This window comes from Danio rerio, chromosome 7 (genome assembly GCF_049306965.1).
Source record: "Danio rerio strain Tuebingen ecotype United States chromosome 7, GRCz12tu, whole genome shotgun sequence".
NCBI classification, from domain to species: domain Eukaryota; kingdom Metazoa; phylum Chordata; class Actinopteri; order Cypriniformes; family Danionidae; genus Danio; species Danio rerio.
Window position 1 is genome coordinate 75368643 of NC_133182.1, and position 72089 is coordinate 75440731.

The 72089-nt window shown below is 37.2% G+C and overlaps 3 protein-coding genes across 11 annotated transcripts in view; 1 reads left to right on the forward strand and 2 right to left on the reverse strand.

The window, feature by feature from the left end:
- The window catches only part of myoz2a (myozenin 2a), a 16212-nt gene extending 4073 nt beyond the window's left edge, over window positions 1-12139 (reverse strand). The window contains 4 exon segments of one of the 6 annotated variants that reach the window (NM_200899.1): window positions 1992-2106; window positions 2634-2800; window positions 7768-7854; window positions 12075-12093. In NM_200899.1, coding sequence (NP_957193.1) covers window positions 1992-2106; window positions 2634-2800; window positions 7768-7849 — 364 coding nt within the window. In that variant the 5' untranslated portion in view covers window positions 7850-7854; window positions 12075-12093. 6 annotated transcript variants of the gene reach the window in all.
- Window positions 12140-29377: 17238 nt separating this feature from the next.
- Window positions 29378-57180, reverse strand: synpo2a (synaptopodin 2a). The gene is made up of 4 exons (XM_009303630.4): window positions 57013-57180; window positions 41431-41582; window positions 37840-38516; window positions 29378-36340 (listed from the first exon to the last, which is right to left on the reverse strand). Exons 1-4 carry the CDS (start codon window positions 57121-57123, stop codon window positions 32634-32636), a joined length of 4647 nt encoding a protein of 1548 aa, XP_009301905.3. The 5' UTR covers window positions 57124-57180; the 3' UTR covers window positions 29378-32633.
- A 4826-nt stretch (window positions 57181-62006) lies between these two features.
- sec24d (SEC24 homolog D, COPII coat complex component) overlaps window positions 62007-72089 on the forward strand; it is a 47512-nt gene continuing 37429 nt past the window's right edge. For 3 of the 4 annotated variants that reach the window (XR_012382428.1, XR_012382429.1, XR_012382430.1), the window contains exons 1-5: window positions 62012-62075; window positions 67214-67412; window positions 69332-69434; window positions 69520-69662; window positions 71138-71380. Coding sequence is in view for 1 of the 4 variants with exons in the window: in NM_001177932.2 (NP_001171403.2) it covers window positions 67262-67412; window positions 69332-69434; window positions 69520-69662; window positions 71138-71380 (640 nt within the window). In the remaining 3 variants the exon portion in view is untranslated. Of the gene's footprint in view, window positions 62076-67213; window positions 67413-69331; window positions 69435-69519; window positions 69663-71137; window positions 71381-72089 lie in introns of all 4 variants that reach the window. The other variant, NM_001177932.2, reaches the window with a different exon arrangement.

Genomic DNA, 72089 nt, shown 5'->3' on the forward strand with positions numbered 1-72089 from the left:
CTCCTCTGGTTTTCATATCATCTCCTCCCTCTCTAAAGGAAGCCTCAAAGTCACTAAAATAGCAGCGTGTACAGTAAATCTGTGTTCATCTTTCAGTGTAGGAATGCTGAATCAGCCCATGGGAGTTACAAGGATAGGATCTGTTTAAGATGTAATTGTGGACACTAAAAGGACACAGGAAACAATTAACTAACTTCCTGTTGGGACTCGATGGTCACCGTTCACACAGATATTACACATGAGCAGATGCAGGAGAAGAAGTAAACAAAATTTGACTCAAACAACAGGCTAAAATGCCACACAATATACAGTTGAAGTTGCAGTGATTCGCTCTCCTGTGCGGTTTTTTTTTTTCAAATATTTCCCAAATGATGTTTAACAGAGCAAGGAAATTTTCACAGTATGTCTGATAATATTTTTTTCTTCTGGAGAAAGTCTTATTTGTTTTATTTTGGCTAGAATAAAAGCAGTTATTAATTTTTAAAAAGCCTAGTTACCCTAACCTGCCTAGTTAACCTAATTAACCTAGTTAAGCCTTTAAATGTCACTTTAAGCTGTATAGAAGTGTCTTGAAAAATATCTAGTCAAATATTATATACTATCATTATGGCAAAGATAAAATAAATCAGTTATTAGAGATGAGTTATTAAAACCATTATGTTTAGAAATATGTTGGAAATATTTTGTTTCCATTAAACAGAAATTATACAGGTGGTAATAATTCAGCAGGGCTAATAATTCTGATTTCAACTGTATGTCTTTATATAAAAATTTTGCAAATGAAAGAAGAAATAAAGATGGCTCTTTAATTCATTCAATTATTTTCTTTTCGGCTTAGTCCCTTTATTAATCTGGGGTCTCCACAGTGGAATGGACTGCCAACTTGTCCAGCATATGTTTTATGCAGCAGATGACCTTCCAGCTGCAACCCATCTCTGGGACAACCATACACACTCATTCACTTACACTACGGACAATTTAGCCTAATTCACCTGTACCGCATGTTTTTAAAATGTGGGGGAAACCGGAGCACCCAGAGGAAACCCACACGAACGCAGGGAGAACATGCAAACTCCACACAGAAACGCCAACTGATCCAGCTGAGGCTCGAACCAGTGACCTTGCTGTGAGGGGACAGCACTACCCACTGCGCCACTGCATCGCCAATATAAGTAATAATAAAAATAAAAAAATGCATAATGATAATAAAATAAAAAAAATAAAATAATGATAATAATAATAAATCATATTAATTCAATAATAATAATAATGATAATAATAATAAAATAATAATAATATTAATAAGCAATAATAATAATAATAATAATAATAATAATAATAATATAATACTATAATAATAATAAATAATAGTAAAATAATAATTATAATAAAATAATAATAATAAATAATAATAAATAATAGTAAAATAATAATACAAATAAAATAATAATAAATAAAATAATAATAATAAAATAATAATAATAATAGAAATATTAATAATTATTATAATTATTATGAAATAATAATACCAATATTAAACAATAGCAAAATAATAATAATACTACAATAATAATAATAATAATAATAATAATAATAATAATAATAATAATAATAATAATAATAATAATAATAATTATTATTATTATTATTATTATTATTATTATTATTATTATTATTGCGTTATTATCAAAACTTCTTCCAAAAAATTTTTGAAAACCATAGGTACGAGGAAAGAGAGGATTTATGAAATGTTTATTTGTAGCACCACTTATTATTATATGCATAATAAATTGTGTTAAGCTTGAACATTGCATTGAGCAAATAGAGGTCAAATTGCGCCATGCCACACCACTGGATTAGTATAAATCTGCATCAGAATTGTAAAGGAGAGTTTGAAATCATCCTACATTTCTGCAGTTAATAAACAAATTCCCATCAATGCAATATAATTACAGTATCGCATGCTCTTTAAGAGATGGCTGTGGACTAACCTGGAGCGATGTTGTCAGGATTAAGTGGATTTGGTGCCTGATCAACTCCAAGACAGTTTTCATCACTTAAAATGTTTGTCATCTCAGCACATGGACCAGGAAAAACAGCATCAGTCTGAGAAAAAAAAAAATGGCATGGTCACAGCATTGGGCTTACTTGAATATTAATGTATATAACCATATGCATATTTGGCCACACCTTCTATATTCTACATCTATATTAGCTTAGTGAAAAGTTGTGAACAAAGGTTGGGGTGGCACAGTGGCTTAGTGGCTGGCACTATCACCTCACAGCAAAAAGGTCGCTGATTCGAGTCCCAGCTGGGCCAGTTAGCATTTCAGTATGGAGTTTGCATGTTCTCTTCACAATAAACACAATTGGCCGTAGTGCAAGAGTGTGTATGGGTGTTTCCAAGTACTGGGTTGCGGTTGTAAGGGCAGAGTTGCCGGTTCATTACGCTGTGGTGACCCCTGTCAAATAAGGGACTTTGCCAAAGGAAAATGAATAAATGAATGAACGTCCCCTTAAGAGATATTATTAACACCTACATATCTTGGCTCCACTGGAAGACTGCTGAAGCCCTCTATGTGGGTCCCGGACCCCATGTTGAGAATTAATGCAATGTGGCAAATGACACTTACACTGTGCTGTACGTTGACTTCATTCTGAATACTCTCAAATGTGTATTTCTCTGAGCGCTTCTGACGCATCTTGAAGAGACGTGAGCCCCTGTTTGAGGCCAGGGAAAGCTCCTCCAACATGATCTCCTTTGGTGCGCTGACTTTCTTACCCAGATCCATCTCTGCTTGGGATGAAAATGGAAAATTAAAAGCTGAAAGACAAAACAATACAGCTACACCATACTCAACCCTCTAAGTACACCTTGGCAGCTGAGTTGCCATTAGATCATTCTCAAAAATAATTTGTTCATGCATTTTCCTTTGGCTTAGTCCCTTTAATAATCAGGGGTTACCACAGCTGAATGAACCGCTAACTTATCCTTAACCCAATACTAGGAAACACCCATACACACTCATTCACACACATACACTACGGCCAATACAGTTTATTCAATTCACCTATAACACTTGTCTTTGGACTGTGGGGGAAACCGGAGCACCCAGAGGAAACCCAAGCGAATGTGGGGAGAACATGCAAACTCCACACAGAAACGCTAACTGGCCCAGCTGGGACTCGTACCAGTGACCTTTTTGCGGTGAGGCCACAGTGCTAACCACCAGTGCTGGGTTAAAGCTGGAAGGCCATCCGCTGCATAAAACATATGCTGGAATAATTGGCGGTTCATTCCACTGTGGCGACCTCTGATAAATCAGAGACTAAGCCAAAAGAAAATAAATGAACTATCCCTTTAAGATTACCAAGCATAATTAACAACAAACAGTGATTTTCAAAAAGAACCCATATGTATTTTACAAATGGATGTCTCACATTTTGAGTTTATAGTGAGCTAGTTTGACTTTTAGCTAGTTTTGTTGCAAATATCTGGCAACCCTGAACATAACTGGATATGCGGGTGGTCATAAAACAAGCGGTCGCCTTTGAATTGCTGCTCCTGCCAAAAACTGAAGGAACCGACACCAGCAAACAATATGATTCACGTGTAAATCAATAATTTAATCACTTCCGTGTAAAATTTGATCGAACTAGGCTAGTTTACGTATGATTTACTCACATTCTAGTTTTAATGATCATCGCAAGAACAGTTTAGGCTGTACTCACACTATGCTGCGTTCACACCAGACGCGGCACGCGCGCGAGTGATTTACATGTTAAGTCAATGCAAACACGCGAATAGACACCCTGCGGCGCGATACGCGCAAATGGCGCGGCGCGAATGATGCAAATTGTGCGAATGGCGCGGGGCGAATTGAGCGTTTTGCACGTTTGACGCGCTTAACGAGCGTTTCACACGAATCTCTCGAATTCGAAAATATAAGCTTCAGCGTACATTCGCGCCACGTTAAACAATCAGAAGCTTGCTCTTGTGGGGGCGTGATTGTGACGTAGAACCTGTTGTCGGTGTTCCGAGGGAAATCCTCCAGCCTCACCGACAACAGTTCATCAATCTCGGCTTGGCTCAGTCAGAAGCACCGCTGAAAGCCTCCGTCATCCAGGCTCAGTTTCTGGAGGAGTTTATGAGCTCACAGAGCTGGATGCACCTCTGAAAGGATGTAGTGGACTCAGACACGACCCTAAACGTATCGACGCTGTTTTTCAGTCTTCATAAAGCACATAAACACTGTTATTTTCTTCATAAAATCCATGTTAGCCATTTAGCTATGAAGCTAGAGTCTTCGGGCAGACAGAAGCCCTGCCTGTTACGTGAATCTGCGTCTGTTCTGAAGTGAATTTGACACGCGAATGAAGCGGGGTTTGACGCGCGAATGAAGCGGGTAAACTCAAATGTTCACGCGGCTATTTACGAGCGAATAGCGCGATTTATCCGCGCGTTCCGCGTCTGGTGTGAACACAGTTGCCTTGAACTGCTCCAAAGCACGCTTGTCCCCCCTCCCGCCTCCCCCGACGGCCCGCATGTATTCACATTACATTCGGGCTTGGGCACGCTTACTTCATCAATGCCGCGCTGTCCAGTAAGCGCTCTCACTCAGCACAGTGGAGATTTCTCTAGTTATATCGCTTTAGTCGTTAGGGATGCGGTGACACGCAGTCAAATATTTCGCCGAACAAATCAGCCACTTTTGGCGCTCATAAACAACCATAAAGTCCTCGTGATACAGGAATTAGGAGGTTTGCTGAAGGTGCAGCTGTCATGCAGTGAGGGGTTTGCGTTTTCAATAAACTACGTCAGTTTGCGTTCATTGAACAGTAATGATTAATAAATCCATATGAAAAAGTCACGTCTCGCTTTCAGTTTCGGGCTTTGGCGCGTTTTGCACTCACACAAAGCCCAAGTGAACCGGGCTCAGGCGCACCTCTTCCAACCGGGCCAGGGCCGGCTAAGTGAACCGTGCCTGAGTGTGATTCAGCGCACTCACACTTCTCAAACGATCCAGGAAACGGGCCTGGGCACGGTACAGATAGCATAGTGTGAGTACTCCCTTAGTGTAGTTTTCCCGCTGATATCAGATTGAGTTATTACTGAGGGTCACTCGGGGCTCTTCAGGAACATCAAAGGATGAAAATGAATCCGGCAGGAATGTTCTTACAGCTGTCCAGCATCGTCTTGCAGTCCACTCCCGAAATACACTTCAAAACAAACTTTCTCTCTCTCTACGGAGAGAAGACTTCTTCAACACATTTCTGCACATAATAGTTTTAATAACTCTGATTTATTTGGTCTTAGCCATGATGACAGTAAATAATATTTGACTAGATATTTTTCAAGACATTTAAAGATTTACTAGGTTAATTAGGTTAACTAGGCAGGTTAGGGTAATTAGGTAAGTTATTGTATAACGATGGTGTCAGTGGTGGAAAGAGAAAAATCATACTCAAGTAAAAGTACCATTACTTGACTAAAAATGTGATAAAAGTAGAGTAAAAGTATCTGTTGTAAATTTTACTCAAAGTATGAGTAAAAAGTACAGCTTTCAAAAGTACTCAAGAGTAGTGAGTAGTGGGTATGTAAAAAGTTGATGCATTTACATGTAATTTGTGCATGTGTGTGTAAACGTAACATTCTGTAGTGCATCTAGTTATTGCCCAGCGGACACACAACGTCATAAGACATTAACATCAGGTTAGATTTAGATAGCGATGTCAGGTGACCACAATTCAATATCTAGCCAGCGTCTAAAGACAACGTTAGTTTAACGTCCAATAACAACATCAAACGACAAATATTTGGTTGACTGGAATATTAGGTTGTGTTAGACAGTGACCAAAATCCAACATGGAGCCAACATCTTAAACCAACGTCATATTGACATCAAATACTGACATTTATTTGTCAGGTATGGCAACCAAAATCCAACGTCTCATAGATGTCATACTGGTAACGTCCCCACAACATCAAGCTGTAACATCAATAGACGGTGATATTTGGTTGGTTTTAGGTTGGACGTTGTCCTGACTTTGAGTTCTGACGTCAATATGATTTTCATTTCCAAATAAAATGAAAGTGGAGTACATTGGGGTACAACGTCATTCTAACGTCATGTTCACATCTTGTGCCTGCTGGGTGTTTAAGGCCATTTCGGTCATCATACTGTGCACATCCATCATCTTCTCATCAGTGACCTGCATCTAAACAGGCACTGGGTCAATGTGTGTAAAAATGTTGGACATCTTCTTGGACACTTTTAATGCTTCCAAACAGTTTGCTGCAATTATAAATCGCCCATGTCTTGAGGTAGTTCGTTATGAGGCGATTTACCTTCTATGTGTGATTTGATTGTACAGGAATCACAGGACTGATTTTTCTTATCCCCATAAACAGGAAAAGATAAAGTAGTGACCGCAGGTTTAAGGAAGGTAGTGGAGTAAAAGTACTGATACTGCACTGAAAATGTACTCAAGGAAGAGCAAAAGTACATATTTATAAAACTACTTAGTAAATTACAATTCCTGAGAAAAACTACTCGATTACAGTCATTTGAGTATTACTTTACACCACGGTTTTTTCTGTAGACTATTGAAAACAATAGCTTAAAGGGGCTAATAATTTTGTCCTTAAAATGGCTTTAAAAAAAATACAAACTGACATACAAAGACATTCTCCAGAAGAAAAAATATTATCAGATATACTGTGAAAATTTCCATTAGGAATCATTTAGGAAATATAAAAAAAAAGAAAAAACTTCAAAGGGGGCTAATAATTCTGACTTTAACTGTGTATAAATAAGGGTGGCACGGTGGCTCAGTGGTTAGCACAGCACAAAGGTCGCTGGTACAAGTCCCGGCTGGGTCAGTTGGCATGTGTGGAGTTTGCATGTTCTCCTCGTGTTGGCATGGGTTTTCTCTGGGTAATCCAGTCTCCCCCCACAGTCTAAACACATGCACTATGGGTGAATTGGGTAAACAAAATTGGCCGTAGTGTGGGAATGTGAGAGTGTATGGGTGTTTCCCAGTACTGGGTTGCAGCCGGAAGGGCATCCGCTGCGTAAAACATATGCTGGATAAGTAGATTTTTTTAAGTCCGTCTATTTATTTTATTTATTTATTCAGGTTTTATTTTTATTTCAGTAATATTCTTGAATAATATTCAAATGTTTACATGATTTATGGGTCACACTTTACAATAGGGTTAATTAGTTAATGTTAATTAATGCATTTACCAATATGAACAAACAATGAACAATAAATTTACTACTGTATTTGTTCTTGTTAGTTAATGAAAATACAGTTGTTCATTGTTAGTTCATGTTAACTCATGGTGCATTAACTAATGTTAACAAGCACGGACTTGGATGTAAATAATGCATTAGTAAATGTTCAATTATGATTAATAAATGCTGTACATGTGTTGTTCATGATTAGTTCATGTTAGTTAATGCATTAACTAATGAACCTTATTGTAAAGTGTTACCGATTTATGTACAATACAGCGAGTCAGACTTTGTCTTTTAATAGATATATTATATGAGAGACTGACTTCTAATTGAATTTGCATTGTAAATCTTAAATAAATGTTACAAAGTTATTATTTTTAATTTCATGTGTTAAGACTCTCCAAATCATCTGCATAAATCTGCTGATTTTGTACACAATTCTGCGCAAAAAAAAAAAAAAAATTCAGATTCTGATTCAGATTCTGCCTAGCCCAACTCAATGGTAATAAATCAGTGTTTGTACCTTCGTTGGCGTGGATCTCTCTACAAATAGCCGCTGCCTGCATTTTCCTCTCCTGTGTTGACATCAGACTATGCTGAGACATGCTGTCTGTGGATAAAACAAACAAAAAACACACAGTTTGGGAATGCGAATCTCCAATTTGCCCCTCGCAATCTCACACTTACTTCAACACAACACAGCAAACACACACTCATGATCACACTGACAGTGGAGTGGTGACATTTATTACAGTACAGCTGCTGGAAGGCTGACACAAGCAGATCCCTTTAAATAACCAGCAGCATTTAAACATGACGTAAGAGCAAAGAGGCGCTTCTGTGTGCTTCAGCAGAGACGGAGAATCCATACGTCTCATTCAGACTATTCAGGACAAAAACAGAGCGGCCCAGGATGTGACGTCACACCAAACCAGTCCAGCTGGCATACACTACTGACCAGACCCTAAAAAAAGTCATTTTGCTCCTTGTTTAAACTATGATTTTAAAATGAGCTGAATCAACACAATTCTTTATTTTTTGGGGGACAACTTAATAGTTTTATGTTTACTCCAATTAAATTTGTTAAGGGAGAACATGAATGAATTGTTTGGTATTACCCTGCATTTTTACAGGGTATTTTACAGGGCTAGTTTCTGTTATATAAAAATATTAGATTATACATTTTAGATAATGTAATTATTAACATTTAAATGTATATTAATTCCAATTCAATTCAGCTTTATTTGTATAGCGCTTATACAATGTAGATTGTGTCAAAGCAGCTTCACATAAATGGTCGTAGTAACTGGAACAGTGTAGTTCAGTTTTTAGTGTTTAAGTTCAGTTCAGTTCAGTTTAGCTCAGTTCAGTGAGGTTTAAAGTCATTACTGAGAGTTCAAACACTGAAGAGCAAATTCATAGATGCGTAGCTCTACAAATCCTGAACCATGCGAGCCAGTGGCGACAGCGGCGAGGGAAAAAAACTTCACCTGATAGGAGTGAAAAAAAAAAAACCTTGAGAGAAGCAGACTCAGTCGGGCACGACCATTTTAATTTCTCCGCTGGCCAAAAGATTATAAATTTTGCTTTGGCACCTAAATGATTCATCATTAAAAATATAAAAAAAACTAATTAAAAACATGAAAACAGTGTTTCAGTGGGGCCTAAAAAGTCTTAAAATATCTTAAATTTCAAAATCTAAATTTTAGGCCTTAAAAAAGTATTTAAAAAGTATTTAAATTTACTGAAATATTGTGTTGTAGGTCTTAATTTTTTTTTTAAACGTGTCTTAATTTTCCTTTGTTCATGTATTGCTACACAATCTGGCCAACACCCAGCAGTGTTGATGTTCTAATGCACTAAAACTATTCAAAACTAAACTAGTTTCCGTAACTTATGAATATTAGATTTTTATCATACACATTTTAAAGAAATCATCTCAATAAAACTTTATTTTAAAAAAGGTAGTTTTTAACTCTATTTACCAAAATGGTTTAATTAGTTTCCTTACAATAACATTTGTTTAAAAGTGGTCCGTGTATTTACTGCTGAGGGCACCAGCCTGAACAGATTGTTGTGGATAGATTTAGTTTATTAAATTTATTAAAACGTTTAAAACATTTGATCATTTTTTTTATTTTAAAAATGATGTTGGAAAAAAAAGTGTATGCCCTGCAGGCACAGCACATCAACATAATGTCATATTGACGTTTAACCCGAACACACCCCAACGTCATGGGAACATTGCACTTTGTTTGGAAATGAAAATTGGGTTGACGTCAGAACCCAACATCAGGCCAACGTCAATGTCCAACGTCCAACCTAAGATCAACCAAATATCAATGTCTAATCACCTTGACGTTGTGTGGACGTTACCACTATGACGTCTTTCAGATGTTGGATTTTGGTCACTTTTCAACACAACCTAAAATCAACCAAATATCAATGTCATGTTACACATTGACAATGTGTGGACGTTACCACTATGACATCTATCAGATGTTGGATTTTGGTCACTTTTCAACACAACCTAAAATCAACCGAATATCAACGTAAGTTGACGTTGTTATTGGACGTCAAAATAACGTTATCCTTAGATGCTGGCTAGACATTGAATTTTGGACGCCATGACCTAAATCGAACCTAATATTAACGTCTTATGAAGTTGTGTGCTTGCTAGGTGGATACAAGTGGAGCTTGCTTGTATTTATACAATATTTAAAATATTTTGCTTAGAAATATCTAAAAAATATATATATTTTTGTTATTAATATATAATTGTATTATAAGATGTATTCAATTATAATACAATTTATTTGAAAAGGCAAATAAAACTTTTCCATCTGGGCCATTTGAAAAATGCATTAATGTTCAGCCCTTTATGAGTCTTAAAAAGTCTTAAATTTAACTTGGTGAAACCTGCAGAAACCCTGGAAAAGCTGGTTCGACTGGACCGAACACCCACCAGTGTTAATGTTCTAATGCACTAAAACTATTCAAAAATAAACTAGTTACAGTAATATATGAATATTAGATTTTAATCATACACATTTAAAAGAAAATCACCTTTAAAATTGCTCAAATTAAGTTCTTAGCAGTGCATATTACTTATCAAACCATACGCTTTGATATAATTGTTGTGAAATATTTACAAAATGTATGTAATTTTCTTTTAATTATGGCATTTACATTTACATTTAGTCATTTAGCAGACGCTTTTATCCAAAGCGACTTACAAATGAGGACAAGGAAACAATTTACACAACTAAGAGCAACAATGAATAAGTGCTATAGGCAAGTTTCAGTTCTGTAAAGTCTAAGAAGGGAAGTATTAGTAGTATTAGTTTTTTTTTTTTATTTATTTATTTTTTTGGGGTACAGTTAGTGTGATATTCAGAGAGGCAATTGCAGATTAAGAAGTGTAGTGGAGACTAAATAGTTGAGTTTTTAGTCGTTTCTTGAAAGTAGCGAGTGACTCTGCTGTTCTGATGCAGTTAGGGAGTTCATTCCACCAACTGGGCAGATTGAGCGTGAGCGTTCGTGAAAGTGATTTCTTCCCTCTTTGGGATGGCACAAAATAAATACTTTATTGGATCTCATACAATGTGCTTTTGGCTATTCCTACAAATATAAATGCGCTCTAAAAATGCTGGGTTGTTTTAAGCCAACATTGGGTCAAATATTGACAACTTTAAAGTTTTAAAATTGTTACGTAAATCTTTCAACTGAATTTAAATAACACTTTTAAACCCAATAGTTGGTGGTTTCCATAGTTGACCCAACACTGGGTTAAAGTAACCCAGCATTTTTAGAGTGTGTCCAACTCAAGACTTTACTTAAGTTTTGTGCTCCAAGGTCACATTTCAGTTTAGTTGTTTTTTTGTTATGCTAGTTTCAACTTAGAGTCTTAGCCTGTGTGTGCTGTTAGGCATGTGGGTGATTTTGACTCTTAATCTGGCATGACGTCCTCTGTTTCAGCAAATGGAATGACTTTTGGTAACAAATCTCTTTTTGGCACATATTTTGGGAAAATGCTTTTGGCATTTTTAAAAAACTCAACAATGCACTCTGGGCAAATTTACTACCCTTTTGTTATGTTCTGGGCTGTTTTTGCCCCCATTGACTTCCTTTATAATCACGTTTTTTGATTGCAAAGCCATGACACCTCTTGCATTCATGATTGTTGCTGGTTTTTCCTGTTAGGAAGAGATCAAACTTGTCATTTTCATTGTTTATCATCAGTTGCAGTGCAAAAAAAAAGCTTAGTTTCTAGCTTTTATATGTAGTACAGTGTGTGTGCTTGTGTATGTCTGAGAGAGAGAAAGAGAGAGAAAGACCTTTGCACATATACCTTGATATGCTTTATAAAATCAAAATAAACCTCTCAGCTCTCTAAACATAGTAAGTAGTAAGTGTATTTATGCACACAGACACTATAATCTGCTGTTTTATACCATGAAATTCCATATACTGTAAATGCCAGAAACTGTTTTGCACAGGCTATCACTGTCAACTGATTATCAACAATAAAAATGACAAATCTGACCTCTTCCCAGCAGAGAAAACCACCAACAATCAAGAATACAAGGTTGTATGCTGTCATGTCTTTGCAATCATAAAAATGTGGTTACAATGGAAGTCAATGGGGCAAAAACAGCCCCGAACATAACCAAAGGGTAGTCAATTTTGACAGTGCACAAGTACTGTTAGTAAGTGGAACTGACTAGATTCAACTTAAATATTGAAGCCAGCAACTTATTTTACAGTGCACACACAACCCACAAATTCATGCAATGCGATAATCACGTGCATCAGACTGGTTTACTATACCTGTGCTGGGTCAGTTGTGTCTGGATGAGGGCTGAATGTGCTTGTTCCCTGTGTGGGACGGGACTGAGACCCTCTGGACCGCAGGGGTGAAGGGTGTCAGAGGGAGGACCGGCTGCTCGTCTGTCCGCTTTCAATAGCACACGGTTATAAATAGCACTGATCACACACACTGACAGACGCACGTTAACCGTTTGGAGTGTAACGGAGACAGCAGGTGTCTGCTCAGGTTATGACTTCACTGTGTTTGCACAGTTCACTCATTACGGGTCGTTCTGGGGTTCGGGATTGGTCAAACAAAGTTGTGGTCAACATGGACGACACTGTAAAAAAATATCCGCAGTTTTTTGTATTTTGCGATTCATGTTTTTTATTTTAGCTCTGTTTATTTATGCATATGCATTATGGGATCTTGATCTTTCTTCCAGCAACTTTGAACCTAGAAAAGGTTAAAAACGAACCTTTATTAACATTTTTAATAGTTTAAAAGTGATATATTGTCTGAATGGTGTTGTATATGATGCTACAAAAACCTTGCCACTATACATATTCTGTTATTTTACAGACTTACGCTCACCGGCCACTTTATTAGGTACACCTGTCCAACTGCTTGTTAACGCAAATGTCTGATCAGCCATCAAATAATGTTAGTTCATGCTAACTCACAGTGCGTTAACTAATGTTAGCAAGCACAACTTGACACATGCTCTTTGAATGCATCCTTTGGAGGATGCAGACCCTGAAATGAGACGCAGCTACTGTGAGATGTAGGATCAGAACCAGGAGATGTAAAGCAAGAATTGAGATGCGAAAATCTGGAATTTTCTTCAACAATGAGCATTTTTGTCAGCCTCTTATGATTATGTTCAATTATTTCATATTAAAATCGATAAAAAAAAAACTATTCTTTGCCATAAAATTACAGAATTAAGAAAAGAGCCTGAAAAAAATGCTCATATTAGACGAACATTTCAGATGGCTCTTAGAGGTTTTCGCATCTGAACTCTTCAATTGTCAAAATTAGCTGGATGTAAAAGTAGATTACAAAAAGTCAGAACTACAAGATGTCAATTTTCAAGTGCAAGAAATAATGATCAGAATTTAGAGACACACAATCATAATTGTGAGATGTAAACTTTTTTTATTTGTAAAATGTAGGAATAGTTCTAGTTTTACGTCCTGCAAATTGAAATTTACATAATTATTTATGCCTCACAACTCTAAGTTGCGTCTTAGCCTTATAAGCATCCGTTTCATTAAAGTGTTAGGGAATATTTTTTGCATCCTATCTAGTATGGCCCCTGAAAAAAGTGTTGCATGCAGAACTCATTCATTCATTCATTTTCTTGTCGGCTTAGTCCCTTTATTAATCCGGGGTCACCACAGCGGAATGAACCGCCAACTTATTAAGCAAGTTTTTACGCAGCGGATGCCCTTCCAGCTGCAATCCGTCTGTGGGAAGCATCCACACACCAATCACACACACACTCATACACTATGGACAATTTAGCCTACCCAATTCACCTGTACCGCATGTCTTTGGAATGTGGGGGAAACCGGAGCACCCGGAGGAAACCCACGCGAAGGCAGGGAGAACATGCAAACTCCACACAGAAACACTAACTGAGTCGAGGTTCGAATCAGCGACCCAGCGACTTTCTTGCTGTGAGGCTACTGCACCACTGCCTCGCCCTGCATGCAGAACTGTTGCAAACAATTTATTTGTGTTGAATTTAAACAAACAAATTAAGTTTAATAATGTTCAACCTAATTTGTTTGTTTAAATTCAACACAAATAAATTGTTTACAACCACTTAACATAAAAAGTTGAGTAAATCCAATAAATCATCTCTGAATATTTTTTTTCAGCACTCCAACGTACGTTTTCCTTCGGCGTATATTATTTATCACAAGTAGCAGATTAATAGCAGAAGCCATATTTAAAACAGGGTTCAGTCTTCAGTGTCAGCTGCCGCATAGTTTGACGAGCACAAGTTCAGGCGTCCAGCCAGACCATCCCAAACGTTATATAACAAGACAGCGGTTTGTTACAGACTGAGTGCTGAAAGCAACTCTCCCCCAGGCCTGATTTCTAGACTGCTTGACGTCTGCACACACATTTCTCCTCTAAAAATCAAACTAAATCCATGTAGAGATTTCTGAACATGTTACTTTAATAGAGGTGCAGAGCAGGGTTTTGTTTCAGTCACTTTCAGAATGTGGAGCTGCAGACTGTAAATCAAACAAGCATTAATGTCCTAGCGGGATAGTTCATCCAAAAATGACTCTCTCTTGAGTGGTTTTAAGAGTTTCTTAATTCTGTTGAACACAAAACATTCATTCTGAAACACGTGTAGTAGGAAGGAAAAATAAAATAGTCTATAGTTGTTTTTCCTCTCAACATTCTTCAGCATATCTTCCTTCCTGCGTTCATTTATTCATTCATTTTCTTGTCAACTAAGTCCCTTTATTAATCCGGGGTCGCCACAGCGGAATGAACTGCCAACTTATCGGGCAAGTTTTTACACAGCGGATGCCCTTCCAGCCGCAACCCATCTCTGGAAAACACACACACACACACACACACACACACACACACACACACACACACACACACACACACACACACACACACACACACACACACACACACACACACACACACACACACACACACACACACACACACACACACACACACACACACACACACACACACACACACACACACACACACACACACACACACACACACACACACACACACACACACACAGGACAATTTAGCCTACTCAATTCACCTGTACCGCATGTCTTTGGACTGTGGGGGAAACCGGAGCACCCGGAGGAAACCCACACGAAGGCAGGGAGAACATGCAAACTCTACACAGAAACACCAACTGAGCCGAGGTTCGAACCAGCGACCTTCTTGCTGTAAGGCGACAGCACTACCTACTGCGCCACTGCCTTGCCTTTTCATTTATTCATTCATTCATAAATTTTCCTTTGGCTTAGTCCCTTATTTTTCAGGGATCGCCACAGCGGAATGAACCGCCAACTTATCCAGCATATGTCTTACACAGCGATACCCTTTCAGCTGCAACCCAGAACTGGGGAATACGTATACACTCTCATACACTACAACCCATTATAGTTTCTTCAACTCATCTATAGCGCATGTGTTTGGACTGTGAAGGAAACTGGAGCAAACCCACGGCAATATGGGGAGAGCATACAAACTCCACACAGAAATGCCAACTGACCCAGCCGGGACTTAAACTAGTGACCTTCTTGCTGTGAGGCGACAGTGCTAACCACTGTTGCTTCTTTTGTGTTCAACATAATTAAAATAAACTTGAAGTATTTTTTATTACCCGACCGACCCGCGGATTATCCGCAGCATCCGCAGATATAACCGCCATCCACGCATTACTAATGTACACTGTGTGAAGTTTATTCATAAACTAATTTCGAGAGGATCAGGTGCTTATGATTTATCACGGCGGGTCTCGCATTTGCTAATTATTATCTTCCAATCACACGAGCCCTAAGCTACTGTAAATAACCACAGTTTTCAGCTCATTTTATCTCCGTTTGGAAGAAACCCCCCTTCCTCCCCTATTCTCCTCCTTTACCTCTGATTGGGCGGCACGGCGGCCCAGTGGTTAGCACTGTGAGCCCCACAGCAAGAACACTGCCGGCCCTGGTCCCACATGACCGGTGGGTGTTTCTGTGAGGAGTTTGTATGTTCTCCCCGTGTCTGCGTGGGTTTTCCCCGGGTTCTCCGGTTTCCTCCCACCATCCAAAGACATTCAACATACATAACAATCAAGCTTTGTCTAACCCCTTGTGTTCCCTTAGCTACCGCAGCCGGGGAGTTCTGAGATCCACCGAGCTCAGGCTCCCCTCTTGCTCTGCCAACGGGAGGAAGCCCCGGGCTCGAGGAGCCCTTGAGCTCGGGGCTCTCTCCCGGGACAGCATGCCAAACAAGCTTTTATAAATCATCAGCTAAGTGTGAACTCTTGAAAACATGTAAAACTGAATCATGCAAGGAACATTCAAAAAGCAACTCATGTAAACACCTTAATCATATTATCGTCTTAATTAGATTAAGGCAAATCATTCTATTACTGATGTCCACATAGTCAATTGTGTGCTAGCAAAATAAACATTGTAGATTTTCATTTCACACAGACTTTAAAATAAAAACCCTAGAACTAACGTTCCTGTACTATTTGCAAAATAAAAAACAAATTCTTAATGACTTAAAATAATTACATTTTCTTAATGCTTTCGCTAATATTTGCATAAAGACTAAAATAACACACAAAAAAGTGACACTTTGAATGTTCAGTGAACATGTTTTCTTGACTTAAAGGGAGTTCTGGGTCTGGGCAAACAGGGCATGTGCTAAAGGGTCTCACCAGGTCACTAAAGAATGATTTAATCTTTTAAAGTGAGGCTTATGTAACGAGTATGGCTGTCACTGATTCAACAGATTCTGCTTAATAGCTTTGTAGCACACAGACAAAATTAGTTTTTTCTCTTTCCAATTTTATAAACAGGGTGGCACGGTGGCTCAGTGGTACGTACTGTCGCCTTATAGCAAGAAAGATGCTGGTTCGAGTCCCCGCTGGGCCAGTTGGCATTTCTGCGTGGAGTTTGCATGTTTTTTCCATGTTGGTGTGGATTTCCTCCGGGTGCTCCGGTTTCCATCACAAGTCCAAAGACATATGCTATAGGTGAATTGAATAAGCTAAATTAGCCGTAGTGTATGTGTGTGAATGCAAGAGTGTGTGGGTGTTTCCCAGTGTTGGGTTGCGGATGGAAGGGCATTTGCTGCATAAAACATTCATTCATTCATTCATTTTCTTGTCGGCTTAGTCCCTTTATTAATCCGGGGTCACCACAGCGGAATGAACCGCCAACTTATCCAGCAAGTTTTTACGCAGCGGATGCCCTTCCAGCTGAACATATGCAGGAATAATTGGTGGTTTATTCAGCTGTGGCGACCCCTGATAAATGAGAGACTAAGTCGAAGAAAAATGAATGAATGAATCAACACAATTCTTGAGGTTTTTATGGACAACTTAATTGTTTTAAGTTCAATCCACTTACATTTGTGAAAATGATTAAGTTAACTTAATGGATTTGTGTGGAACCCTGCATTTTTTACAGTGAATTTTACGAGCAAACAGACTGTAGCAGGCCCGGATTGGCTAATAGGGAGGACCAGGAGAATTCCCGGTGGGCCGGTCTGTTTTTTGGCCACGAGGGCCGGTTTCCCTAGCTCCAAAATCTGTTGCTCTCAGCAGTTACATTTTAAAAATTTATTTATTTATTTACTTGACCACAGCCTTTTTATTCATTATTATACCGCAGCTCTACTCAGGTTGATGCAGCCTGCAGGTTAATAAGCCAGATGAGCCGTCCTTCTATATATAGATTGTGGTCCAGTGGTTAGCACGTTAGGTTACGACGTCTCTTACCCATGTTCGGTCCTCATCAAAGTAATTTATTTTTTTCATATTTATTGTTAAGACATATAATACTGTTAGGGTTGTTGAACATTTGACGTTCTAAAGCAGCTGTTTTCTCAAAAAAGACGTGATAGTGTCATTAGAAACTGAATTGGAAATGACTTTATTTTAATATAGTCAGTTGTGAACTGAGGTGGGCCGGTCTGAGGCTTTGAAACTCCAGGGCTGAAAAGGAGTCCCACTCCGGCCCTGGACTGTAGTTGTCATCGCCACATCTGAAACCTTCTCATTATTGAATTATTTGATTGAAACTTTAATTTTTTGCAGTGATATATTGTTTGCAGCTAATGGATCATTGACATGCTGTAGCAGAAATGTCTCACAATATGAAGATCTCTCATTTTTAGTATGTATCATGCACAATCACTTTAGTGCAACACAATAAAACTGAATGTGAGGCCCTTGTGAAAAAGAAGCATACTTCATATTTTAAAAAATGTAATGCTATAGTCAGATGCTATAATATTAGTGAAATAAAAGTGTACTGAAAAGGTCAAATCGGTGCTAAAAACACTCTAAAGCGTTTTTTATACACACAAAAAAAAGTCATTTTGCTGCTTGTTCAAAATAATTGTTTTAAGAGTTCACACAAGTTTGGCAGCAAGTTTGGCTTGCTGTCCCGGGAGAGAGCCCTGAGCCCAAAAGGTCCTTGAGCCCGGGGCTCCCTAATATGTTTTACGCAGCGGATGCCCTTCCAGCTGCAACCCAGCACTGGGAAACATCCACACACACTCATTCACACACATACACTATGGACAATTTAGCTTACCTAATTTACCTATAGCGCATGTCTTTGGACTTGTGGGGGAAATCAGAGCACCCGGAGGAAACCACGCCAACACAGGGAGTACATGCAAACTCCACACAGAAACGCCAACTGACTCAGCCGAGGCTCGAACCAGCGACCTTCCCCACCGTGTAGCCTACATTTTTTTTAATAGTCATATTATTTCTGAAAGCAAATATTATTTACTTGTCTACGAAATGTTTAAGAATGTTTAGATATTTGGACTATAAATAAGACAAAAAAAAATCTAAGAAAATAATTTCCTTTCAACTGAAGCAGGAAAGACATGAAAATAACATCGGCGTCAATAAATTAATGGGAAAATTCAATTCTGGAGTGAAGTAATCCTTCAGGTTGACTTCTTTTTCACAAGGGGATGCGTGTTCAACCGTCAAAACTGGTGATTGTTGTAAGTTTCATTAAACCCAGGTGTAAAACACTCAAATGTATCTGTGAAAACAATCTTCGTAAGACTTCTAGTATCGCCTTCTGACCTGCTTGGACCCTCAACTTTTGTATTCAGTCTGTGAAAAAATATCTGTAAATTAGCAGTTTTTTGTGATTCATGTTTTCATTCATTCATTTATTTATGAAATTTTGAATTTTTGAAACTATGAATTATTTTTTAATTGCATTATAAGACTTTGATCCTTTGATCCCAACAACGTTTAACCTTGAAAAGAAAAAGTGACTTTTATGAACATTATTAAAAGTTTAAAGTGTTATACAGTGTCTGGTTTGGTGTTGAATATTACAGTGCAAACCCTTGTAATAAACCGCCAGTAAATTGTCTGTTATTTTACAGACTTATTACTCTATATATATTATTACTTAAACATTATATTATTTTCAAATGACTAAAATGTCAATAAAAGTCACTTTGTTAAATTTTAGAATTGAATTTTAACATTAAAAGTCGACAGAGCAGAGGTCAACATCCCATAATGCAATTCGCAATCGTAAATAAACAGAAAACACTTGTGAATCACAAAATATGAAAACTGTTCAATAACAGATATTCTCTCCAGTGCATAAGAACTGTGACCAACTCACTTTCCAGCGAAATTCATTCAGTATTTGATTTCACTTTCATGACCTGCATAAAAAAAGAGTTTTCTACGGTGGCCAAGAGAGCTCAGCTGCACTGCAAGTTGCGAAAAAAACACATGCAAGCAGAAAAACACTAAAAAATAGAGAAAACATCATCAATTTGACAACAATGAAGACCACAACCCCATGATTCCACACTGAGTAATCAAATGATGCCTTTGTTTGTTGTGAATATGCGCCCTCTAGTGGCCAAAATGACACACTGTGCCTTTAAAGTACTCATGAAATCAAAACTAACCATATTGACTTTATTAGCTCGCATTGCTAGTTTTGTGCTGAACAATTGATCTGTGCATGTCATAAGGAAAAAATGCAGTAGTTTGCTCTGTAGTCTAAAATTAAAATCTGAAAATGCACTTCCTGTTAGTTTTCAGATTAATTCTCAGATTAGATCTGACTGGGGTATTGGGTGTGGCTGACATACTTAACCACGCCTCACCAGTTGTCAGTCTTAGCACCAAACAGAAACGGCGAGGTGGAGGAGCTCTCTGTTAGCTTGTAAAAACTCTTCTAAATCCATTTTCCGGATCTTTCTGAATGAAACGCCTACTACATCCAATCAGCTCTCAGTAGAAAAAGCAAGCCACGCCCACTTTTATTTCCCATTTATTATTAGAGACTATAGAATAGACAAGACGTGTCGCTCGTGTAGTTTTGAATGAGGAAACGTGTAACATTCAAATTGGCGAATGAAGCCCCGCCTACTAGTACAGGAGCCCATCGGTGATCGCAGGACCAGATGTGAAAATCTGCAGATTTTGTGTGATTCAAACGTTTAGAAATTAAACTAAAGAGACAGATGTTGTTTAATTTTATTGGTGATTCATTCATTTTCTTTTCGGCTTAGTCTCTTTTTTAATCAGGGGTCGCCACAGCGGAATGAACCGCCAACTTGTCCAGCATATGTTTTAAGCAGCGGATGCCCTTCCAGCTGCAACCCATCTCTGGGAAACATCCACACACATCCATTCACACACATACGTTACGAACAATTTGGCCTTCCCAATATACCTATAGCACATGTCTTTAGACTTGTGAGGGAAACCAGAGCACCCACGCCAACACAGGGAGAACATTGTGATGGCCCACCATTTAAATAATAACAATAATAAATATATAACAACAATAATGTAGAGCTTTACAAATTTTCTAGCCTCTCTTGTAAATAAAAAAAGTCCATTTAAAAAAATCCATGATATAACAACAATAGTATTTCAATATGGGACAAATTCTGGAACCAGTGAGGGGTGGGCGGGGAGAAGCAGCTCATTTGCATTTAAAGCCACAGGCTACAAAAGCAGCTCCACTCTCAGAAATAAAGGTACATGAGCTGTCACTGGGGTGGTACCTTTTCAAAAGGTACATATTTGTACCTAACGGGTCCATATTGGTACGTCAAAATTATATATTAGTCCTTAAAAATTTTAAGAGGAACACTTTTGTAAATTTTAGGTACTAATATGTACCTTTAAGGCAGGGTTATTCAATTGGCGGCCCGTGGGCCGAACCCGGCCCCCAAAGGCAATTTGTTTTGGCCCTCCATATAGTGTGACCAAGACAAAAAAAATTATTTAGTTCAGTCGAAAAACGGCCGCTATAGCTATGAAGTGTTGTGCGTCTGTTCAATTCAGTATGAGCTGCAGAGGCTGCGCAGAACGTGGGTCACCGTAAGCGAGTGGTGCAGACAGCCGAAAACATTTGGATATGTTTTGTAGAAAATGCCTTTTGTACAATGCACTGTAATCATTAATAGGGATGTAACGATTAGCTGATTTCACTATTACCTGCACTTTAATTCGTAATAGTTAAATAATCGTAGAGGCTTCTCTAAGTCGCATTTCCAGCCTGATCTCACGAGAAAACATAAGTATTTAACGTTTTGCCAGTTTAGTGGCTAATTCGTACGAATTCAGTCGTACGAAATCGTACGATTTTAAAAAGGAGGCATGGCACCTGACCCCACCCCTAACCCCAACCGTCATTGGGGGATAAGCAAATCGTACTAAATTGTACGAATTAGATCATACAAATTCATACGAATTAGCCACTAAATGAAAAAGTTACGAATTGCCGTGAGATTGTGTTGGCGTTTTTGTTGCACGGAAAAGTTATGATAAGTTGCCAACTGTGCGCTAGTTTAAAATTCAAAGTATGTACACCGAGGCTACTACGCACGCACACCGGATTATCTATAGCATCGGCCGTTCCCAAATCACGTCTTTTCTGCTTGCAAGTTTGTTATTTCCAATGTAAGAATGACAATATGTATGCACAAGCGGAGCAATGCGCTTGCCTCTTTCCGGGCGCACGCGGTCGAAAACATCTCACGGTGAGAGTTGCAAACAAAATATATATTAGACGAATTATTATTAAAATGATTATATACGCATGAACCAGGATGATAACAACAGTTAATCTAAATAGCTACTTCCCAAATATAAAGCTTGTTGTTCTAAATTACAGTAGACGTGATAACCGTGAAAGCTTGATTATTTTTCAGACTATATCGACCAACCAAAATCTATATTGTTGCATCACTAATTGTTCTGCTGTTCAAAACATAACATGAATGTGTCTGAATGTAGACGAAGCCTATATTCAGCAATGCACTGCTTTTGTTGTGCTCTGAAATACAACATTTGAATGTTTGTAAACAAAAAAAAGTCCATTGGACAATGCAGTTGTTTTAAAATACAATATATTAACATTTTAATGTGGAAAAGGCCATCGTGAGTGTCTTTATGAGCACAAATACAGCATATTGGCTCTTATATGTAGTTGTGTCATCACTCATATAGCAAGTCATATCTCTCCGGCCCTTTGTTTGGGATGCTTTTCATGAACCGGCCCCCCATGCCAAACTAATTGAATAGCCCTGCCTTAAGGTATTAATATGGACCCTTTAGGTACAAATGCAAACCTTTTGAAAAGGCACCACCCCAGTGACAACTCATGTACTTTTATTTCTGAGAGTAAAGGCTATAATATTTCAGATTCTGGAGGCTATAATAAATAATCTGATGGGTATTTTGAGCTGAAACTTTACAGACACATTCTAAAGAAGGGGCAAAATAGGTGCCCCTTTTAATTTGCAGTGTGTTTTTCTATTTGCAGAATTTGTACAGCATATTTAAGCTCTTTAGGCCACCGTAGTTCCCTGTTTCTTCTAACGCCTCCATGTGCTGCTGTCTTTGGCTTTGTAGAGCCTCAGCGGACGGGGTCCCGTATGTTTTATCTCTCCTTGTGGGACCCCGAGATCAGCCACCGTCATGGACCGTTGTGGTTGAATCTGTCTGAAGGCTGATCCGTAAGGGACAGGCCCAGCCGGAGCTGATGCCGTGCTCTTGGTCGGGGACAGAAAAGTCAACGGTGATTGACTTATACTGTCTTTCTGGCTTTTCGGCGGAGGCTCATAGGCAACCTTTGCCTTCCACTCGGCCGGCGGCTCAGGTAAACGTTTACTCTGAGCAGCGGAGCGCAGGTTGGAGGCGATGGATTGCTGGATGTTCAGAAACGTGAAAGCTTCGTCTACGAGTCCCAGCGGGTGGCGTGAAGCCGCTTCCCAGGGCGAGGGCGGTTTTTGAGATCTTGTGAAAGTTTGTCCTGGGGTGGGACGGATGCTGGGTGAGGGGTGTCTGGGTGATGGAGAAGATGAAACTGACCTGGCATTGAGGCCCACTGATGGAAGTCTGACTGGTGGAGATAAGGATGAGCTTCTGAGTCCCTGAAATGAGCGAAACACATTTATTTTGAGGTTATAAAGTTGAAGTAAAAATGATTTGCCTTCTTTTTCAAAACATCTCCCAAATTATGTGTTGAGACAAGGATGAGCTTCTGAACCCCTGAACTGAGCAACAAGATATACTTTAGCAGAAATATGCACCCGCTTCAAATGTTAGCACTCAATTAAATGGGCGTTATCAATGGTTATCAGGTTATAGGAACAGCACTAGCTCGCCATATACCCTATAGTGAGCAAAACCTGTCAAATTTATTAAGCTAAATGTTTTCTTTGAAGAGTATATTTGGGGTCTGTATATATATAAAAAAAGATTGTCTTCATTTAGATAATTAAGTAAACGTGTGCGTGTGTATATGTGTGTGTGTGTGAAGAAAATGTACTACCATGCATCATATAGACTGAGCATACCGTCTACAGAATGTACTGAACATGTAACCAAATTTAACAGGAATGACAATGCTGCCCTCGTGTGGTAATGATGTGAATATGCATCACTGTATTTACAGTAATACAACTCATTCTATAAATAAAATCTTTATAAACAGAACTAAATGAGTAATATTAGCGTTTGTAAAAAATATTTAGGCTGCTTTGCTTTTAGGGAGCATTATGCGATGAGCTTAAATAATGGATAAATAAATTAATATTCTAATAAAAAAATCTAATTCTGAGATGAAAAGGAATAATATTTATATGTGGAAAGAAATCTGTTTTATTGACATTTTAATTATTAATTATATTAATATTATTCGTAATGAATTTAGCGATATTAGCGAACAATAGTTGTATTAAATATTTGAATTATTTTTTAACAATTAATATTTTTTAAAATCATTCATCCATTTTTTTTCTGCTTAGTCCTTTTATTAATCTACAGTCGCCGCAGGTGACTGGTGGAGATAAGGATGAGCTTCTGAGCCCCTGAAATGAGCGAAACACATTTATTTTGAGGTTATAAAGTTGAAGTAAAAATGATTCGCCCTCCTGTACATTTCTTTTTCTTCTTTTTCAAAACATCTCCCAAATTATGTTACGAGACAAGGATGAGCTTCTGAACCCCTGAACTGAGCAACAAGATATACTTTAGCAGAAATATGCACCCGCCTCAAATGTTATCACTCAGTTGAATGGGCATTATCAATAGTTATCAGGTTATCATGGGAAGAGCACTAGCTCGCCATATACCCTATAGTGAGCAAAACCTGTCAAATTTATTAAGCTAAATGTTTTCTGTGAAGAGTATATTTGGGGTCTATATATATATATGTAAAAAAGATTGTCTTCATTTAAATAATTAAGTAAACGTGTGCGTGTGTATATGTGTGTGTGTGTGTGAAGAAAATGTACTACCATGCATCATATAGACTGAGCATACCGTCTACAGAATGTACTGAACATGTAACCAAATTTAACAGGAATGACAATGCTGCCCTCGTGTGGTAATGATGTGAATATGCATCACTGTATTCACAGTAATACAACTCAATTCTATAAATAAAATCTTTATAAACAGAACTAAATGAGTAATATTAGCGTTTGTAAAAAATATTCAGGCTCCTTTGCTTTTAGGGAGCATTATGCGATGAGCTTAAATAATGGATAAATAAATAAATATTCTAATAAAAAAATCTAATTCTGAGATGAAAAGGAATAATATTTATATGTGGAAAGAAATCTGTTTTATTGACATTTTAATTATTAATTATATTAATATTATTCATAATGAATTTAGCGATATTAGCAAACAATAGTTGTATTAAATATTTGAATTATTTTTTAACAATTAATATTTTTTAAAATCATTCATCCATTTTTTTTTCTGCTTAGTCCCTTTATGAATCTACAGTCGCCGCAGGTGACTGGTGGAGATAAGGATGAGCTTCTGAGCCCCTGAAATGAGCGAAACACATTTATTTTGAGGTTATAAAGTTGAAGTAAAAATGATTCGCCCTCCTGTACATTTCTTTTTCTTCTTTTTCAAAACATCTCCCAAATTATGTTACGAGATAAGGATGAGCTTTTGAACCCCTGAACTGAGCAACAAGATATACTTTAGCAGAAATATGCACCCGCATCAAATGTTAGCACTCAGTTGAATGGGCGTTATCAATGGTTATCAGGTTATCATGGGAACAGCACTAGCTCGCCATATACCCTACAGTGAGCAAATCCTGTCAGATTTATTAAGCTAAATGTTTTCTGTGAAGAGTATATTTGGGGTCTGTATATATATATATATATATATATATATATATATATATATATACATATATATATATATATATATATATATATATATATATATATATATATATATATATATATATATATATATATAGATAGATAGATAGATAGATAGATAGATAGATAGATAGATAGATAGATAGATAGATAGATAGATAGATAGATAGATAGATAGATAGATAAAGATTGTCTTCATTTAGATAATTAAGTAAACGTGTGCGTGTATATGTGTGTGTGTGTGTGAAGAAAATGTACTACCATGCATCATATAGACTGAGCATACCGTCTACAGAATGTACTGAACATGTAACCAAATTTAACAGGAATGACAATGCTGCCCTCGTGTGGTAATGATGTGAATATGCATGACTGTATTTACAGTAACACAACTCAATTCTATAAATAAAATCTTTATAAACAGAACTAAATGAGTAATATTAGCGTTTGTAAAAAAATATTCAGGCTCCTTTGCTTTTAGGGAGCATTATGCGATGAGCTTAAATAATGGATAAATAAATTAATATTCTAATATAAAAATCTAATTCTGAGATGACAAGGAATAATATTTATATGTGGAAAGAAATCTGTTTTATTGACATTTAATTATTAATTATATTAATATTATTCGTAACGAATTTAGTGATGTCATCGAACAATAGTTGTATTAATTATTTGAATTATTTTTTAACAATTAATATTTTTTAAAATCATTCATCCATTTTTTTTTTCGCTTAGTCCCTTTATTAATATACAGTCGCCGCAGCGGAATATGTTTTACTCAGCGGATGCCCTTCCAGCTGCAACCCATCACTGGGGAACACCCATACACTCTCATTCACACACATACAATACGGACAATTTAGCTTACTCAAGCTTACTATAGCGCATGTCTTTGGACTAGTGGGGGAAACCGGAGCAACCGGAGGAAATCCACGCCAACACGGGGAAAACATGCAAACTCCACACAGAAAATGCCAAATAGCCTGGCCGGGACTCAAACCAGCAACCTTCTTGCTGTGAGGCGATCGTGCTAACCACTGAGCCACCGTGTCGCCCTGTAAGCGGATATTGCTATATATTAAATAAATAATAGTGTCATTAATTACGTTTTCAATGCCAACACTGCCCGCCGTGACATCTGAGTCTTCCCTGTTGCAGATTTTCATTTTGACACCGACTTTTTATAAAAATAAGTCTAAGCGTAGTGATATAAGAGTGACAGGTGGAGTAAAGAGTAGTGCTCTTCTCTGCCGCTTTTAAATCATGGGACCAGAGATCAGATTTCTACAAATATAGCTCCTCTAGCAGGCCACGCACAGCTTTCATTCATATCATTTTCCCCCAATTATGAAGTATGACTTCAGCTCTAGTCAATTATGATGCAACACAGGCCCACGTTTAAAACAATACTCACACTCCAGCTTGACTTATTATTGCATTTTAGATCATTGATTTTTCCATGCAGACACTTCACTTTTAAATCACATTCCTGCATATAAAAGTATTGCAATCAGGGCTGAATATGATATAAGTAGAATTAGAAAATGGATGTACAATATAAATATAATAATAAAATGATTCATCCATTCATTTTTCTTTGGCATTGTACCTTTATTTATCAGGGGTCGTCACAGCGGAATGAACCCCCAACTATGCTAGCATATGTTTTACACAGCGTATGCCCTTCCAGCTGTAACCCAGTACTGGGAAACACCCAGACACACTCATACACATACACTAAGGCCAATTTAGTTAGTATTGAATTCACCTATAGCACATGTCTGACTGGACTGTGGGGGAAAGTGGTGGAGGAAACCCACACCAACACGGAGAGAACATGCAAACTCCACACAGAAACACCAACTGACCCATCCGGGCTCGAACCAGTGACCTTCTTGCTTTGAGGCGACAGTGCTAACCACTGAGCCACCGTGCCGCCCCATAATAGAAATATAATATTATAAAAAGAATGTGCAGGTCTGAAAAAAAGAGAAAAATTCACAGTTTCTCTGTATTCGTATGGGTTTGGAGTAAAATAATAGTATTTGATGTATTTCATAAATGTCTGAAAGGATTTCCTCCAAATCAAACAAAAATGTAAACACTGATTCATTAATTTATATTTCTGGAGTTAAAACATTAGTATTGTATTGACTAAAGTGAATAATAACTATTATTTCTAAAATAAATTTTAAATAAATATTTATATTTATTTAAATATAATAATAATAAATATTTATTTTTAATTATATTTAAAATAATTTTAAAATCTGTTTTATTAAATAAAATAAACAAAAAAATTATTATTTTAAAGTTATAATAATAATAAAGATATTAACAATAATAATAAGTAAGTAATATTAATAATAAAGACAATATTAATCATAAAGCAATAATAATAATAACAAAGTAAAAATAATAGTAAATATAATAATAATAACAATAATAATAAATTATATAATAATTATAAAGGTAATAAAAATATTAATAATAAGGAAAAATAATATTATATTATTATTAATTATAAAGTAATAATAATAATGAAGTAATTATGCTACTAATGATAATAATAATAACAATAATAATAATAATAATAATAATAATAATAATAATAATAATAATAATAAAAGCTCAAAATTAGACATTTTTTATTTTTGGGATAAATATTGTCAAATAATGATTCATTAATTTATATTTCTGGAGTTAAAACATTAGTATTGTATTGACTAAAGTGAATAATAATTATTATTTTCTAAAATAATTTTAATAAATATTTATATTTATTTAATAATAATAATAATAATAATAATAAATATTTATTTTTAATTATATTTCAAATAATTGTAAAATTCAAAATATTTTTGTTATATTAAATAAAATAAACTAACAGATAAATGAATTTAAAGTTATAATAATAATAATAATAATAATAATAATAATAAAGATAATAAAGATAATAATAATAATAATAATAATAATGATAATAATAATAATAATAATAAAGATATTAAGATAATAATAATAATAATAATAATGATGATGATAATAATAATAATAATAATAATAATCATAATCAAAATCATAATAATAAAAGCTCAAAATTAGACATTTTCTATTGTTGGTATAAATATTATGGATATTTTATAGAATACAATTTTTTTTTAAATAATATACTCAATACCATAAAGTAAATCGAGAAAGTACTACGGTAACACAAAGAAGCTACAGTAAAGTAACTAGTGTTACTGAAAAAAATTTAACAAAAATTTATTTAAATAACAAATAAATAAATATTCATATTAATAAATATTCTATGAACATTATTTCATCAAAATATCCACTGACTTTTATATGTTGCACTCAAAAAGGGGATAAATACTGCAATGATGAAGTTAACATTTCACTTACCTCCTTTAAACTGACAATAAATTTACTAAAGACAGATAAAGAAGAGGATTTTGAAGGTAGAGGATGTTGTAGTGATAATGATTATAAAGATGAAAGTGATTGAGGTACAGGGCAGTACCACCAACCTGATTTCACCAAGTAGGGCGTGATCCTGGATTCACATCTACTGTATGTTGATCCTGGAACAACATTCCAATCAGCCAATCAGAATTAAGCCATATGTTTACCGTTTATGGCTTACGATTAGGTTTATGCAGTTCTATGAATGTAATCCAACTATTATTCCCCTCTGATTTTGTGAACAATATACAGTTATGTACAATTGGGTGTAGCGAATAGGTATTACATTTTCCAACAAAAATGATGTTCCAGGATCAACAGAGATGTTAATCCAGGATCGCATCGCACTTGGCAAAATCATGACGTGTGTACAGTACAGTGCAGTGCAGTACATGCAAAAGCAAATGAACAAAACTGAAGACAATGATTTTAATGGCACTGTGGTACATTTTACAAATAGCGTATTATGAAGAAACACACAAAGAAAAGAACAGAAGAAAGCGAAATGAAAATGAACAGAAGACAGCAGTCAAACTAAAAATGAACATTTTTATAACTACCTCCCTCCCTAAGTTTGTTTTATTTAAAGTTCTTCTAGTAGATCTGCTAGAAATATTAAAGCAAACAAAAAAGTGAATATAAATTCCTTCCTTAAAATAAAATAATCCAACACAAAGTCAACTTAATCGACATAAAAAGTAAAAATGAAGGTGCTCCGACTATGCACCAGCTGTTAAATGGGTGTTACTATTCAACCTACTTAAAAGACTCACACTCTGAGTACATTCATTTCTGTATTGAAAATCCTCTTGAAAGTTAAAAAGATAACAATGTTTTTTTTTCCCCTCGTAGGTTGAGAAATGATTGAACTTCGTTTATCGTAATACATTCTGTCTCTTTGTCATACAGTTTCTCCTGTTGGCTCTGCCAGAAGTTAATACATTGCTTACTTGCATATTCCAACTGTCATTACACTGTGCATATATACAGTTGAGGTCAGAATTTTTAGCCCCCCTGTTTATTTTTTGCCTGTTTTCTGTTTTGAGCAGATTTTCTCAACACATTTCTAAACGTAATTGTTTTATTAACTCATTTCTAATTGATTTATTTTATCTTTGCCATGATGACAGCAAATAATATTTTACTAGATATTTTTCAAGACACTTCTATACAGATTAAATTGACATAAAGGCTTAACTAGGTTAATAAGGGTTAACAAGGCAGGTTAGGGTAATTAGGCAAGTTATTATAAAATGATGGTTTGTTCTGTAGACTATCGAAAAAATCTATTAAAGAGGCTAATCATTTTGACCTTAAAATGGTGTTTAAAAAATGTAAAACTGCTTTTATTATTGCTGAAATAAAACTAATAAGACTTTCACCAGAAGATAAAATATTATCCGACATACTGTGAACATTTCCTTGCTCTGTTAAACAGCATTTGGGAAATATTTAAAAAAATTCAAAGTGGCACTAATAATTCTGACCTCAATTGTTTATATATTTCTGTGTGTCCGCTGAGGTTTAGTGTGGAAAAACTGATACTGCAAACCCCTCTGGATGTCATCTAAAGCTTGTATAGGCTGTATTGCAAATCAGTTTCTCAGAAATCCTCATAACAGACTATCTGCTTGTTAAGTGTGACGTCACGCGAAGCGGCTTCCAGATCCAAGCGCTCTAGATTAAACTGTATGGGGAGACTCAATAAGTGGTAATAATAAACGTTTACAAAGCTCTGTAATAATTTCGAAAATCACAATCGCTATATATATATGTCTTAATAAATTTTTTTTTTGTCTTTGATGCAGCAAGTCCAGAGATTGATGTGTACAGCATAATTTTATTTTAAATTTTATGTGTGATATGACTAAAAAGTGGCTATAAACAAATATTTTCTCAATTGAAATGAGTAGCATATGGACCTGGAAATAGTATTACATACATCACCGGTATGTAGGGCCAGACGGAATCTGTGGACGTTTTTTAGCTATTTCTGCAGAGAATTTTGGTAAAAATCTGCGGATTTCTGTGGAATTATTTTGGTTGTATCATAACTAAAACCTTAATATGTGAAATAAAAATAATATCTTTTAAAATTTTATTTAATGTTTAAAATGCAAATACAATTAGATCCATTTAATTTGGTAAACAAAGCAAGTCACTCATAAAATATCTCTACTAAAAGACAGAAAATATTACTTTACACACTGCATTGTAACATAAATCAGATGAACATTTTCATATTCATCAATAATATTACTGTAATTAATTAAAAAAACTGAATAAATATAGATATTACACACATTTACTCAAGTAAATAAACAGAATCAATGATGGGCTTAAAATCTGCAGAAAATCTGCTCGCAGATTCCATGTGGGCCTACTGATATATCACGACTTAACAAGCGGATTTTGCTATCATCTCTTACCTTTTCATCTACATTATTAAGCCTTCATTTTTCTTTTCTCAATCTCAACACTGATTCCCTTTGACCAAACATAAAGTCTTAAGCATTTAATTGGTTATTTTTGAGTTAAATACAAGAATGCTTATGTGAAGGTCTATAAATATCAGTATTCGGCAGAGCATTCTTCTATAAACACTGTGTGATATATTGCTTGTATTTTGAAATGGCTTCAAAATGTTACCCATCTGGTAGGTCTTTGAAACATTGCGCTTCTACTTAAAATATCTGCATCTCAGCTTAAAGGGATAGTTTTCCGAAAAATAAACATTTACTTACTATTTACTCAACCTGAGGTAGTTCCAGTGTTTCATGTTTTTTTTTTCTTCTTCTGTCAAACACAAAATAAGATATTTTGAAGAATGTTGTAGCCACTGACATCCATTGCAGGAAAACCCAGCCTGATCTCACGAGGAAACGTAAATATTTTATGTATTGTCAGAACTGTCAACTTATCGAGCATATGTTTTACACAGCGGATGTCCTTCCAGCTGCAACCCAGTACTGGGAAACACCCATACACTCTCGCATTCACACACATACACTACGGCCAATTTTGCTTATTCAATTCACATATACCGAATGTCTTTGGATTGCCGGGGGAAACCAGAGCACCCGAAGGAAACCCACGCCAACACAGGGAGAACATGCAAACTCTACACAGAAATGCCAACTGCCCCAGTTGGGACTCGAACCAACGACCTCCTTGCTGTGAGGCATGAGTGTTTACCTCTGAGCCATCGTGCCCCTAAACCCCACCCTTAAACCTATCCATCATTGGAGTGTGAGCAATTCATACTATAATGTACGCATGAGACTGAACAAATGAATATGAATATCCCATAAGTCTAAATGTTATGAGTTAATGTGTGATTGCATTGGGAAAAAAAACTAAATCTTTAAAATATCTTATTTTGTGTTCAACAGAAGAATAAAACTCAAACATCTTTGGAACAAGTTTTGTTTAGAAGCAAACTATCCCTTTAAGGCAGGGGTGTCCAAGCCCTGGAGGGCCGATGTCCTGCATAGTTTAGCTTCAACTTCTTTCAACACACCTGCCTGGAAGTTTCTAGTATACCTAGAAAGTGCTTGATTAGCTAGTTCAGGTGTGTCTAATTGAGGTTGGACTAAAATATGCAGGGTGCACGAGTTTGGACACCCCTGCATTGAGGTAATAACATGTCGGAAAATCCCTATTCAAAAAAACTATTTTTCAGCAGTGCCTGGCTTCCAAACCTGGGCAGCGCTTTTCTTGGCTGAAAATTTAGGCTTGGGGGCAGCAGTAACACTGCTTCCTGAGGCAGAGTCAGCCCTTGCTGCTACTTGGTAAGATGGAACAACATAAGAACTAGGGGCTTGTTGGTAGGCCATTGCAGGTCCAGTTTGATAGGCTGGAGTAGGACCTGCCTGGTAGGAGGGTGGGGAGGACTGTTGGTAGGGAGGGCTTGGTGCCTGTTGGTATGCATTTAAAGGGGGTTGTTGGTAAGCTTGTTGGGGGTTGTATTCCTGTTGATATTGGACTTGATGAGGATGTTGCTGATAAACATTAGGAGTAGGTTGATATGAATTTGGAGGGGCTTGGTGGTACATGCCATCATGCATTGGTGGCTGACCAGCCATCCCGTAAGGTTGCTGGGCCTGAGGCGGCATAAAACCATAAGGGGGAGGGCCTTGGTTATATGCCATTTGCTGGTTTTGAGCTTGAATTTGGGCCTGAGCCTGGGCTTGGGCTTGAGCCTGAGCCTCAGCTGCTTTTTGAGCTGCAAGCTTTTCAGCTGCCTCTTTTTCTGCAGCAAGTTTCTCTGCCGCTGGGCCATAAGTGAAAAGGGAGGAATTCAGCTGATAGGGCTGATGCTTCATGACATCAAGAACATGAAGAGGTTTCGGGGCAGGTTTTCCCTTGTCTTTGCTTTTGTTTTTGTTTGCTGTGGAAGAGCTAGAGGAGGGAGACTGCTTGACAGCACCTGGGGGATATGATGGTGAATGAATTGGATTATAAGCCAAAGGTGGGGGTGCCCGACAATTGGGTGAATATTTCCAGGAAGTTGGCAAAGAAGGAGAAGGTGAAGACGGTCTTGCCTTATTTGACTGCACTGTGGTAGAATCCACAATGTACTTCTCCATTCTGGATTGCCTCTTGGCGAAAAGTTCTGCCCCTTTCCCTTTCAATGCCGGCATCTCAAAAGCCGAACCAAAACCATGGGATGCCACAGTACTGCTTGCTGGCACGGGAGATGGTACTTTTGTCCCAGTGGTATACGAGTTGATTCGACGTGGAGGAGTGGGCTGAGGTGGACTCCACTGCTTAATTGGTTGGGCAGGCAACTTTTGGCTTTCAACTGAACCTTGTGGGTTTTGGGGAGCCCAAGTATTTACAGCTGGTTGAGACTGTGGTGGTGCCCATTGGCTCACAGGTGGCTGTGATGCTTGCTGTTGAGGTTTTGGTACCCATGGAGGATGTGCCTGGGGATGAGTTGGTGGCATTCCTTGAGCCCAGGGAGGCTGAATTTGATTCTGCTCAGGTGCCCAAGAGTTCATTACTTGTTGAGGGTGTTGTTGAGAAGTAGGTTCTTGTCCCCAGTGTGGTTGTGGTTGGGGGTGGGGTGGCATTTGTGTCCAAGGATTCACAGGTTGCTGCAATTGTGCTGTGGGCTGAGGCGGTGGTTGACTCTGCTGAGGCCATTGAGGCTGTGCTTGAATTGGACTCTGTGATTGAGTCCATGCATTTACCGGTGGCTGTGCTGGTTCTTGCTGTTTGGCCTGAGAGACCCAAGGTGGCTGTGGCTGTGTCTGCCTCTGAGGTTGAGCCCAAGGAGGCTGTGGCTGTTGCTGAGGGGGTGGTGCCCAATGTGGCATTAACTGAGATTCTTGGAATTGTTGCTCCTGGGTCCAGGGTGGTTGTTCTTGAGCTTGATTTTGATCTTGTTGCCAAACACCAGTAGATGGTTGTGATGGTTGAGACCATGGGGCTTGTGATGTTGGATTTGGTGCCCAAGCATTTATTTGGGACTGAGGCTGTGGCTGATGCTTGAGTTGGGGTGAGGATTGAACCTGAGTTACCCAAGAAGGCTGGGACTGAGTTTTAGGAGGCACTTGTGATTGTACCTCTGGAGGAGCTTGAGATTGCGTCATCCACTGTGGCTGTGTTTGAGATGGGACTTGCATTTGGACTTCATTTGGACCCCAACTACTTACTGGATTCTGCTCATGACCTTGGGTTAAGGCTGGATCCCACGATCTGGCAGATGGATCTGACTGGGTAACAGGTGGTGCCACAGGATGAGAAGAGTTCATTTGTAGCTGTGGCTGTTTCTCATTCCAGGTTTCTGGTTGCTGGTTCTGCTCCATCTGAGCTTCCGGTTGTTTCCAGGCATGAGCTGGAGCAAGTTCTTCAGGACTGTGTGAAACATCATGAGATTCAGAGGCCAACGTAGGTTCTTCTTCAGACGTGACTTGGACTCCCAATTTAGGGGTGGGGACAGGAGCAGCATCAGCCATTGTGACTGGAGCTTCTGCAGGTCCTGGGACACTGTTTTCAACTTGCAGTGTGTTAGGTTGGTCAGCGTTTTCTGGACTAGTCCATGGAGGAGAAGCAGGGTTAATGTGAGGTTTCGGAGCTACTGGAGGTGGAGTTTTGTGTTTCATCTTAGGGGACTGAAGAAAGTTGCATGCCTCAGCCCCTAAGCTTAAATAATCTTCTTCTGGGCAAGACTCAAAACCTGCTTTCTTGTCATTCCTGTTAAGGAGATTCAACAGAGCGGGATTAGGTGAAACCTTGGGAGACTCTTTAAAAGTGAACATAGGTTTACTGGCATTCCTCCTCCTTGTGTCTTGCAAGATACCAGTCTTGATAGCAGGTACAGATATACGCTCATCACGGGAGGCGATCTGTTCACCTTGCCCTAAAGAATACCCAGATTGTTCTTGATTGTCTGCATTTGGAGGGGAGGAAAATGGAACAGCTACTCTGTTTTGAGTTGAAAATGGTTTGGCACTCCTGTTTGCTACTGATGCCTGCATTTCATTCTGCGTTTGCTGATCATACATCCCATTCATTTGATGTGAGTACTGTTCAACTTTCTGCTGTTGGAAGTGTTGTTGCTGATTGTATGATTGCATTTGTTGATACATTTTTTGCTGCTGATATTCTTGCTGTTGTTGATACTGATGTTGTTGTTGTTGTTGGTATTGTAGCTGCTGTTGGTAGTCTTGATACTGCTGCTGCTGCTGCTGCTGTTGATAGTATTGTTCTTGGTACTGATGATATTGTTGTTGCTGTTGCTGTTGCTGCTTTTGAGCAGACATGCTGTGGTGTAAATTTACATCCATGTAATTCTGGGTCTCTTGGGCATGCATATAAGCATGCTCCTCCATGTGTTGGTATGTTTGATGAGTCTCAGGCTCCTGCACTGCTTCAACAGGGATCCCCTTACGTCTCAGCTCTTCATGCTCAGCTACTATCTCATCCATGCGCTGTTTGCGCTGGGCAAACATGAGTGCTCCTTTACCCTTGGTCTCAGGCAGAGCTTCCATATCCTGCTGGTTGTCAAGCTTGCGTTCTATCTCGAGTAATCCAGTATCCCAATCAAAGCTCACAATACTTTTCTGAGCTGAGGCATTGGTGAAGAAATCGGTACCAATTTCTTTTTCACTTGTGGCTAGGACAGTGAACTCAACAGCATGTTCCTCCTTGTCACTGTCGTCGTATTCGTCTTTATAATCGGACTCGTCCTCACCAGTACCGTAGCTGACAAGAGTATACTTCTTGGCTCTTTGTCTATGCTTCTTAAACATCAACACCCCCTTATTATTGGGGTTGGGGGCCGGAGCAGACAGCAGAAGAGCAATGCGCTTGCATTTGGACTTGGCCTCTTTCACCTGCTTCTCTGAAAGACTCTCACTGCGCCGGAGCCCTAAGAATGACAAAAAAGGAGTTTAGGGTATCGAGCGGCTGAGGTCATAAACAAGAGCTATTGCTCATGGCTTGCCCTGGTGGCCTTATTCACTGAACTGTGCATATGAAGCATATAAATAGCACAGCTATGTGAGCAGTTAACTAGTATAACTTGAAACCAAAGCCACAATTGTTTGTTTAAAATGTTTAAAACGGGTGCTCAACCCTGTTCCTGGAGATCGACCTTCCTGCAGTTTTCAGTTGCAACCCATATCAAACACACCTGCCTGTAATTATCAAGTGCTGTTCAGGTCCTGTTTAATTGGTTCAGGTGTGTTTGATCAGGGTTGGAGCTGAAATTTGCAGGAAGGTCGATCTCAGGGAACAGGGTTGAGCAGCCCTGGTTTAAAATTTGTGGCAATGGCAATTTTAATTGAGATGTTGTTTGAAACACAGGATTTTAAAAGACTGGACAATACGAGATAATGGAGTCTAGAAACAACAAGAGTTTACATCCTCTGACCTATATTATTCCCAATGATCCAATAAATCCTGCTCCAATAAGAGACCTGACATCACTCTCGCCAATTAACTAAATCTGTGATCCATGTATAACAGCCAGACACTAACATAGGACACTTACAGAGAATGTGTCTAGAGCACGTTAGCGAGGTTAACCCAATAGCAAACCTAGCAAAAGAAAAAAAGGGGTAAAAATAGCCCAGTAGGCTTGCAAGTGGCATGAGTGCTAATACAAGCCCATATGTGTAGCTCCCAAAGCTGTAAATAAAGACACTGTCCTGTTGCAGTCTGTTTACACAGAAGTGCTTTAAAGCCCCATAGTCCCACCTGACTGTGTCAGTCTTTTTAAAAAAAAAGGTTTGGTTAAAATGTGACACATTTCTAATTCTTGTCTTTCCAATCTCAAGGTGAAGATTTGAGCGCTCCTTCCTTTTCAGTGCTGCTAAGATGGCCAATTTTAAAGGATCGGGTAACAGGCCAGAGTCACACATGCTGATGTCTGTCAAATGGCACTTCTGCCAGCATCATTAGCATGCCCGTGTTTTATTCTTAACTTTACCAGTCATGTCACCCTGCAAGCCCCCACCCATAACTGCCACAGTGAATCAATGCTCCTTTCCTTTTTATTCTATCTATCTATCTATCTATCTATCTATCTATCTATCTATCTATCTATCTATCTATCTATCTATCTATCTATCTATCTATCTATCTATCTATCTATCTATCTATCTATCTATCTATCTATGCATGCTCTTGTTCACAAATCACAGAAAGTATTCAGAATACACAAACAACTGCGGTTAAAAATACATATAAAATGCGCATACACTTGTTAAACCCTTTTCATTTAGTACTTTAAACATTATGAGCACAAGCAATCCACAGACTCCATCAATTCTAAAGCATTTAAAAAACGAAACACTTACTATTCTTGCAAACAGATACCAAACCACACCATAAGAAGCAGCGCAATGAAAATCAGATGTCACTTACTGGCGTGCCTTGCCCGGTGCTTGTTGGGCTGGTAGACCTCCCGCTCCGATTCGGAGTCCCACTCCTCTGAGGGAAGTCCAAAGGACACAGAGGAGGAGGTGGGAGCTTCTTCAATGTTCCCTCCTTCTTCCCCACCAGAATCCAACCGTTCACTGGCCTTCCCCCCCTCCTTTCCTGAAGCAGAAATCTGCTGCACTGTTACCTCCACCTGTCCTGGCAAACAACTGGCTTTGCTAATCAACACACCCCGCTGACCAAGGGGTTGCCGGTTTTGTCTGGGAACATAAAGCGGGATTTCTGGAGAGATGATGCTCTCATCCGTTTCCCTGTGATAAACATCTCCCACAACTCCACATGCACTACCTAGTGCAGTACAATCCGGTTCCTTCAGGGTGGTCTTGGACAACGAGAGCTGCAGTTCGACCACAGATCCTCCGCCGACTTGTGCATAAGTTCCTCTTTCTTTACTCCTAGATGCAGGTATTTGAATTTGGGTCCGGACCAATCGAGTTCCCACAGCACTTTCTCCATCGCTGTCTGTTTCCCCATAATACGCTTCATCCTGGGACTCGGAAATGTACAGGTCCTGTGGCTGAGATTCATGAGGCCTCGATGGAGAAGGGATCCGAAAAGTAGTGCTAACCAGTTCAACGCCCTCTTGAGGTTGGCTACAGCATCTACAGGGAGAAGATCACGGTAAAATAACGTTAATCCAGTTGTTTAAACTACAATATTTAACATCAAGCTAATCATTACAGTTTTTCTCAGTGGCTTTGGTGCATTTCTCACAACACTATTTACATTTGCACAATAGCTGATGCATTTCTCAAAACAATTAGTCATTTGTGCACATCATAGTAGCAGTTTCTCATTCCTTCCAACAAATTCCAGATGCTTTTGGACATGCATCAATCGCTTTCATACAACTCTCTGCTATTCATAACATTATCATTTGCTTCTGTCATGTCAGTCAAAAGGAACTAAACTTGCAAATGCTGAATAGTCACTCCATTTAAAACTAATAGTCCTCATTTCATTACTTACAGTTTTTCTTGTTTGCCTTGATGCAGCCGTCAACTGAAACTCCACATTTTCGAAACAGTTAACACACAGGCCTAAACAGCGGCCTCATGGTCAAAATGAAACATTATGCTTGCAAAATGCACATACCGTGTCAAAACATTTAAAATATGCAACAAAAGCTAATTTTACCTTCAAACTACACAACTTGCAAACAAGTATTTGAGCACTTTTAATTAATCATTAGACAATGGACAACAAAAAACAAAACACAGAACTCAGTGTGAATTCTATTTGGGCTGTCAAATTTGCCTTTTTGTAAAGAATTGGATCCAGAATAAAAAAATGCTTTGATTAAACTTATATTGAATTCATGACATTTTTCAAACTGTGGCTGAAAACTGAAATAACGTAAAAAAAAAAAAAAAAAAAAAAAAAAAAAAATATATATATATATATATATATATATATATATATATATATATATATATATATTTTATTTTTTATTTTTTTTTAAAGCAGAAAAAAAGTAATAAAATACTTTCTCTAAACATTAGAGAAAACACATGTAAACCAATATACAGTCAAATCTATTAGGAGTATAGGACATAGCCATTATTGACCTCCTCCATCCATGCTGGCACAGAACAACACAGACCTTCCACCGTTTTTAATGTTTGCAGACTGATTGCTTATTGAAGATTTGTGTGAAGGAGTGTCAAACCGGTGCTTCAGTGAATTCATATTGATGTTGGTAGTTTCTAATGGTTAGAAATAGATGGTTTCTGTTTGGTTACCATAACTAAAACAATGGAGTTTGGACTGCTTGAATGACATCTGTGTTAACTGTTTTGAAAAATGGTGGGGAAAATGTGTCAACCCAATGAGAAAGCGTTTACACATTTGCAAGACCGGTCTTCTGCTCTGCTGGGATAGTGAAAATGAAAATGAAGTGGAACCTAGTTTCTTTAACCAGGTCAAAGCAAACAAGAAAAACTGTCAGTCGCTTTGGTGCGTTTCTCACAACAGTTAGTGCATTTCTCAAAACATTTAGTACAAACTGCAAAAACTAGATGATAACCTGCAAAAGTGCGTCACATGCTCAAAATGGTCAGTTCATTCCTTAAAAGCAAGTATTGATGTCAATCAAAGAGTCAGTATCATCAAAATGAAAAGTCCTGACACCATTGTTTATGGACAAGACAGTCAAATGGCTTCGTCCTGTTTTCATTATGAGTTTACTCTGGACATTTTTTCAATGCAAAAAAGCCAGATGTTGATGACACGTCCTGAAAATGCTACAGTACTACAATTTACTACAGTAAAGTTAGACATCACTGCATTTAGTGAGGTATCTGAGTACAAGACACTGAATATGTATGTTTCACATTTTTACTGCAGATGCTCGTTGCAATTCAAATTTATTCACAGCATTGTGCAAAAGAATAAATACACCCTTATTTACAACAAACAATTTTTCTTTGGGTGGAGCTGTACACAACTGTAAACAATATTGCAGAACATATTGGAACTGAAGCTACAACATACACAGGTCTGTAAATCAATTCATGAAATTGTTCAAATTTTAATACATTTTCAGAAAAATAAAGATAATTTTTTTGTTTGTTTTTACAAAATTTGTTAGACAGATTTTGACAACTAGTTCAACATTTTTGTATGTGATGACTCAAGTAATGAAATGAGGACTATTAGTTTTATATGGAATGACTATTCAGCATTTACAAGTTTAGTTAATTTTGACAGACATGACATAATCAAATAATAATGTTATAAACAACCAAGAGTTGTATGAAAGCAATTGATGCATGTCCAAAAGCATCTGCAATTTGTTGGAAGGAATGAGAAACTGCTTCTAGGATGTGCACAAATGACTAATTGTTTTGAGAAATGCATCAGCTGTTGTGCAAATGTAAATAGTGTTGTGAGAAATGCACCAAAGCCACTGAGAAAAACTGTAAAAAATTAGAAAACCCTTTGCTTGTAAAGCGGTTAATTGACTTTACTTATAACAGTGAGCAAACCCAATGTTTTTAGAATTAATTGGTTAACTTTACTTAAAAGGCAAAAATACCCATTGCTTTAAAAAACGGTTAGATGACTTTACATATACTGTAAAAGTGAGTAAACCCATTATTTTTAAAATTAATAAGTTGACTTTACTTTAAAAGTGATTAAACCCCTTGCTTTTAAAGGGATTAGTTGACTTATAAAAATTAGAAAACCCATAGTTTTTTTTTATTTATTAGTAAACTTTACTTAAAGGGTAAGAAAATCCTTTGTTTTTAAAGTAATTAAATTACTTTACTTAAAAAGTAAGAAACCCTATTGCTTTAAAAAAACAATTAGTTGACTTATAAATGTGAGTAAACCTGTTGCTTTTAAAGCGATTAGTTAACTTTACTAAAAAGCAAGAAAACAGCATCTGCAGGGAGGAGATTTGGTAAAATAATCTCAATCAATTTGTTTAAGCCACGATTTTTCACATCAAGCTTAGCATTGACAAATACACTGATAGTTGACAAAGGACCATTTGTGCATGTCATAAAATACCTTTTGACGAGCAGCTGCAGACAGTCAGCTGAGGCCGCGATGAGATCTATAGTGTCGGAGAGACTGAGGTTCGAGCATGGCTTTCCATTGACTGACAGTAGCTCGTCATTCTCACACAGGCCAGCGAGCGCAGCAGGACTGCCAGCCTCGATCTGCAGGAAACATTAATCAAGAGTCACTTTAGAAATTACATTAAACATATTATTAATTAATATCTTATTGTTATAAATTAATACCATTATTACAGTTTTTCTCAGTGGCTTTGGTGCATTTCTCACAACACTATTTACATTTGCACAACAGTTCACGCATTTCTCAAAACAATTAGTCATTTGTGCACATCATAGTAGCAGTTTCTCATTCTTTTCAACAAATTGTGAATGCTTTTGGACATGCATCAATCGCTTTCATACAACTCCCTGCTATTTATAACATTATCATTTGCTCATATCATGTCAGTCAAAAGGAACTAAACTTGTGAATGCTGAATAGTCACTCCATATAAAACTAATAGTCCTCATTTCATTACTTGAGTCATCACATACAAAACTGTTGAACTAGTTGTCAAAATCTGTCAAACAAATTTTTTAAAAACAAATTTAAATCTTTATTTTCCTGAAAATGTCTTCAAAATTGAACAATTTCATGAATGATTTACAGACCTGTGTATGTTGTAGCTTCAGTTCCAATATGTTCTGCAATATTGTTTACAGTTGTGCACAGCTCTACCCAAAGGGAGTTTATGTTTGTTGTAAATAAGGGTGTGTTTATTCTTTTGCCCAATGCTGTGAATAAATTATAATTGCAAAGAGCATCTGCAGTAAAAATGTGAAACATACATATTCAGTGTCTTGTACTCAGATAGCTCACTAAATGCAGTGATGTCTAACTTTACTGTAGTTTTCAAATGGTTCTGTAAATAGTATTAATTGCTGTCTTGAGCATTTTTAGGAAGTGTCACCAACATCTGACTTTTTTGCAATGGAAAAAAATGTACAGAGTAAACTCATAATGAAAACAGGACTAAGCCATTTGACTATCTTGTTCATAAACAGTGGTGTCAGGAGTTTTCATTTTGATGATACTGACTCTTTGATTGACATGAATACTTGCTTTTGACGAATGAACTATCTATTTTGAGCATGTGACGCGCTTTTGCAGGTTATCAGCCAGGTTTTGCAGTTTGCACTAATTGTTTTGAGAAATGCATTAACTGTTGTGCAGATGTAAATAGTGTAGTGAGAAATGCACCAAAGCGACTGAGTAAAACTGTAATATGGCAACTTTATTAGGTACACCTGTCAGAGTGCTCATTAATGCAAATTTCTAATTAGGCAATCCCATGGCAGCACCTTAATGCATTTAAGTATGTAGACATGGTTAAGATGATCTGCTGCAGTTCAAACCGAGGATCAGAATGGGGAAGAAAGGGGATTTAAGTGACTTTGAACGTGGCATGGTTGTTGCTGTATTGGTGGAGTATGTCAGAAACTGCTGATCTACTGGGATTTTGATGCACAACCATCTCAAGGGTTTACAGATAATGGTCTGAAAAATGTAAAATATCCAGTGAGCGACAGTTCTGGGGGCACAAATGCTTTGTTGATGCCAGAGGTCAGAGGAGAATGGCCAGTCTGGTTCCAGCTAAGAGAAAGGCAACAGTAACTCAAACAAGCACTTGTTACAACTGAGGTCTGCAGAAGAGCATCTCTGAACGCACAACACGTCCAACCTTGAGGCAGATGGGCTACAGCAGCAGAAGACCACACCGGGTGCCACTTCTGTCAGCTAAGAACAGGAAACTGAGACTATAATTCCCACAGGCTCTTCAAAACTGGACAATAGAAGATTGGAGAAACGTTGCCTGCTCTGACGAGACTACATTTCTGCTGCAACATTTGGATGGTCGGGTCAGAATTTGGCATCAACAACATGAAAGCATGGATCCATCCTGCCTTATATCAATAGTTCAGGCTGGTGGTGGTGGTGTATTGGTGTGGGGGATATATTCTTGCAGACTTTGGGCCCATCAGTACCAATTGAGCATCATGTCAACACCACAGCCTACCTGAGAATTGTTGCTGAACATATCCATCCCTTTATGACCACAGTGTACCCATCTTCTAATAGCTACCTCTAATAGGATTACACGCCATGTTCACTGTACTCAAATGTCCTCCACAGTCACCAGATTTCAATCCAATAGAGCACCTTTGGGATGTGGTGGAACGGGAGATCGGCATCATGGACGTGCAGCCGACAAATCTGCAGCAACTGCGTGATGCCATCATAGAGCACAATCTCAGAGGAATGCTTCCAATATCTTGTTGAATCTATGCCACGAAGGATTAAAGCAGTTCTGAACGCAAAAGGGGTCCAACCCGGTACTAGTAAGGTGTACCTAATAAAGTGGCCGGTGAGTGTATATTTAATTTAAAAAATTACATCTAATAAAAATCTTTATTTTAATGCTTATGAAGGTTGATGGTGTTAATTAAGAGGAGGGAAAATACACAAACACACTTTAAACAAACAAAAACAATCCACACCGAACAGTTTATTCGTGTTTTTGTTGCTTCATACACACATACAGTGCTCAGCATAAATTAATACACAATATACCAATACAATACAGATCGCTTTTAAAATAGAGACCTGTACTCACTCGTGCTGTGTAATACTGTACACACTGGATAAAGAACTATATAACTTGGTTCACAGACACCGCGTCTTAATTTAGACCAAGTGGCACTAATTTACGCATCACAACAGCTGCATGTCAAATGACTAAACAGTGGCCAAAGCCGGTCTGTAACCCGTAAACCCTGCATAGAGAAGCAGAGACACTTCAACATTAGATTTAATATCAGTCATCTGTCACTTGTATGCATCACAAATCAGCTGGGCTTTAAGGTCAAGTCGTAAAGCTCTGCAATTGTTCATCTGAGGTCGCCTTTAGTAATTGTGCTGCCGTCTACATGCTTAATTTAGCGCATGGTATTACAGACGTTTATACAGCGAGCGACACAAGATACAAGCTAGTAAGAAGATAATAAGGGTGGCATGGTAGCGGTTAGCACTGTTGCCTCAGAGCAAGAAGGTCTCTAGTTCAAGTCCCAGCTGTGTGGAGCTTTGCATGTACTCGCTGTGTTGGTGTGGGTTTCCTCCGGGTGCTCTGGTTTACTCCACAGTCCGAGCACACGCGCTATAGGTGAATTCCTTCATTCATTCATTTTCTTTTCGGCTTAGTCCCTTTATTAATCCGGGGTCGCCACAGCGGAATGAACCGCCATCTTATCCAGCATGTGTTTTACGCAGCGGATGCCCTTCCAGCTGCAACCCATCACTGGGAAATATCCATACACACACACTACAGACAATTTAGCTTATCCAATTCACCTGTACCGCAAGTCTTTGGACTGTAGGGGAAACCGGAGCACCCGGAGGAAACCCATGCAAACACGGGGAGAACATGCAAACTGGACTAGACAGGACTCGAAAGAGCGACTTTCTTGCTGCTAACCACTGAGCCACCATGTCAAATAGTGGCTAATAATTACTAAATAGGCGATGCAGTGACGCAGTGGGTAGCACGTTCGCCTCACAGCAAGAAGGTTGCTGGGTCGCTGGTTCGATCCTCGGCTCAGTTGGCGTTTCTGTGTGGAGTTTGCATGTTCTCCCTGCGTTCGCGTGGGTTTCCTCCGGGTACTCCGGTTTCCCCCACAGTCCAAAGACATGCGCTACGGGTAAATTGGGTAGGGTAAATTGTCCGTAGTGTATGGGTGTGGGTGTGAATGTTTGTGTTGATGTTTCCCAGAGATGGGTTGTGGCTGGAAGGGCATCCGCTGCGTAAAAAACTTGCTGGATAAGTTGGCGGTTCATTCCGCTGTGGCAACCCCAGATTAATAAAGGGACTAACAAGAAAATGAATGAATGAATTTACTAAATATTTACTATACTGGAATTGATGTCAGCGTAAACCTTATACAGTGAACTAATTCATGAAGGAAATATTATTGTGTTCATGTTTATATTCTATATATATGCATACTGTACAGTTCAAAATGATTAGCCCCCTCATGTGAAATTTTAATTATTTTTCAAATATCTCCCCACTGATTTGTTTTTTTCCTTCTGGAGAAAATATCATTATTACTTTTAGTTTGGCTGGAATACAAAATACATTTAATATAATTATGTCCCTTTTGAGATTTTTTAAAATATACAGTTGAAGTCAGAATTATTAGCCCCCCTAACTTATTAGATTGCTTGTTTATTTTTTCCCCAATTTCTATTTAATGGAGAGCAGATTTCTTCAACACATTTCTAAACATAATAGTTTTAATAAGTCATCTCTAATCACTGATTTGTTTTATCTTTGCCATGATGACAGTAAATAATATTTGACTAGATATTCTTCAAGACACTTCTATACAGCTTAAAGTGACATTTAAAGGCTTAACTAGGTTAATTAGGGTAACTTGGCGTGTTAGGGTAATTAGGCAAGTTATTCTATAACGATAGTTTGTTCTGTAGACTATCAAGAAAAAATATAGCTTAAAAGGGCTAATAATTTTGACCTAAAATGGTGTTTAAAAAAATTAAAACTGCTTTTATTCTAGCCGAAATAAAACAAATACGACTTTCTCCAGAAGAAAAAATATTATCAGACATACTGTGAAAATTCCCTTGCTCTGTTCAACATCATTTGGAAAATATTTTAAAAAGAAGAAAAAATTTCGAAGGGGGCAAATAATTCTGACTTCAACTGTATATATTTTACATTATATAGTGTTTATACAATTATATCACTTGACATAACGCAAATAAGTCACAAAACAAGAAGGTTTGAATTACTCAGTGTTGGGCTGGGTCAGTTGGTATTTCTCTGTGGAGTTTGCATGTTCTCCCCGTGTTGGCATGGGTTTCCCCACAAGTCCAAAAACGTGGTATAGGTGAATTGGGTAAGCTTAAATGTCCATAGTGATGGGCTGCAGCTGGAAGGGCATCCGCTGCGTAAAACATATGCTGGATAAGTTGGCGGTTCATTCCGCTGTGGCAACCCCAGATTAATAAAGGGACTAAGCCGAGTTTAAATATACAGTGTAAATATACAGATGACATTGCAGCAAAAAAATTATTCAAATCCGAGCATATTCAAATAACACAGTTTGACAAAAATTAACTATTCTTAAGGTCATATGAATATAATAAATTGCCCATCCACCATTCTAGAACTTGTGTCAGATGTCTCCATTATTATTATTATTATTATTAGTAGTAGTAGTAGTAGTAGTAGTAGTAGTACAGATCTTGTATCAAGTTTTTACATTATTATTATTATTATTAGTAGTAGTAGTAGTATTAGTAGTAGTAGTAGTAAAGATCTTGTATCAAGTTTTTACATTATTATTATTATTTTTATTATTATTATTAGTAGTAGTAGTAGTACAGTAGTATGTATTTACTGCATAATGTTAGATCAATTTTAGAGAACAATCTGTCCTCTTATTGACCACAAGAGGGCAGTGCGCACTCAAGAAAGAACGTTCCAAGTATTCTCAGATGAAAAATAAACACAAACACGATTCTGAAACTCCAAACCCTGTCATAATTCAGCTTGTCAATGATCTACTGAAAGCTTCTGTCTTCTTTAAAATTTATTTAAACCAAACTGCACGACTACAAATACAATGTAATATAAAACTGGCCAAAAACAGATGAACATGTTTCATTAAAGGGATAGTTCACCCAAAAATAATAATGTACTACTCCCTGTTAACAGAAGCTTCTTTTTCATGTAGTCACATGACACGAAAGCTGCTGGTTTAAGGTAAAAATGTGTTACTTTGTGAATAAATTATGTTTTTAGGTTTACCTAGTGATTTGTTTTTGTTTAGGGCAAAATGAATAAAACAGGTTAAAATAAGAAACCTTATTTCACTTAATCCAATATAAATATGTACTTTGAATGAAAGACATAGTAGTTTCACTTTTTCTTCACTGTACAAGATACAAGCTAGCAAGCAAACTCAAATCTGTAAAGCAAATGATTTCTTACAGCTGACATAAGTCTTACTGGACAAAAATATTCTTCAAAAAGATATTTGGAAAGTTTGGTGGAAAATGCACTCACTGTTTACTCACCCTGAAGTGGTTATAAACCTTTATGAGTTTCTTGGTTCTGTTTTTTTTTTTTTTTTTTTTTTTTAAAGATATTTTGGAAAAAGCTAAAAACCGGTCACCATTGACTTCCATTGTTTGAAAAAAACAAAACAATGGAAGTCAATGGTTACCGGCTTCAGCATTCTTCAAAATATCTTTTTTTTTGTTTGTTTGAAACAACAGGAGAAAGAAACTCATACAGGTTTTGAGTAAGTAAAGGGAGAGTTTTTCATTTTTGGGTGAACTATTACTCAGTATTTGGCCTGATGCCGCTTTATACACTGTAAAAAGTATCTGTAAATTAGAAGTTTTCCATATTTTGTGATTCCTTTTTTCCTTTTTTGTATATTTATTCTTATGAATTGCATTATGGCACCTTGATCTAAACCAAAAAGGTGCTTTTATTAACATTTTTAATAGTTGAAAGTGATATATTGAATGGGTTGGTACAACATATTACGCTACAAGAAACTTGTAATAAACTGCCAGTACATTTTCAGTTAATATATAGAGACTTATTTCTTTATATATGATTTCTCTTATTATTTAAAAACTAATAAATATGTCACTTTGTTTAAAAAAGTTGAATTTTCAACATCAGAAGCCGACAGCGAAAGATTAAAAATAGGGAAACTGGTAATTACAGATATTATTTGCAGTGTGGCGCATATATAAACCAACACTTACTTGTATTTCCTGTTCTAAATCATTAACAAAGTAGTCTACAAATACAGCTACACTGCATAAAATGCTTTTCTTACTAAAATGTTTGTCTTGTTTCTAGTCCAAATATCTGCAAATTATTAAAATCAAGAAGCATTTTCTAGACAAGCAAAACATATTGTCTTGTTTTAAGAAATAATAAGCCAAAATGAAGTGAGTTTTCCCTTAAATCAAGCAAAATAATCTGCCAATGGGGTAAGCTAAATAATCTTATCACAAATCGAAAAACAAGATTATTTTGCTTACCCCATTGGCAGATTATTTTGCTTGATTTAAGGGAAAACTCACTTCATTTTGGCATGTTATTTCTGAAACATTTTCTTGAAATGTTTTGCTGAAAAATGCTTGTTGATTTAAGAATTTGTAGATATTTGGACTAGAAACAAGACAAAAAATCTAAGTAAGAAAAGCATTTTTGCAGTGTACTCAACTGTAATATTCTGCGAGCTAACAATTGGTTAAAACAGCAAAGCCTTTTAAAGCCGTTGGCACGAGGCCCGGATTAAAGGTGAAGGATCTTTAATTGAATAAAAACATGGACTGTTATGAATCCGCTCCGGTCACCGTATAAGGGCTGTACAGAGGGACCGAGCCTATACAATCACTGCTCAGATACAAAGATCTGAACACAAAAGTGCATCCAAAAATGGAGGGGAACCAAAAGATAATCGAAACTGTGACCACAGTAAATCATATTTAATCCTCAGGGATGACGACAAACGGGATGTTTTTAAGGTCTCCGGTCAAGATTATCCCTACATTCCTGCCTAAAATATTATGGTTAGAATATTAACAGTGCACGAATAAAACAAACAGAAAAAAATCACACATTGCTCACACACACATATACACACACACTGCATTCTTACGTAGAGGTTCTGTCTTGTTTCTAGTCTAAATATCTACAAATTCTTTAATCAAGTAGCATTTTTCTAGACAACCAAAAAATATTGCCTTGCTTTCAGAAAGAATAAGTCAAAATTAAAGCTGCAAGCAGCGATGAAAGGGACCTCACACCTGGACTCACCACCGCCCGGTGGCCTTAGGATGACAGAGAACAGCGGACAATAACAATTTAAGCTGATAAATACACACAGAAAATCACTGATGTATGGCAAACTTCCATCTGTCAGCAGGTGGCGCTATGACTGTGACTCAATATCGGCATGTCTTCAGGAGAGGAATTTCATCGAACCTGTGATTTTTTTTTTTTTTAGGCAGATCAGACATTTTGTGGATAAGTTATAAGTACTTCCTTCTCCATGGCGAAGCACTGAACTATGTCAGTCCGCCACGAACACGCCCTTCCACAAAAACTTTAGATCTTAAAGTTAGCCACAGCCATATCACCCTGCAGCCCAAGACCGGTTACTCACTGAAGCTAAGCAGGGCTGAACCTGGTCAGTACCTGGATGCAATAGTATGAAGCTGCAGGCCTGGAGACCCGGGCTGATTCCGGCTCGCATGCGGCAGCACCGGCTCGCTCGGCCGCCGCATCTGGCTCGATTGACTCGGACTGGAATCGGGCAGTGAGTCCAGGCATCCGGAGTAGGTCCAGCAGAGGTAACATTAGTCAGTCTGAGCTCTAAGAGATAAGTCTCCGGCAGGCGAGAATCTAGCCGGAACTGTGTTTTGCTATCTGGGTGGCTAGGCGTGTATCAGCAAACTAATAAAGCCCGAAAAAAGCCCTGAACTTAGCGAATAAACAGTGTTCCACCAGGATCATGTATGTCAGAAACTATAGTTTACTGCTGAACTCATTTTGTCATGGTAAAATAACACAGAAATCGAATAATAACATTTCAGTCTACTTCAGTCTCCTGCCGAAGCTCAGACGCGCTGCTTTTAGAAACTGTCAATCACAGCTGTCAATCACGATGACACGCCCAGCATTAAATTACTGCTAAAAACAAACTGTTTACAAAAATGAAGATCTGCACCTATTTCAGCACAATAACCAGTGCCTTAATCGACCAGAACCATCTTTCGGGACATTTTATTGCAAGTGTAATATTTTTTTTTATTTGGGCTCAAGTCTCCTTCATTAACACGGAGGAGGCGGGCTTTATGACTTGTACTGCAGCCAGCCCCCAGGGGGCGATCTAACGACCGAAACCTTCACTCAAACGTAGGCTTGCGGCACACTTGTTCCAGACCTTCACAGTGCCACCTGCTGTTTAAAAGATCGACTAACCTGATTTCAGCTGCTTCTAAATTGTAATTTAACTATTTTTCTACTATAAAATATCAGGCTATGATTGAATAAATTATTATATGAAATATTAAACATGCTAGATTTTGGATTCAAATGCATTAATTCTGTTGTATTTTATTAATTGTATTTGTAAATAGATATTGTTCAGTTACTTCAATATTGTCAGACATTTGTTGTTGTTTTTCATTATTGAGGATTTATCACTGTTTCGTATTGAGTTGAGGGAATGAATATTATCTTCATATACAATAAATTTCTTCACATACAAGTAATTGTCTCACAACAAACTTTATTTTTGTGTATTTTTTCATGAGGTCCTACAAGTCAAGTTGTAAACAATGCATAGAAAAATTGTGAAAAATAATAATTGGAGTAAAAATTATTTTTTACGCAGAAAATAACATAAATGCTTTACGTTCTTATTGGGGAGATTTTTCATTACTAGAGCAAAAAACAGGAAATATCTGGAATCTTTGGCACATTGTATTAGTGTTGGCAGAGACCCACTTTTTAAATGTAATATAAATTTGGGGAAAAATACACACCACAAGCAAATTATTTTTGATTTCACCTAAGAGAGCTCATATTGTAAATTCTATGCAGATTAACTGATATTTTGATTTCCAAAAAACGTGTTTGTAATCATTACAGAACTTATAAATAATTGATAAACTGTTATTGTGTTACTGTTATTGTCTTTCGTAGCACTTTCAGATAGATAATACAGTAATATGAACAGTAGACCTATACAGCACTAAAATACGTTACAATTAATAATTGTGCTATAGCCTACATTTTATTTTAACATTTTTACTTTAAAGTTTTTTTTATTTTGCAAGAAAACATTGTTAGAAAATTGTCCCAGAATGGTACAATCATTCATAAAATAAGTGCAAGCTGTAAATATCATAAAATAATGCTCTTTTGACACTAATTTTGATCAAATCAAACACTGAAATAATTGTTTGTTAGTGTAATATCTTACACCACATTGATTTATGCCATAAAACTTGGTAATTTTCAGGAATCGCTTTAATAATCGATAACCTTACTGACGTTTCTGATGTTGCTACTTACTAGAAAGTGCTGGTCTGAGTGTGCAGTTGGGTCTCCGTACCTGCTGCTTCCCCCAACCCAACAGCAGTGGGCACTGTCTGGTCTGGAAGTGCAGATCTGTGCGCGCAGGTCTGAGCGTGCAGTTGGGTCTCCGGGCCTGCAGCTTCCCCTTACTCCCTGGATGGGAGACCACATGGGAAAACTAGGTTGCTGTTAGAAGTGGTGTTAGTGAGGCCAGCAGGGGGCACTCACCCTGTGGTCTGTGTGAGTCCTAACGCCCCAGTAAAAGTGAAGGGGTTGCTGTACTGTCAGTGAGCGCCGTCTTTCGGATTAGATGTTAAACTGAGGTCTCTGTGGTCAAGACTTATCTTACATCTTGTAAAGGTTACAGTAGGAGCCCTTTAAAACATTTTAATTTTTTACAATATTGCAAACATGTTGCTCATGTAAAGAAAGGGTTCATAAGTCTTTCAATAAATGTCTTGCTGCTTTAAAAGTAACCATGAGCATTTGTTACTAAACACTTTGATTTTCATATGTCTGCAAGCAAAGCTAATTTTGTTATAGACCCTTTGTTTTTGGACATTGTAACCCAACAACATTTGGCACCGAAATAGAGAGAAAGAGAAGAAATGCATGGTTAGTTTCGCTCTCATTCATTCCCACACTGAGTAAAAGCGGCGTTCTGGAAAGTTCCTGTGCCTTTCAGGCAGCTTCTGCCTCCCACAGCTTTCAGCAATTATCTTTCAGTGTTTCCAGCGTACATTTCAGGTAAAACTAACCACGGTGGTCCACCGACGGTCACGTTCCCATTGTTAAATCCACATTAGGGCAAACTTTCATAAACTCGTGCAGTAAGTCGGGTAGCGGTTTACCAGAGTGAATCCAGCTGTAATGCTGAAAGCTAAATGACTTCAAGTTAAACACAACTCCTTACTACAATTTTCTGAACGCCTTCCAACGGCTGATTATGAAAATATTTTTGTAGGTGCACGTTCAAAAGAGCCTGTATCAATCTGTACTTTTAATGAACTCAACATTCGACCCCTTATTAGATGCCAGAGACTTATAGTACTCCAGAATAATACACAGACCTTTAGCTAACTAATTCCAGCATAGATGCACTTAAGTTTGAGTAAATTGTGAGGAAACTTTCCTTTTTTGGGTGATCTGTTTTGTGTGTACTATGCCTTTAAGTATTTTAAACTGGTGGTGCTTTAGTACGATATCGTATTTTAAACTTTAGTTCATCTTAATACGAATTTCAACAAATAAACACCCTTAATGTGTTTATGCCTTTATTAAGCTCTCTGCAACTCTCACATGGTCGCCCACTGAAGCTGCGCCTGGTCAGTACCTGGATGGGAAACCACATGGGAAAGCTTGGTTGGTGCCGGAAGTGGTGTTAGTGAGGCCAGCTGGGGGCACCCAACCTGCGGTATGTGTGGGTCCTAATGCTCCAGTATAGCGACAGGGACTCTATACTGCTCAGTCTTTCAAATGAGACGTTAAACTGTGGTCATTTAAAATCCCAGGATGTCCTTCGATAAAGAGTAGGGGTTTAACCCCGGCATCCTGGCTAAATCTGCCCTACTGAAAAAAGGCTGGTTGGCTGGTTTTAGCTGGTCGACCAGGCTGGTTTTAGAGAGGTTTTGGCCATTTCCAGGCTGGTCTCCAGTCATTTCCAGCCTGGTCAGCTGGTCAGGCTGGAAGATGACCAGCTAAAACCAGCTCGACCAGCCTAGCCAGACTGAGAGCCCAGCCAAAACCAACTTTGTCCAGCTTAAACCAGGCTGGTCAAGCTGGTTTAAATAAATATATTTAACGGCTGCGATGATCTTTTAAATGTATTAAACTGTAAAGTAAGCAAAGCATTTAAGTATAAACAGGAGTCTCCACAGGCTGTGCTGAGCATTTCCATACAAATACCCCATCATCAGAACATAAAACATATGCATGATATCCTATACATTCCCCACTCACAAAACGTCTCACCAATTCTCACACAAGCACTAAATCAGCAAAAAAAAAGGGATCAACAAATAATTCCAGCTTCTCAATACTAACAGTTTAGATTCTTGATGTCTATGGGAGTGATGACAGACAGCCTAAACTCGGCCAACAAACTTTGTTAGCTTTGCTGTGACCATATAAGGACCCCTGCTCCAGTCTGGGACAGGCGCAGCACAGATCTGCCTGTAAAAATTCAGCTCAAGCAAAACAACTTTGCCAGTGAACATTTATCAAACCAACTGACCAGTCTGAACTCTGAGGGTGGCCACTGAGATATGCTGTCATTATGCAGGAATCTGTATACAACACTGCCCGTATACATACAACACAGACGAATAACGCTCGCTGTTTTGTCCTATTTAACTGTATCCTTATAGGAGAACTGCCTTTATGTTCTGTAAAATCTTCATTTATTACTGTATAAACAACTCTTAGGGGTCACATATTATTACAATGTAAAAAAAAATGCTGGGTTACACACAATCGATTGTTTTTTTAATTAATTAATTAATTTATTTTTTTACAAATTTAAGTGGATTAAGCATAAAATAATAAAGTTGTCCCAAAAACACTGAAGAATTGTGTTGTTTCAGCTTATTTTTAACGTATAGTTTGAACAAACAGCAAGTATATATATATTTTTGAGCGTATTACAGATGTTTATTAAAGTTACATTTGTCCAAAAGAAATTTGTTTCATTCTGCCATTAAATAAAAGCTGCTGAAAACAGTCCAAACTGCTCTCTATTGACTGTCTAAGTTGTTTTTAGCTGGTCAGCTAGCTGGCATCCCTTTCTACATTTCCAAAAGCCCATTTAAGATCTTGAGAAAGTGAACCAGTGAAGATATTCATGCACAATAATGATAGAAAAGGCAACAGATATTCATCCCTCTCACCAGATCTCTGCCCACAGCTAGTGTAAACTGGAGTGTTGAATTATAATAAGAGCAAGTCAGGAGTCACACATTCATAATATAAGATGTAAACTTGCATTTATCATTAAGCAAATCTCTCACTTTGCCCTAAAAAGCTGCCTAAACCAACCTAAAACATGGTTTACTGCTCTGAAATGACTGTCTAAGTTGTTTTTAGCTGGTCAGCCAGCTGGCATCCCTTTCTACATTTCCAAAACCCCATTTAAGATCTTGAGAAAGTGAACCAGTGAAGATATTCATGCACAATAATGATAGAAAAGACAACAGATATTCATCACTCTCACCAGATCTCTGCCCACAGCTAGTGTAAACCAATTGTGTAAACTGGCTTATTGTTTATTCGTAATATGAGCAAGTCAGAACTCAGTATTACAAGATCTTGAGAATGTGAACCAGTGAAGCTATTCATGCACAAAAACAAATAAATTCGTTATTCGTCACTCTTACCAGATCTCTGCCCACAGGTAGTGTAAACTGGAGTGTTGAATTATAATAAGAGCAAGTCAGGAGTCACACATTCATAATATAAGATGTAAACTTGCATTTATCATTAAGCAAATCTCTCACTTTGCCCTAAAAAGCAGCCTAAACCAACCTAAAACATGGTTTACTGCTCTGAAATGACTGTCTAAGTTGTTTTTAGCTGGTCAGCTAGCTGGCATCACTTTCTACATTTCCAAAACCCCATTTAAGATCTTGAGAAAGTGAACCAGTGAAGATATTCATGCACAATAATGATAGAAAAGACAACAGATATTCATCACTCTCACCAGATCTCTGCCCACAGCTAGTGTAAACCAATTGTGTAAACTGGCTTATTGTTTATTCGTAATATGAGCAAGTCAGAACTCAGTATTACAAGATCTTGAGAATGTGAACCAGTGAAGCTATTCATGCACAAAAACAAATAAATTCGTTATTCGTCACTCTTACCAGATCTCTGCCCACAGGTAGTGTAAACTGGAGTGTTGAATTATAATAAGAGCAAGTCAGGAGTCACACATTCATAATATAAGATGTAAACTTGCATTTATCATTAAGCAAATCTCTCACTTTGCCCTAAAAAGCAGCCTAAACCAACCTAAAACATGGTTTACTGCTCTGAAATGACTGTCTAAGTTGTTTTTAGCTGGTCAGCTAGCTGGCATCACTTTCTACATTTCCAAAACCCCATTTAAGATCTTGAGAAAGTGAACCAGTGAAGATATTCATGCACAATAATGATAGAAAAGACAACAGATATTCATCACTCTCACCAGATCTCTGCCCACAGCTAGTGAAAACTGGACTATTGTTGAATCACAGAGAGTCAGGAATCACACATTCACACATTTTAAGATCTTAAGAAAGTGAACCAGTGAAGCTATTCATGCACGATAACTTATAAATGTGTTATACGTCACTCTCTCTGCCCACAGAGCAGGGGTTCCCAAACTTTCCAGTCTGCAACCCCCAAAATAACAATGGCAGTGACTCGCGACCCCCAATATCCTCTGAGGTGGCTATAAATACAGAAACCTTGCATGCAATTGCATGTACCAATAGACCGAAGTCTATTCTTGGCTTATTTTTTTTAATTATAAAATTACTTTATAATATATTACATTATAAAATCAGCCTGCTGCATCAGTCTTTAATATAATGTAATTACCTCAGGGGTCGCAATCCATTAGAACTAGTTACTATAAGCTACTATATAGTATATACTATAAACAACTATTTTTTTCAGTAGGTTATGGATAAAATATGGTCATTCTTATGGCTTAATAAAAATAAAAAGATTTTTGGAAATCACCAGGCGACCCCCCACCCCCACTTTGAGAACCACTGGTGTTGAGTATTGAATCAAACGCGAGTTGGGAGTCACAGTTCAGTATTATAAGATGTTATCACTAAGCAAATCTATCAGTCTGGCCTAAAAAGCAGCTCAAACCAACCTAAGACATGGTTTACTGCTCTGTATTGACTGTCTAAGTTGTTTTTTTCAGCTGGCATCCCTTTCTTGGCAACACTAAATTTCCAAAACCCCATTAAAGATCATGAGAAAGTGAACCAGTGAATTCATGCACAGTCAAAAATACAATAGATATCAGTCCAGGTCTTTGCTCACAGGTGGTGTAAACTGGATTATTGATAAATCATAATAATAGCGGGTCAGGACAGAGTCAGACACATTATTTAGATGTAAAATTAGCATTAATCAATATAACAATCTATCATTTTGACTAAAAAGCTGCTCGAACCAACCTAAAACTTAAGTTTACTGCTCTTTATAGTCTGCCCAGGCTGTTTTTATCAGGTCAGCCAGCTTTCTACATTTCCATAACTCCATTAAAGATCTTGAGAAATGAAACCAGTAGCTATTCATGCACAATAACAAATTAATAAATAATTAATTCGTCACTCTAACTAGATCTCTTCCCACATGTAGTTTAACTGGATTGTAGAATCATAAAAAAGAGCCATTGGTCTCACCTGAAGCAGCTGGATTGGATGTTGGCTTTCGTGCGCGCTCTGGCGGAGTCTGAATCCCCACGGCGCGCCGCCGCGCAGCGTCACGCACACAAACTCCCCGGTTCCCATCATCAAGCAAGCAGATCCTCTAGTCTGACAGAAAGCGAATTAGTGTTCACTGCAGTTTCTGAGGCTTTCTTCAGTGGGTGGAAAAGCACAACAGCTGGAGTCCGGCCCTCTTTTCTGCGTCATGCTTTCAGGGACCATCCTGAGGAGATAAACTCTGCTCTAACTTAACCTGTGCTTAAAGAAACAACACGAGAATAAGCGTCCTGAGTACTGAAAAAAAGATAAACATATGAAAAAGTAAAGTAGCTACACTTTAGCATTCTTGAAAAAAAGTGTAACCTACATCTTTTACGACATGGTTAGGAGAACGTTCTGATTGGATGAGCAGCTTTCCAAAAATCAAATCAAATCATGACATAATTTATTATGTACTTGATTTTATTTAAATAATTCTAATTTCAAAATCTAAAATATATTATTCAAATACCACAGAAACAGCATTAGTTTGTCGGTTCCAGAACATTTTCTTTTAGGTTATTTTTAAATTGTTACAAAAACCTCCCTGCAACGTTGCTAGAAGATTCGTTTTTGATAACCCAAAGAAACATATGGAGAACGCTTCCAGATAACGTTCTTAATTCGTTTCCAAAACAACCAAATGCGAATATATGCGGAAGTTATAGAGGAATGGACCTTATGTTTCATTCACTCATTTTCTTGTTGGCTTAGTCCCTTTATTAATCCGGGGTCACTACAGCGGAATGAACCACCAACTTATCCAGCAAGTTTTACGCAGCAGATGCCTTTCCGGGTGCAAACCATCTCTGGAAAACATCCACACTCATACAATACGGTATTTTTTTCAATTTTTTTACCACATGTATTTAGACTGGGGGAAACCAGAGGAAACCCACGCGAAGGCAGGGAGAACATGCAAACTCCACCCAGAAACACCAACTGAGCCGAGGTTCGAACCAGCGACCCAGCAACCTTCTTGCTGTGAGGCAACAGCACTACCCACTGCGCCACTGCCTCGCTTAAGTGATAGTTGCACATAAATAATTGCATTTCAATAAAAATATATTATATAAAAATTACTAAATTCATAGATTCTGTTCCAAAGAAATTCACCAATTAACTGATAAATTGGATTAACAGTATTTGACAAGTAATTGTGAATAGAAATTTAAAGGTGTATCTAAACAGCTGATACACTCTAAAAAAACACAGGGTTAAAAACTACCCCAATTGGGTTGTATTTTAACCCTACTGCTGGGTAGGGGTTAAATTAACCCAAGTAATTTGGTTATTATTTTAACGCCATAAATGGGTTGTTTTTTCTACCCAATAATTGGTTATTTATTTATTACTTAAATAAAAGGTTAATTTGATCCAAAAATGTCCACGAAAGATGACCCACCAATTGTGCTGTTGTGACTTGGTGTCACTGAAGTACGGTGGGGGGTGTGCAGCTTTGATTACAGGTGTACAAAAGGTGAAAGTAAGAAATTCAAAAATTCAGAAAGGTCTGACTAAGGGCTGCTATGGGCAAAAATCTCATTTTAATCATCTGAAAACGCAAGGAATCTGTGTTTATGCTACACTATTTTCATTGCATTTAAACAAATTAGTATATAATATGTGGTATTCCAGTCAGCCCCTGCTGTGAGTTGATTTGACGCAAAGAGCTGGGTTATAACTACCCAAAAAAATTACCCAAATGCCTCAACCCAAAATTTGGGTAGAAATTTTTTTAAAGATTAAATATTTTTAGCAGAAATACATTTTTGTTGTGGTTACTAAGACTTATAACTGAAGGTTATTTTGTATCAGTGTAGAACAACTCCGATATAACTTCACTTTATATAAACGTTGCACGTTGTTACTTTTGACCCCATCAGCAGGGGCAAAAGTAACACACGCCTGGGTCAAAAGTAATACAACAATATTTGTTTATTATTTTAAATATATCTGATTATGACCTTGTTAAAGTTCAATGCAGACATATTTTGTCTTTTATTTTTGGAAGAAAAAAATTAAACTGCATTTTCATTTTTGATCCATCAAATGTTTCAAAGGCAACCCACCAATGCAAAATGTTAAACTTTTCTACAATTTTTAAAATATTTTTAAATTATTATTGGCAATATGCATTAATCTTATGAAACATATGAGTCAAAGCACTGCAAACTCTAATGTGGAAGTGAAAAATAAGGCATGGCTATTAGCAGATAAATCACTGTCTGTGTCACTTTCAGCCCTAACCCCATTTAAACCTGATCTACCTTTAAACTGAAAAACTCATTTCAAACTTAAAGATGTGTTATTGCATTTAGTAACCTGTAGATTGATCATTGTGACACATGAAAAGAGAAACACAACATGTAATAAGGAAAAAAGCTAACTCCGGGACACACATCACATGATATTTACAGCAGCAGCTCCACCAAGGGTTGCATGCTGAATGTGCTGTTATAGCCTGGAAATCTGTCAGGGCTTCGAGAAAATTGCTTTGTTACTTTTGTCCCACGTTACTTTCGTCGCCACTCTCCCCTAACTAGATGTTAAGTTTGAGAAATACTTTTAAAATGAGTTAAATAGGCATGATATGTTTTTAAAATGACATTAGAATGATAAAAGTAGTCATAACAACTACTTAGTAATCAATTTTCCCCTTGTCTGTTTATTTATTTATTTTATTTATGCTCTGTACTGTCTAAATTTTGTGATAATAGGAATATTACTTTATATTATTAATGTATTTGCAGATGTTAATTTAGTTTATTATTGTTTTCTCGTTTAATATAGCTGAAAAAACTGTATTATGATTGATATACTTTAGTTCAGTGGTGCCCAAACTTTTCGTATAAAGGGCCAAAATCCAAATGTCATTGATAGCTTTTGGCCGAAGGTAAATATATACCAAAGTACAGTATATTACATTAAAGTTGCCATGGCTAATTTCTAACATGGCGAAGTTATTTAATAATATTTCAAAATCAATAGAAAAACCTTACGTTATATGGTATTAGTTAATGCAGTACAGCTTTTTAAATGACAACTCATTGCATTAATAACACAATCACATTTATAACGTAGATTCAGTTCAATGAAAGATATGGTCGTTGATTTTAGGAAGGCTGCTCACACACAGTTGAGCACTTCCATTAAAAATCAGACTGTGGAAAGTGTACAATCATACGAATACCTTGGTACAATTATTGACTCTAAACTTTCCTTTGAGGAGAATTGTGCAGCAGTGTGTAAAAAGGGGCACCAGCGACTATTTTGCTTGCGAAAGATAAATTATTTCCATATTGATAATCTCATGATGACTCATTTTATCATGCGTTTCTTGAATCCGTTTTAACTTTGGTTTGGAAATCTCTCTGTCAAGAATAAAAACTCACTAAATCAAATAGTTAAGGGGTCCAGTAAGCTGACCGGGTTGTCACTAGCCAATCTAGGGGCTGTGTACACTAGGCAGCTAGAGAGAATCACAAATTCAATTTTAAGTGACACTGCTCATCCCCTACACTCAGAGTTTTAGCTCCTTCCTTCTGGTTGCAGGTTTCTAGTGTTAAGCTGTAGAATAAAACGATACAAAAATAGTTTCATACCAGCAGCTATTAGACATTCAAATAAGGAATAGACTGAAGCAGAGCTGTTTCAGTCACTTGTATATTTTACATCATTTTAAACATTATCTTTAGTCGGGGGGTGGACACTTTGTCTTAATGTTCATTTGTTGTTGTTATGTGAGTTCCTAGTGTGGCACTGTTGTGAGAGACCAAATCTACTTTCGGGTATAAATAAAGTTACCCACCTACCTACCTACCTATGCTGAATACTAGTCAAGCAGAATCTGATTTGCTAACCAAAGTCTCTGGATTATCAGTATACACAGTATGACAGTGTCTAAACAAAATCTGATTCATTTACACCATCCTAGCTGAAAAATTCAGCTTAAACCAGCCTGGTTGGCTAGTTTGGTCGACCAGGCTGGTTTTAGAGGGGTTTGGACACTTCCAGGCTGGTTTTCCAGCCATTTCCAGCCTGATCTTAGCTGGTCAGGCTGGGAGATAACCAGCTAAAACCAGCTCGACCAGCCTTGCCAAGTTGGAAGTCCAACCAAAACCAGCTATATCAAGCTTAAACCAGGCAGGTCAAGCTGGTTTTAGCTGGATTTGGCTGGAAATTTTCCAGCCTGACCAGCTAAGACCAGGCTGGAAACCAGACTGGAAATGGCCAAAGCCCCTCTAAAACCAGGCTGGTCGACCAGCTAAAACCAGCCAACCAGCCTAGGCTGGTTTAAGTAGGATTTTTCAGCAGGGATTTAATTGAAACAGCAAACCTTTAACAATAAAACAAACAAACAAACAAACAAAAGGTTACATTAAATTTGACAACCTTGAAACCATGCACATCGTTCTCCCTCTCTTCTCAGATGGGATGGCGGGCCAAATTAAAGGTTATCATGGGCCAACTTTGGCCCTCAGGCCCTAGTTGGGGCATCTCTACTTTAGACAACGCAGCATTTCAGGCCACTGTGACTATATGACAACATGTTGTTAATTAAGTTAATTGAGATTGTTGGTCTCCACTGTGTTTATACTGTGTGCTGGGAAAACATGCCTCTTAAAATAGTGAATTGGATGGCTTTACACTGTCTGTATTGTATAAGTATCACAGTGTTACAACAGTAGCATGGTAGCTTTAGCTCAGTAGCTTTAATGATTCAATGTTACGTTTATGAACACTTACAATCAACTATTTATAACCATATTATCATCATCCTCTGTGAAGGCAGCCCAGAATGCCATTCGCTTAATACGCACATCTGTATGCCCTGCTGACGTGTAGCGGTTCCCTTCAGTGTGCGCATGCGCAGGACGGACGCGCGCTGTGACGCTGTGTACGCACACACCGGTGTTGTGCTGGAGTTTGACGTGGCACTTTCGGCACGCAATTCAACATCACCAGAGGAAAGGACGCTCTTCATCAATTTCTTTCAGGTCAGTCTCTCTCATTTCGCTATTTTCCAATAAACAAACACAACCTGTAATGTTATCATGAAGGCAGCCGTATTTCTAGAGTAGTCTGAAAGCGTAATTCTGTACACAGGTTTAGTAAGTTTGTCATGAATGTCGGTTTCCGTGTGTAGCAGAAGGTATTTCGTAACTTCGTATCACTGTGGTGACAGCTGGTGCACGCGCTTCCGTATCAATATATCGATCGTTTTCGTGGTGTGGACTCAAATGCTTCAATGTGGACTTTATTCTGTAAAGTCAGCTGGAATATAGGCTATTACAGGTCTGACTGTGACTGTCATAACGGTCTTTGACGTGGCAGTTCAGGGCAGTGGCTGAAACTGTACATTCGCTATATGTGTATCACTCAAGTAACTCTATTATGGATTTACTGTACTAAGTTAGTGTGTTGACTGATATAAAATAAATGCAAGAGATATTAAAGGCCTCTTGAAGAAATACTGACCTTGATTAGATAAAGACCAAGTACTAGTGTTCAGATTTATTTTTTTAATAATCCAGAGGACATTGCTTAGTCTTATAGAGGTAAATTTGGTTTTATATTCGCACATTCTGACGTTTCCCATAATAATATAAATTTATAAAAGTATTATTTGCAAACTCTAAATAGTGAAATCATATTAGCAGGCAATGACTGTCAAAGTACAACATTGTTCATGGTCAAATAAACGGTGTTAATGTTGTTTTCAAGTCATAATTGCATGCTAATTCCGATCGTATATTTAAAGTTGTATTGTAAACTATATAGAGACTTCTAAATAAACGAATGTGCGAATATAAAACCAACTTTACCTCTATCTTACTCTTTATTTGTAGTTTTGTTTATAATTTTACATTCATTAGTTATTATTTTGATAACTTTGCACACTATAGGCCTACAATTACTTGGAATGTTAGTGATTATAATGCAAAGCTTTTTCCCAGAGATGGGTTGGAAGGACATCCGCTGCGTAAAAACGTGCTGGATAAGTTGGCGGTTCATTCCACTGTGGCGACCCCGGATTAATAAAGGGACAAAGCCGACAAGAGAATGAATGAATAATGCAAAAACAGTAACAACATGTTTGTTAATCAGCTTCGAGAGTAAAATGATGTTCAAGAAACCAAAAATGTTTAAAATGAACACAAAGTTAGAATAATATTTTAATGTATTGATGTAATGGAAATTCCCCGCACCAACCACATTTTTAAATGGTAATAGTTAATGTCTAAAGGTTAATGCTTTCATATGTAGTTCTGTACAGTTATGCTGTTTTAAGGCCATTTTAGGCCAGCCGTCTCACATGTGTCTCACTCAAGCCTCTCTACTGTGGCATTACTGTACTAAATATTGTGCGTTTAAATTTATAAATTAAATACAAGGAATACTAAAGGCGTCCTGAAGAAAAAACAGATATCTCAACCGGGTCATTCATGACAGTCATTATTAGATGAAGACCGAATAGTGCTTAAATTTTTAAAATGTAATAACCCAGAGGACATTGCTTAGTCTTATAGAGGTAAAGTTGGTTTTATATTCGCACATTCTGACTTTCCCCTTAATAATATAATTTCATAAAAGTATTATTTGCAAACTCTAAATAGCGAAATCATATCAGCAGCCAATGACTATCAAAGTACAACATTGTTCATGGTCAAATAAACGGTGTTAATGTTGTTTTCAAGTCATAATTGCTTGCTAATTCCGATCGTATATTTAAAGTAACTTAGTATAGTAAACTATATAGAGACTTCTAAATACACGAATGTGCGAATATAAAATCAACTTTACCTCTATCTTAGTCTTTATTTGTAGTTTTGTTTATAATTTTACATTCATTAGTTATTATTTTGATAACTTTGCACACTATAGGCCTACAATTACTTGGAATTTTAGTGATTATAATGCAAAGCTTTTTCCCAGAGATGGGTTGGAAGGACATCCGCTGGAAGGGCATCCGCTGCGTAAAAACGTGCTGGATAAGTTGGCGGTTCATTCCGCTGTGGTGACCCCGGATTAATAAAGGGACTAAGCCGACAAGAGAATGAATGAATAATGCAAAAACAGTAACAACATGTTTGTTAATCAGCTTCAAGAGTAAAATAATTTTCAACAAACCAAAAATGTTTAAAATGAACACAAAGTAAGAATAATCTTTTAATGTATTGATGTAATGGAAATTCCCTGCACCAACCACATTTTTAAAAGATAATAGTTAATGTTTAAAGGTTAATGCTTTCATATGTAGTTCTATACAGTTATACTGTTTTAAGGCCATTTTAGGCCAGCCGTCTCACATGTGTCTCACTCAAGCCTCTCTACTGTGGCCTTACTGTACTAAATATTGTGCGTTCAAATTTATAAATTAAATACAAGGCGTCCTGAAGAAAAACAGATATCTCAACCGGGTCATTCATGACAGTCATTATTAGATGAAGACTGAATAGTGCTTAAATTTTTAAAATGTAATAATCCAGAGGACATTGCTTAATATTTATTTGCAAAATTTGTTTATAATTTTACATTTATTAGTTGTTTTTTCAGTTCATCTTTAGTTCTCAAGCGCTTTTACAATGTAGATTGTGTCAAAGCAGCTTAACATAGAAGTTCTAGTAAATTGAAACCGTGTCAGTCCAGTTTTCAGAGTTATTTTGATCGCTTTTAAAACTCTAGGCCTATCATTACTGGCAATGTTAGTAATTATAATGTAAACGCATTAACAACATGTTTGTTAATCAGCTTCAAGAGTAAAAAAGACATTTTAAATGAAGACCAAGTAAGAACAACATAATAATGTGTAGAGAATTCCCTGCACAAACCACATTTTTTAAAGATAACAGTTCATGTCTAAAAGTTAATGCTTTTATTTAGGTACATTTTTGCAGTTCTAAGTTTTTAGGTGATTTTAGGCCAGCTGTCTCAAATGTGTATCACTCAAGCTGCATTATTATTATTACATTGATACTTTATAAATTTATGAATAGTTTAGAAATGTATAAGTTTATAAATTAAATGGAAGGAATATTAAAGACCCTTAAGAAGAAATACTGACTTGACATCTCAACCGGGTCATTCGTGACAGTCACTATTAGCTGACTATTAGCTATAAGATTCTTTTAATTTTATTTAATAATCCAGTTGACATTGCTTAGTATTTCATTTTCTTTTCGGCTTAGTCCCTTTATTAATCCGGGGTCGCCACAGCGGAATGAACCGCCAACTTATCCAGCAAGTTTTTACTCAGCGGATGCCCTTCCAGCCGCAAGCTATCTCTGGGAAATGCTTAGTATTTATTTAGGAATTTTTATTTATAATTTTACTTTCATTAGTTTTTTTTTTTTTTAAACTTTGCAAACTTTAGGTCTATCATTACTGGCAATGTTAGTGATTGTAATGTAAAAACAGTGACACCATGTTTATTAATCAGCTTTAAAAGTAAAAAATTAATAAATTAATAAATTAAAAATTATATATATATATATATATATATATATATATATATATATATATATATATATATATATATATATATATATATATATATATATATATATATATATATATATATATATTTATTTTTTTTTAAATGAACACAAAGTAAGAATAACCTATTGATGTATGCGTGTTTTCCTGCATTTCCACATTGTTAAAGATAATAGTTAATGTCTAAAAGTGAATGCTTTCATAAGTAGTTCTGTACCTTAATGCTGTTTTTAGGCCAGCTGTCTCACATGTGTCTTACTCAAGCATCTGTATTATGGCATTACTATACTAAATACCGTGTGGTGAAGTACAGTATATAAATTAATGCAAGAAATATTAAAGGCCTCTTGAAGAAATACTGACTTGATATCTCAACCGGGTCATTCATGACAGTCATTATTATGAAGACCAGGTACTAGTGTTCAGATATTTCAAAAATGTATAATCCAGAGAACATTGCTTAGTATTTATTTGGGTAATTTTGCTTATAATTTTACATTTGTTAGTTATTATTACATTAGTATTTTTTCCGTTTTTTTTCCACCGTTGAAATCATTTTTTACAGAGTCATAACCACTATCAAAACTATATATTTTCAAGTAACACAGAGTTTAATCGCTCATATACTGTAGGTTGGTATATTAACATTGCATGATGTAATTACATATACGGATTTGAAAATGTACAGTTATTACAATGCTAACCATTTTATTACTTTGGCAGTACATTACTGGGTTATTTACGGCAAACTTATGCATTTAAGTAATTTGAAAACTGAAAGCAACAGTCAAACAATGACATTAACATCTGTACTGGTATGTGTTCTTATTGTGTTATCGTCAAACTGCTGTTATCTTGGTGACAAAGTTCTGTTCACACGTGCGAGGGTTGAGCTAATGATATCAGGTAAACTCTAAACAAAAGGCAAGATTATATTATCTTACCTTTATCAATATCAGCACACTACTTTTGACTTTCATTCGCTTATTTTGAATAATTTTACTAACACAGCAAAGCAGATATTGAATTGTAATATGAACTGTACTTGTATTCAATATTTAATTTAGGTTACACTTGATTTTACGGTGACCATTGTACCAGTTTGACGATTCATTTAATACTGGGTGATGTTAATTACTTGCATTTTATTTCCTACTATGGTTATGGTTTGAATGGGGGTTAGGTTTAGGGTTAGTTGCATGCTTAATATGCATAATTGCCTAATATGCATAATTAATACTATAGTAAGTACATGTAACATCAGTGAGAAGGTCATCTTAAAATAAAGTGTTAATATATTTGAAAATGTCTAAATTACAGCTTCACGGAATTACAAATATATGATTGTATATCTATGTAATATAAGCAGGAAATATACTGTAGCCAGATTTCTAAGACAATAGAAATAATTATTTCTAAAGAAGTAAGAAATGTTTGAAGGAAATAAAAGTAAGAAATGAAACTACGTATAATAAATAACTAAAATAAAATATAAAATGAAATAAACACAAAAAGTAGAAGAAATAGTTATGAAGTTCTGCTAAAATCACTGTTAAATTCATTAAATAGCATCTTGTAGAAATTGAAACTACAGTGCATAATGGTGTATAATAACATGTAAATGATGTGTTTATTTCAGGTTACCTTTTTTTGTGCCAAACTGTAATGAAAGAGGTATAACAGTAAGATGAGTCAGCAAGGTTATGTCGCCACCCCTCCATACTCCCAGGCCCAGGCTGGAATGGGGGGATACGCTGCAGGTTTCGGGAACCCTCCACCTCAGTCTCATTATGGGGCCTATGGATCTCCAACACAGGGTTATTCAGCCCCTCCGACAGGTAAAATAAACTTGCTTTGGTTGTTTTTTTGACTTGCATGTTTCACCTTGCCCTTATAATATACTGTAGCAATAACATACTATTAGCAAAGCCTCAGATGAACAATGGACCCTTTTCACAAGCCTGTTATGACGCGTTTAACGGTCATCATAATCTTAAAAAAAAAGATTTTAGTATTTAAATTTTTTTTTTTAAATGTATGAACATTTAAATGCAGTTATGAATGTGCTGTCATCTTTGCGTTAAATTACAAAACAAATTACTGCTTATGCGAGGCGTTTCTAATGCACTGCTGTTACGACTTTTAAGTTTTGTCTCTAGGGTTTAAAAGGTAACATTTAAGGTGATAATATTTTGTGGTGAGTTGGTGGCAAAATATCAACACGACAACCAAAATACTGCAAAAATAAGTGAATTTATTTGCAATAGTCAAAGGAAGTCAAAAAGCAATAAAGTATTATTTACAAGATCTTACAACATTAAATAAATCAATCAATATAGATTAAGGATGGTGGGGGAAACGAGAATTAAGTGGCGCCAAATAAATGAAAGCAATATAACAAAAACCCCAAATCTAACTAATATTTACCCTCTAAACCAGGGGTGGGCAAACTCGGTCCTGGAGGGCCGGTGTCCTGCACAGTTTAGCTCCTACTCTAATCAAACACACCTGCTTATAGATTCTAGTGATCTTGAAGACACTGATTAGTTTGTTCAGGTGTGTTTGACTAGTGTTGGAACAAAACTCTGCAGGGACACCGGCCCTCAATGATTAAGTTTGCCCATCCCTGCTCTAAACTGACTAATACAAAATAAACAAACAAAACATCTTCAGCGTTAACACGCTATAACTAAACTACTCTGCTAACCAAAAATACGGAGAAAACTTACAGCGCGTGGCGCTCGCTTCTAAACTAGTGTGTTTAGACAGTGGAGTCATCTGCGTGATGCAAAGTGTATGGCTCGTGACATCTAAACTCCTCGAATCCAAAGGAAAGGCTGACGCCAGACTTCAGGGGATTGCCACATATACACATCCAAGACGGTAACAGCGATCAACACAAGAACAAGACCGAAATCAAAACTAAGTTCACGTCAACATCACAGCACTTAACAACAAGCCAAAAACACACACAAAAGCTAGCAAAGACAGCAAGTAAGTCAGAGCGAAAGCAGAACGAGCTTCCCCGCTCGCGTCCCTTTTAAACTTTGAGCTCGTATGCTGATTGGTTGTGAAGATGATGACGTCACAAGGTGGAATTGAGATTGACGTCTTCACGGACGAATGGGATACTGGGCGAACCTGAGAATTGACAGAGAGAGAAGGAGGGAGCAAGCGAGCGAGAGAGGGAGAGAAAGAGAGCGCACACACACAAGCAAAACAAACAGGCATGTACATCTGACTGTAACAACTGCCTATAGTGCTGAGAGTAAATATGACGTTATTCTGTCGTCTGGCTGCTGTTATCAGTCTCGCACTATTTTTTCCTTTTTCTGAAAGTCTTGATTACACCATCGTGGCGTTTTTCTTTTATTAATTCAGCAAATAGCATTGTAAAAAAAACTATTTGTCGTACTCTTCCATTCACTTCGCTCTAAGTTTACCCAGCCATGACGTCTTCCGCTACTGAGAAACCCGGAAATCTGAAAAGGGTCTATAACCCATAAGGACCCTGCTCTTCATTATAGTTTTCCTCATAATACCTTTTGAAGGGCTGCGTGATTATGGCAAAAGTCATTATAGTGATAACTTAACATGATTAAGGCATTATACAGTGCCGCAGTGCCCGTGGATATAACCACCGTCCGTGCATCACAACTGTACATGTTATCATAAATGTTAAATATCTCATGGCCTTAGTGCTCTTTTGTTTTCATACAGTGCTTGCAAATCCTGTAATTTACTGTTGATTTTTCAGGTGTGCTCAAGCCTCCTGCCTCCTCTCCTTCTGGGATGCCTCCACCACCGGTATCCAGCCAGTATGGCACTAACATTCAGCAGAACGGCGCCCATCCACACAGGTAAAAATGAACTCACTATAATAAAACACTGTTTAAAGTTCTGTTACTATATTGTGTCTAATGCATTTTTTGGTGCTCCCTTCAGTTTCCCTCCTCCAGTTTCTTCATCTCCTTCTATGTCTCCTTATGGTCAGCCTCCTCCAACTGCTTTTCATAGTATGGCACAAGCCCTGCCTCCAACTCAGCAGCTGACCAATCAAATGAGTGCCATGAATATTGCAGGATATGGTAAGCAAGGGTGTCTGTGAGGTCTTAAAATTTTTAAACCGTCCTAAATTTTAAAAAAACAAAGGTGTTGGCCTTAAAAGACACAGAAATATTGTGTTGTAGTTCTCAAATCATGTTAAACGAGTCTTATTTTTTACTATATGTCCATGTTAGACTAAACAATTGGGCCAACACCCATCCAATCACCAAAAATCCAATGCAATGAAACTTTTAATAGAACTCTATACTGTATATACTCTATATATTTATAACTCAATTTACCAATATGGTTTAAATATCTTTCTTACAATAACATTTGTATTTATGGACCATAAATGGTGAGGACACTAGCCTGTACAGACTGTTGTACATGTAGTTTATGATAGTTTCTAAAAACTTGTCAAATACTTTTTAAAGATATGTTATGTTAAAAAAATGCATGTATACAACTAGGCTTTGCTTGTTTTGATGTGGCTAAGATATAACCAATTTGGGCATGTAAAGGCCTAACCAGGCCTATAGAATAAGTCCTTATGCCTAGTTCAGACTGCGTGATTTTAGCCCCGATTTTGGCTCACCGACAGGTTTTGAGAAATCGCCGACAAATGCCTGAAATCACAGGCAAATCGCTGCTCGTGCACGTGAGTGACAATCACACAGTATGAACTATCAAAGACGCGATCTGAGAGAATCGCCGATGAGTCGCTGATGCCTACGGGATATTTGGCGTGCTGAATATCTGGAGCTGTCGGCGATTCAAATCATGCCGTGTGAATTGAGTTTTGACTGAAAATAACATCAGCGATCGCCCACAGCCAATGAGAGAGCGGCATTCACTTGTGTGTGCCTGTGTGTGTATACCTGCTGCAGGCCAGCGGGAGGCTGGGGGAGAAGTTAAAAGCGCTCTTTCTCGGTTTATTTGGACCCACGAAATGGAGGAAAAACTAGTGGAGGTTTGACAGGACTCAGGAGCAACCGTGTCTGTTTGACGTTTCATACATAAGGAAATTAGTTTATTATCAGCGTTGAGGAGAAATGGCTAATTACCTTTAAACCCAGGTGAGCAAACATGTACGTTCTACCCCATTGGGCATAAGGCTTCTTTCTCAATAGTTAATAACAAAAGATATACTATGTGTTTTTGGCTGTGAGACGTAGTTTGGACGAAGTTGTTAGCGATTCTTCCTATAGTAAAGTCATGCAATGTGAATGTCCCTGTCGCCGATCCATCTTGCAGTGTAAACAAAGCAGCGACGAAACGCTAGCCCAGATAGTCATGCAGTGTGAAAACATCTGTGACACGACTACTCTGAAAATCATGCAGTCTGAACTCGGCATTACTCGTTAGCCCTGTTTAAGTCTGAAATTTTATTCATAATCGTCTTAAAAAGTCTTATATTTGACTGACACCTGCAGAAACCCTGGATATGTTAAGTTAGATGGCATTTCGTATTCTTTTAAAGCAAATCAACCCATTTTATGCTCTTGATTTTTAGGTCAAAGGCCTGTGCAGTCTCCCTCAAACTCAGCACCAGCACACTTCCAAACTTCACCACCTCCACCTGTGATGGGACATCCACCGCTTTCTCCACCAGGACAGCAGCCGTCTCCTCTAGGATCTCCTCCACCAATGGCCACAATGGGATCTATGCCAGCTCCACCAATGGGAATGTCTGGCCCGCCTGGACCAGTAGTCCACCAGCCGCCACATGGACCACAGGGATATCCACAGCAACCCGGTAAAAACTGAGCATCAATGAAAAGCGTGTTATTAAAAGTGTTACAATTTAAAGGTAAAGGTTATGTTTTTTTTTATGTTGATATAGTTTCTTCAATTTTTAAAAATTTGAAAGCCTTTTACTCTACTGGTTAAATGCTTATAATGATAATTATGATTTTTAAAAAGCGGAAATTGGAAGTCTTATAATCACCAATGTTAGAATTTTTATATTGATCGGATATATATTAAAACATTAAAAATGTGAAATATCGTAACAATTTAAAAGAACAGTTTTCTTTTTGCTAATACTGTATTTTAAAATGTATTTTATTTCTGGCAGCTGAATTTGTAGCATCTTTACTCTCAAATTAGAATATGAAATAATATTGAAATAACCACCGATATATCATGCATCCCTAAATTGATTTTGTTATTGGACCATCACAAAAATATAAAAAAATAGCCAATATTGATATTGGTGTTGATACTTCATGCATTCCTAAAGTAATTAATGCATTTATCAGCATTTATATTAATATGGCAATATATAATGCATTACTAAACTAAGTTTGTTATAAGACTGATTACGATAATAAAAAAAAGCATTTATCAGCCAGTATTGATGTGGCTGTTGATATTTCATGGATCCATAATCTAATTTTGTTATCAGACCAATAACGATAATCTTAAAAAGAGCATTTATCAGCTGATATGGATGTGGCCACTGA

Coding starts and splice junctions, on each gene's coding strand:
- synpo2a (XM_009303630.4), bottom strand. CDS start 57,123: ATGATGGGAACCGGGGAGTTTGTGTGCGTGACGCTGCGCGGCGGCGCG. Junction 41,583..57,012: donor ATCCAATCCAGCTGCTTCAG/GTGAGACCAATG, acceptor TGTTTCCTGCAG/ATCGAGGCTGGCAGTCCTGC. Junction 36,341..37,839: donor GCACCGGGCAAGGCACGCCA/GTAAGTGACATC, acceptor TGTCATTCTTAG/GGCTCCGGCGCAGTGAGAGT.